Below are 71,645 nucleotides of genomic sequence, written 5' to 3' on the forward strand. Positions count from 1 at the left end.
GAGTGGGAGCAAACATGCATATTCCTTTCTGTCTGTTTGTCTTTAAAAGAGGTGTATCTTCCCAGGTATCTCCCTGGACATTCCCCATCCGTTTCATCTTCAGCGATGAGTCACATGTCTACCCCAGATGAATCACTAATAGTGATGAGTGGGATTGTCAGAACTGGCTTGGCCTGCCACATTTCATCCCTAGAGGCAGGGACAATATAAACCAAACAAAATACGAGTTCTGTTAATAAAAGAGAAGAAATTATGAGGGTCAACCTCCCTGAATAGCCTCACTTCACAAACTGGTCTGAATTCAGACTAAAGTATGTATGAATTGTTTACTTCTGGAGTTTTCCAGGTAATAGTTTCTTACCATGGTTGACTGTGGGTAACTGAAACCATGGAAAGCAAAACCACAGACAAGGGGAACTACTGCAGAAAATAAAAAGTGTATAATTAAAAATAGAGCCAGGACCAGATAATAAATACTTTAGGCCAGCGGTTCTCCACCTGTGGGTCTCGACCCCTTTGGGGTCGAACGACCCTTCACAGGGGTCGCCAAAGACCATCGAAAAACACATATATAATTACATATTGTTTTTGTGATTAATCACTATGCTTTCATTATGTTCAATTTGTAACAATGAAATTGGGGGTCACCACAACATGAGGACCTGTATTAAAGGGTCGCGGCATCAGGAAGGTTGAGAACCACTGCTCTAGGCTTTGTGGTCCACATAGTCTCTCTCACATATTCTTGTTACATTTACAACCCTTTAAAAATGTAAAAAAACATTCTTCGCTTACAGGCATACAAAAATAGCCCAAAGGCCAGATTTGACCCTAGTGTGCCAACCCCTGGCCATGAAAGGTATTGCTTAGCTGTCTTTCATTCAGTTAGTTAATAAAAAACTTTATTGAGTGTTGAATAGGGTCAGTCACCTGATTCAGTGGTGAGAAAACAGCTATGAATGATATATAGTATATTCCCTAGAAAAGCTCAAACTCTAGTAAGATGCTAAAGACAAACCCACAATTTAAGCCCACCTTTCATCTTCCCAAAGTGAATGTCCTGAAAATATTTTTTGCAACCTCGAATATAAATTTTACAGATATAGAGTAGGCACAAAGTTACTTATAAACGTATTAATTTAACATGGAGAATCACCTGGTTTCTAAGGAAGTACAGAGTTGGAGCATTTAGGTCCTACCTGTGAGGAATACACAGGGAAGGTGCAGAGCAGATGAAGGACAGCAGAACACACCCTCCTAAAAGGTGCTGCTTTGGCAGATTGATTTTTTTGAGCTCCAGGACTTGAAAAACAGCAAGTGCAGGGAGAGAGAGGATGGGAGAGAAAGAATTCCCTCAGAATTCCCTCATCGGCCTCAAGACAGATCCTCCAAAAGAGACCCATTGTCATAAATCTCCTCCCAGCGTCTCATCAACCAGCGAGGACTGACTCTTGTCATAAGAGACTAGAAGTTGGTATCACAGCCAGACACCCTTTGTCGCAATCGTACCTCCATCAGCACGTTCTCCTAAGTCCCCGTCATTACTCCTAAAAACAATTTCCTCTCGCCCAAGAGACTACATCGCCCTCCCCTTGCCCTATTAAGGTGGTATTTTAGCCTGAATCCTAAGCCGCCTCTTGAGTCGGTCACTTCTCTCTGTGCATCTCCCAGGTTTACATGAGGTATACAAGTTTATCAAACATCTGTTTGTTTTACTCTTGCTAATCTGTCTTTTATGACAGGGGTCCCAGCTAAGAACTCAGAAGGGTAGAGGGAAAATTATTTTTCCTCCCCTATATAGCCAAAACAGTATACAAATGTCCCAAAATATTGATGCAATTGCTGGTACTAGTTTTAAATTCCTATTCATTTCCTCTCTAAATAAATAAATAGTTCCCTAGCCGGGTGGCTCAGTTGGTTGGGTTGTCTTATACTAAAATGGTTACAGGTTCAATTCCCGGTCAGAGCATAGACCTGGGTGGCAGGTTCAGTCCCCGGTCAGGGAGTGTACAGGAGGCAACTGATTGATGCTTCTCTCTCTGACCTTGATGTTTCTTTCTCTCCCATCCTCTCTCTCTCTAAAAATAAATAAAAATATATCCTCAGGTGAGGGTTAAAAATAAATAAATACATACAGACATACACACAGGTATATACACACTAAGACCTAATAGCACACGTTTAGAAAGCGTGGAGTTACTAACAGTAATTGTCAAAAGAAAATAATTCATATGCTGAATGTAACAGGAGCCAAGACTGGCTGATGTAAGTAAATTTAATCCAATTCTTAACGTCAGAGATTAACATCAGATTATGGAGACCTCAGTATTTTTAAAGGGATTTCTTAAAAACACTATGGAAAACAGACATTCTCTCAGAACAAAAGAACACATTTCGTCTGAATCAATCTCACTGCGCCAGTGTTTGAAGAGTGCTTTATCCTGATTTTAAACATCTTTCCCAGAATCACCTAGAGCCGTGGTCGGCAAACTGTGGCTCACGAGCCACATGCGGCTCTTTGGCCCCTTGAGTGTGGCTCTTCCTCAAAATACTGACTTCTGCGCATGGCCACGAAGTTTCAATCGCACTGTACGTGCGTGCCCGCATGTGGTTTTTTGTGGAAGAGCCACACTCCAGGGGCCAAAGAGCCGCATGTGGCTCTCGAGCCGAGGTTTGCCGACCACGGACCCAGAGGACCGGGCTGTGTTAGAGAGACACCCTCAGTCCACTGCCGTGAGGCCATCGGAGAATCATTCTTTTCTTTCTTTCTCATGTTGACTAAAGAGGCCCACTAAGTCGTCCTTCTAAGCAACACAAAATAACAAAAAACCATCCCGGGCATTTCTGAAAGAAGGACACTGTCCTTTGGAAGACTGAAATTGCATTTGGGGACTGCTGTTCTGTCTGCACGCGGAGGCAACACAATGGCTGCTCCCTCGGAAACCGTTTGCCTGTGGTAAGTGAGCCTCTTCCTACGGATGAATTCCCCAGAGAAAGTCCCCACCATCACCATTCTCTTCCCTGGGACTCAGAAACCAGAGCCTGCAGACCCACGCCTGCCCCCGCAGCACACCTCTGAGCAGCTCTGGGAAAGAGCACCTGGCATGGCGAAGGCACCCTAGTCCCCTCCAGATCCACATTAATGGTTTGTGCCACACTGTTCCACGGGCCTGCCTGTGGCCTCTGCACTGCGGGAGGGGAAGCCTGTCTTACGATTCCCAACATCACGAAAGTGCTGGCGACCAAGCATGAAGTATTCATAACACAATCTTCTGAGGAGAATGCGGCTCCTTGGGTCAGCTCTAAATACTTGTACGGCTTTAATGATTTGCCGGTAGGAGCAGCCCAGGGTAATTGAAAAGATAATGGCTCTCAAGTCTGCAGGTCGGTTTCAGTCTGCGCGCCATCACTTATCATCTCCGTGACCTGGTAAAACATTCCTTAATTAGCCTGTCTGACCTTCCGTCCCTCATCTGTCTAATGGGGATAATGTCATGGGCATCAGACGTGACCATGCTTCATTCATTCTCTCGCTCAGTGGACCTGTGTGAGTTATGGATTAGCGTCAGGCTGAGCGGGGGGCTGGCTACACAGGACCAGGAAAACAGCCCTGGGCCTGCCTCGTGCAGGCTGGCGTGTTTGGGGACCTGGGACGCAATCTACATCTTCTGGTTGCTATCACAAGAAGGAAGACGCGATGCGGTGGAGGCGTAGAGCAATAACCAATTCCCCTTCTGGTTATAAATAACAAAAATCATTCTCAACAGTGAGGTGATGAAAAGAAAAATGCATAGACACACCCAATTAGAGTTTTTCTTTCTTATATGAAGCCACTCGGCTAAAGCAAATTTCTAGGAGGTGATAGAGAAATTAACTGATTGGTCCTCTTCATTGTGGGTTACTAATTACATTAGTGGAAAGGCACATTAAGACCCTGGTCTTGCCTGGCTGGTGTGGCTCAGTGATGAGTGCCAACCTATGAGCCAGGAGGTCAGGGTTCAATTCCAGGTCAGGGCACCTGCCCCGGTTGCGGGCTCATTCTCCAGAGGCGGGCAGGCAGGAGGCAGCCGATCAATGTATCTCTCTCTCTCTCTCTCTCTCCCTCTCTCTTCTTCTCTGAAATCAATACAAATATATTTAGATAAAAACAACAAAAAACAAGATCTCCATTCCCACAAATATTTACAGGAGATATATTTTCCAAGTTCAAACTATATAGTCCCAGCAGCATTTTTTAGACCTTAATCAAAGTGCTGGGAGATAGGGGGAAACCCTCCATATTTCGAAATCCAATGAACTGTGCCATTGATAAGCCCCCACCGAATCTCCCTTGGAAGTTACCTATATGCAATATAATGACATGCTCAAGTCAAATATAGGAGAAAAATAGAATGGAGCTACATATGCCTTCCCAGCGATGAATATGCTCCATTAAAACCAGGTGCTGCTATATTGACTCCTGTGATTCCCAACAGCGACCTGTGTGAAAAGATACTTTCCAAGAAGAAAAACTTAAAAATCTCATTTTGGATCAACATTGACCGATGAATCTGCAATCGATTTTGATGATAGTGAAAACTAAGTTTGAACCTCAGTTAAATAAAACGTTATCCCCCCCACAAAAGGGAATTCCTTTCATCTCATTATTACACCTATATTTTTAAAAATGAATTTATTTATTTTATTTTTTTTTTTTAATAAATTTTATTTATTTTTTACAGAGAGGAAGGGAGAGAGATAGAGAGCTAGAAACATCGATGAGAGAGAAACATCGATCAGCTGCCTCCTGCACACTCCCCACTGGGGATGTGCCCGCAACCAAGGCACATGCCCTTGACCGGAACCGAACCCGGGACCTTTCAGTCCGCAGGCCGACGCTCTATCCACTGAGCCAAACCGGTTCTGGCTAAAAATGAATTTAATTATCATCATTATATTTTGAATTTCATCAACAAAAAATGTGTGGAATTTTCTCTCCCTTGTTACATAAATGCCTCCATCATATCCTCAATTTTGCCTCTTAGCTGGCAAAGCCTAAGATATTCACTAGGAGACCCTGTATAGAAAGTGGTGGCTGGCCCCTATTCTAATTCTAACCAACCTTCCTTTCATACCACTTCTCCTCCAAAGTTGTCTGCTGCATAGACAGCGATCCCTGTCCCACCTCAGCTTTCTCCTAAAGCTTTAGGTATAACACATTTTTTCTGATGAACTTTCTGTCTCTTTCTAAAGCCCTTTCACCTGTTACTGACCCATGTCCTCCCACCCCCTGCCCCGGACGCCTCCACAGACAGTTTTCACTGTCCTCTCACCGAGCCTTTCCATGGACTCCCCTGGTCCCTTCTCTTTTCCTGACTGTCACAATTGCATTTTCGAGGGCTTAGTGGTCCCCAAGTCTATGCCATGCTGTGCAGGCAAGGGGTGTTGGGTATCCGGGGAGTGAGGTCTTGGTTCCCCTGAACTGTTCTCATCTCTGAAGGAAGTTTTCAGGCTGCGAGAGTGAATCCATCGATACTGTAGCTAGCACATATTCTTCCAAACTGAAGACGTAACTACTCATGAGCGAGGGAGCAGGGAACAACGGACTGCCCAGGTGTGAGGAGGGAGCCTTGGATGGAGCGGTGAAGAGGCAGGACAGCGCCCCCTGGAGAACGCTGAGGCGAATTCTCCTTTGCACACCTGGTCTCATGATTGGGAGAATACAGGAAGAAAACTGTGGGAGACAGGCAGGCCAGGGATATTCTGATTTGAAGAACTGATGCTAAGTGCAAAAATAACCTTTCTCTAGTTATTTTCTTTTAAAAAAATATATATTTTTATTGATTTCAGAGAGGAAGGGAGAGGAAGCGAGAGATAGAAACATCAATGATGAGAGAGCATCATCAATCGGCTTCCTCCTGCATGGCTCCTACTGGGGATGGGGCCTGCAATCCGGGCATGTGCTCTGACCTGGAATCAAACCGTGACCTCTTGGTTCATAGGTTGATGCTCAATCACTGAGCCACAGTGGCCGGGAGAGTTATGTTCTTTTTAAAAGGGAAATATTTATGCCCCAGTGGGTATCTAACTGGGAGCCTAGGTGAGGGATCTATTCCTGAACAGGGCTTCCTCTCCCTGGAGTACTTCCTGCTTACTCAGAGGGTAGCCCTTCACCACTCCCACAACTTTACACGTGTCAGATCCTTGTCTGTGGGGAGACTTGGTGGTGTTTTTTAGGAAGATACTAAAAGGGCCTTGAAGAACACAAATGTGAAAGGAGTGGGAAATTTAGTTGTCATTAAGCATTTAAATGTAGAGGAGAAGAAGTGACTAGACGTCCATATTAACGAAGAAGTAGTACAAAAAATAAATGAGCTTAAATCACAGAACTGACAGAAAATGGAAAAATAAACCTTCCTCATGCCAGGGTAAGGATTTCCAAAATTTCGAAGTGATGTCAATTGATCGTCTTTACTCACCCGTTTTGATTCATAAACTTATCTTCAACTCTCCATTAGCGTGTAAACTATGTGCATGGTGATTGATAAGAGCATGTGATATAATGTAGTTTCCAACCATGTGCTTTGTTAATTACATTCCCACGATCAGAACTCATGGCTGATTGAACAGGTCTGCTTTACCCCGGAGTATCTTACACACCCAGCCTCAGATTTACATATTTATACCCAACCCCTTCTTCCCTGTGTCCTCCCTCATTCAACTGGACACCGTGCTGCCTCCATCCTTGTCCACTAGCCCTGCACACCTGGTCCTGTCTTATCACCATTTGGATGTGGGCAGGTTAAACCACTTCGGTACCTTGTTCATTCTCTACTCAGTCCTTTGCTATAGATAATTCTAATTCGTGCCTATTTTCCTTCAAATGTGTAAGAATTATGTCATGATTCTGTGATAAAAATATCCAATAACCCATTTATTTTATAAACAGCTACTGCTTTGTACTATTCCTTTATACTTAATTTTATGGTGTTTTGTTTTTTTATAAAACACAAGCCAGCTTTCCTTCCCTTGGTCTATTTATTTCAAAAGTACATTTAGATCAGCTTTTACATTTTATTTTAGTCTCTATCAGATTATATTACACTAGAGGCCCAGTGCACAAAAATTTGTGCACTTGGGGGGGAAGGGGGGGTCCCTCAGCCCGGCTTGTGCCCTCTCGCAGTCTGGGACCCCTCAGGAGATAATGACCTGCTGGCTTAGGCCTGCTCCTGGGTGGCAGAGGGCAGGCCCAATCCCTAGGTGCAGCCCCTGGTGGGGCTCAGAGCAGGGCTGATTGGGGAGTTGGGGCGCCGCCCCCTGTCATGCACAGAGCAGGGCGGATTGGGAGGTTGCGATGCCACCCTCAGTCATGCTCAGGATAGGGCTGATTGGGGGGTTGGGGCACCACCCCCTATCACACTCAAGGCAGGGTCAATAGGGAGGTTGCGGCACCACCCCCTGTGATGCACAGAGCAGGGCCAATCAGGGGGTTGAGGAGCTCCCCCCTGTCACTCACAGAGTAGGGCCGATAGGGGAGTTAGGGCACCGCCCCCTGTCACACACACAGCAGGGCGGATCAGGGGGTTGGGGTGCCGCCCTCTATCACCCACAGAGCAGGGCCGATCAGGGGGTTGGGGCGATGCCACTGTCACACTCAGGGCAGGGCCGATGGGGAGGTTATGGCTCTACCCCGTTACACACAGAGCAGGGCCCGTGGGGCGGGGGGGGGGGAGGGGGGGCGCCACCCCCTGTCACACACAGAGCAGGGCTGATCAGGGGGTTGGGACGCCACACCCTGTCATACACAGAGCCGCAGGATGATCAGGGGGTTTGGGCGCTGCACCCTGTCATGCTGATCTGGTGCCAGGAGGCCTTGCGGCTCCGCTGATCCCGGTGCTGGGAGGCATATTACCCTTTTACTATATAGGATAGAGGCCTGGGGGGCCGGCTGGTTTGCCCTGAAGGGTGTCCTGGATCAGGGTGGGGGTCCCCACTGGGGTGCCTGGCCAGTCTGGGTGAGGGGCTGAGGGCTGCTTTCAGGCTGGCGGTTTTGACTGAAGCTTCCAACCATTCCTTTTTTTCTTTTTTTTATTTTATTCTGGGCCAGCTTTAGCTCTGGCTCTAGCTCTGAGGCTTCCGCTGCTGGTTTGTTTGCCGTTCTATAATCGAAACAATGTATAACTTCAGCTCTGAGATCCCAGCCGGCTATATTTGTTAGAATGTTTCAAACTGCCAGCTCAGAGGCCTGCAAGTCAGGCAGGGAACGTTGGAGTCTGCAGTCACAGGAGCAAGCAAGCCTCACGTTCGCTTCCAGCTGCCTGGCTGCCGGCCGCCATCTTGGCTGACAGTTAATTTGCATAAGGATACGCTGATTAGCCAATGGGAAGGGTAGTGGTCGTACGCCAATTACCATGTTTCTCTTTTATTAGTGTAGATAGCTGATCATTTTTCCTACTAACCATATAATTGTAGGAGAGCCCACGTGCCAAAATATTACATTATTATTAAGTAATTGTCCTTGTCAAAGTCAATGCCTGACTATCAAGACAGCATGAGGCTAAATGAAAAAATGCTTTGAAAATGCTGTGAACCTGTGGTGTATCTCATGGGACCTGGTGGGAAAAGTGAGTTAAAGGCAGAGAGTTCCGGATAACAAACAGGAGAGATGCATGCTACTTCTCTGGGTTTTAGTCTCTAATATAAACACTTGCCATTCATAGTTCATGGAAAGATCAGCCCCCTTACCCTTTATTCCATAAAGAAGGGAGCACGAAAAGATGATCCTCAATTCCTAAAGTTCTAATAAAGTCTAAAATCATTACAGGTGGAATTAACAGAAAGAGGAACAACGGTGGCACCATGCGACAGAAGGCACAGTTAGGGTCACCAGCAGTCACATTCGGCAAACGTTCGGTACTCACTGAACGGTTACTGAAGTGACAGGGGACATCAGCTTTCACAGCACAGACTTTGAGGATATAAACTCGCTACAGAAAAGCCAGCAGCAATCGTCAAACACAGAGGGGAGGGGGGATCCTGACGCCTCCCCAGGAGGCACATGCGCAGTTAGTCTCCTCAGGAAGAACGCGGGGGGGGGGGGGGGGGGGGGGGGGGGGGGGGAGAGCAGAGCGAGGCTGATGGAATGGGCACGGGCATTCCCAAAGCCCTTGCCCAACAGTGAGAACGCACTTGTCAGGGACAGCCTCCCACTGGGGATAGCCGCTAACAGAAAGGAGAGCTCAGAGCAAAGATAACATTTGGAAAACTGTCGTTTTGATGGAGGACCCACTCATAAAATAAGTCGGCAGAATAAAGATTCCAACATGGGCAGGGGAAATAAGCCACATTAAACAAGAATAGAGTGTCTGTAGTTGCACTGCATTGAAAGAACACAGTACATGAAATAGCTTGAAGGAAACAACAGACCTTATTCCGGGACCGGGGCAGGCTTTTCAGTACTTCACGTACCTGTGAGAGACGGGTTCCTCCTCCCGCGCCGCAGCCCCTGATGTCAGTAGCAGACAGGCCCCTGCCCTTCCGGTTCGGAGCTTTCCTACTCTTCCTGTCTGGGTACAGAAGAGAGAGGAGAGGCTGAGAACACTCTCTTGTGACCATGAAGTCACCATGAGGATGAAGGAACAACAAGACACAGTCGGTCCAGGATGCTGAGGACATCATGCCTGTCTCTGTCTAGACTTGCGATGTGAGAAAAAGAAACCCTCGTTGGTGAAGCCGCCGTAATTGTGTGCGGGAAGCCGATCCACCCTGGCTGCTTGACGCAGTCGCTGCAGGGATGTTTCAAGGGACCTGGCGTATATGGCATACTGTTCTTAATATGTTTGCTCCCACTCTTTGCTATGTGTTTTAAACAGGACCTCCTCTCTGAGAAAGGTTGTTTCCCCAGGTGAGGATTTTTATCAGTAAAACCCCTTAACTAAGTGCCAGAGGGGTAGTTAATCACTTTAACTATGAACAATCACGCTTAAGCTACATAATCTTTACTTAGAATAACCTCCTTCAGTTACTTCCTTGTAGCTTAATAGAACAATAGAGTAACCTTGGAATGGAGATAAGAAACACCCTAGCCTTTGGAATAAAATAGATAGGGTTAAGATCAAATAGTATAAATACAAATGTAAGAGGACAATAAAGAGAGGAACCTGGCTAAGAGGAACCTGGCTATGATGATCACCTGAAGGCTGCCTCCGTGTCTTTCCCTCTCCGCCGACTCCGTCCACACCTTGGGGAACCCCTGGACCCCAACAATTGTGTTTCTGGTCCATGCAGCTGGACGTAACCCCTGACTGAGACCAAAAGAGAAACCCTTTAATAAGTGAGCGGCTGCATCCAAAGCGAAATCCCAACCTCTGCCTGTGGGTTATGCTTCCACATCTTCTATTCCTGTAGAACCGTTCCCACAAGAATACACTTTAAGACTCTCTACGTTATTGTGCGCAGGACTCAGGGCGATTTCCCCCTTATGCTCCATTTTGGTAACCGGAAGTCCTCCGAGTAGTACGTTTCTCTCTTTGAAATATCAGCACTTTCAGTAAAATGAAACAGTACGCCCAGAAAGGTGGTTGACTGCCCTTCTGTGAAACAATTCAACTTCCTACACTGTTTGAAAGAACTTACGAGGTGATATGTGTGCAAAACTATTGTCATATCTGGCATCTCTCCCAGGTGTTTCTGTAACTGCCGTGGCCTTTTCTGAGCTGAACTCATGCGCACCCCTTTTTATTGGGGGAGTTTTAGTCCCAAGGGCAGTGCCGATCCCTTCCGCATTAGCATCCAACTCAGAAGCAAGTTCCCACGTGCATGTGCTGAAGGATTAGGCCACTCAGAACCCGGTGGGCACAGCAACGTCTGCTGAAGCTCACTTCCACTTCTGAAACAGACTCATTCCAGGTGGCCCCTGGGATGCGGCCCTGGGTGCCCGCATCTGGTTTATGCATGAACAGGCTGCAGTGTTTCTCAGCTTTGCTAATCTAAGTTACGATATTTTGTAAAGGTGGGGGCTTATCCCTGAAAGACTATAGAACACGTACTTGTGAATGCACATGAGTGTGTGAGCACATGGAAGTGTACACACATACACATTAGCATTTTCCAATTGCTTCATACATGAAAGCAGTAGGACCAAAAGTCTCCGGGCTTCAGTATTTAGCAAGTAAGGAAAAAACTCCAGAATTTTAAACGTTTAATAGCTTTGGGTCTGATAAACCTTTCCAGTCTAAGAGATTAATAATAGAAACTAAAGCCTATTATGGCTTAATCACTAGTCTACACTGGGTCCAAGCCAGTAATAATCAGATCGGAAATGCCAAAGAATCCTTCTTGAGGCTTAACAGATGAACTCGGAACCTTGTCTGCATAAAATGAACACTAGCCAAACATTGCCCTTGATTTCATTCACGGGTTTCAAGACATCTACAAATTACATACGACTGAGATTTTCTGTTGACTTCCGTAGCTGATTAAAATTATGTGCCAAAAGTCTGGAGAGGAAGCGAGCTTACATTTGGCTGCTGAAACAGACCCTTCTGCTCTGTTGGTAGATCCATTTTAATCTCATATAATAAAAGCCTAATATGCTAAGTGTCCGGTCGGCCATTCAATCAATCAAAACGTAATATGCTAATGATATGCTAAGGCCGCTCAACCGCTCGTTATGATGTGCACTGACCACCAGGGGCCAGATGCTCTGGCTGTTAGGTTAGCTTGCTGCTGGGGTCCGGCCAATTGGGACTGAGCGAGATGGGCCTGACATGCCCTGGAGCCCTCCCGCATCCCTCCCCAGCGCCCATCCTGCACCAGTGGGGTCCTTCGGCCTGGCCTGCGCCCTCTCGCAATCCGGGCTGAGGGGACTTCCCCCCCGCCCACCAAGTGCATGAATTCCATGCACCGGGCCTCTAGTTTTAATATATTATAACCATTGTGTTCTCATTAAGACATCAACCACAATAGATTGGACTCAATTCCATAGAGATGGATACACACAGAGTTTCCACATTACCTCCCAGGTACATGAATATGATTGCTAAGGCCAGACCATGCCCAGCTGCCTTAAACAAGCTGGCTATATTTATACCTGACCTTTCGCTAATGATGTCACCTGCTCTCTATGGTCTGTCATGCTCAGGAGGGAGGATTTTTGTTTAAACTTTGCACGCCTCTGGCTGCCTCATGCTAGCGAGGCCCATCTGTTGCTGTCACTTCACAGCCATCCATTTCACTGTCGCCTCACTTCCAATCAGGCCTGGACACGGCCACGCTGAGCTCGGGTGCCCACCGAGAAGATGACATGGCATCATGACATAATTCATCCACTTCTGCTTTAAACGCCAGGCCCATCTCAGGCTCAAGACCTGTCCTGTGAGCCAGAAGGAATGGGCTTAGTATCTGCGCTTCTTGTCAGCTGCCACCTCCCACTCTGTCCCTCATTTCCGCTTCTCCACATGCCTTGCTGCCCCTAAAAATAAGCACACAGGCTGTTGATGTCTTAAGAGGTTTCTAGTTACAACCCTGGCTGGTGCCCTCAGTGGTTAGAGCATTGGCCTGTGTACTGAAGAGTCACAGGATTGATTTCGGTCAAGAGCATGTACCTGGGTTGCAGGTTCATTCCCTGGCCCTGGCCATGTGGAGGCAACCAACTGATGTGTCTCATATCAATGTTTCTCTGTATCTCTCTTTCTCCCTCCTTCCCTTTCATTCTCACTAAAAACAAAACAAAAACAAAAAAAAAAAAAAAGAAAAAACAAACAAACAATGGAAAAAATATCCACCGGTTAGGATTAACAACAAAAAAAGAGCTTTCCAGTTACTAATTATGTGAAACTGGCAATCAGGAGGGTTGCGGGCAGGGTGGAAGGAGGCAAAGGGGAGAAAATGGGGAACATCTCCATCTCTAATAGAGTCAACAATGAAAAAGGAAATAACGAGTCTCTAAGTAAAAAGATTACAAACCTCTTACAGTCTGGGTCCTGGGTCTAGAGCAGTGATTCTCAACCTTGGCTGCACACTAGAATCACCAGGGAATCCTTTTAAAATCCTGATTTCTGGGCCTCATCCTCCGGAAATTCTGTGTCTTTGTTACTCATGTTGTGGCCCCACCCAATAACAAAGACACAGAATTTCCGGAGGATGAGGCCCAGAAATTGGGATTTTAAAAAGATTCCCAGGTGATTCTCATGTGCAGCCAAGGAGGTTGAGAACCAATGAGAGTGACGAAGTCCCTGCCTGAGATGCCAGCTGAAAGCTATTAAGATCTCTGTTCTCGGCTTTCATTTCTCAGGGGGAGCTCCTCACTAAACTGCACCCCCATGCTGACCCACTCAAGGCAGACCTTAGCTGCCCCGTTGCCTCAAGTGGGAATTCTGCACTTTTGAAGAACGATGACCTTGCAGCATCTTCCCACTGTAACAAAGGCGGTCCCCGCCCGCAAGCCAATGTTTATGGTAGCTGCCTCTGAGCCCGATTCCTTTTTGTCTTTCCATTTGCCCATTAAAACATAGTTTATGGTGACATATTTTGATTCTTTCCACTAATAATCTGACAGGAATTGTGAGGGAAACTGTCTTCGAAATGGTTGGCAACCAAAATGACAATGCCACATACACAAAACGACAAAGCAAATATACGCATGCACTGACGTTCTTAATCCTTTCGGACACTGCCAAGCTGGGTGAATTGCTAGAGTCTGCTGTGAATCTTCAGCTCTCACTTATGATGAATTGCAAAAAATAGTTAACGGATTCAATAGCTTCCTCTAGAAAATGCCATCACATAGCTCTGGAATCCCTCCTTTTCTTCCTTGCTAACAATTTACCTCCATTAGTCAAAATAGGGTCCGTTAAGGGCTGGTAAGTCAAACTTTAAAAGGCAGAGAACTTTATCTTATAAAAACTTTTCCAGAAAAAAAACACAATGTACAAGTCATTTTACAAGCTTAATATCTGGACATTAAAATTGGACAGGAATATGAAAAAAAAGGCATATAAATAGTCTTAGTCCACATCTTGAACGGGTGAGAAAATATGAAATAAAATATTAACCAAATAAATTCAAAATCTATTAAGATTAATATTTAATTGGGAGGGGATGTCTCAATGGTTTCCTGATCAAAGCTCCATCAATGCAAAAACATTTTAAATTATTACCTTAGTACAGGGGTCCTCAAACTATGGCCCGCGGGCCACATGCAAATACAAATATTGTATTTGTTCCCGTTTTGTTTTTTTACTTCAAAATATGATATGTGCAGTGTGCATAGGAATCTGTTCATAGTTTTTTTTTTAAACTATAGTCCAGCCCTCCAACGGTCTGAGGGACAGTGAACTGGCCCCCTGTTTAAAAAGTTTGAGGACCCCTGCCTTAGTACATGGAGAAAACGCATTTAATAAAATTTACACTTATTTAATGATAAAACAAAAGAAACGCTAAGAAAAGAGGGAACAAATACGGTGTCTTTAAAGGTGATAAAAACGTATTTACTTTAAAGGCTCAGCTAGATAGTGCTTATTGAAGAAACCTTGAACCCAACAAGGCCAGGGTATCTTGTATCACACCACTATTTATCATAGTCCTGAAGGCTCTCACCCACACAGTAGGACTAGGCCAGGGGTGGGCAAACTTTTTGACTCGAGGGCCACAATGGGTTCTTAACCTGGACCGGAGGCCGGAACAAAAGCATGGATGGAGTGTTTGTGTGAACTAATATAAATTCAAAGTAAACATCATTACATAAAAGGGTACAGTCTTTTTTTTTTTTTAGTTTTATTCATTTCAAACGGGCCGGATCCGGCCCGCGGGCCGTAGTTTGCCCACAGCTGGACTAGGGGCCTCTCAGCCTCGGCACCACTGCCACTTTCATCTGGGCAATTCTTTGTTGTGGTGGCCTGTTCTGTGCATTGTAAGACACGTGGCAGCCGGGCTGCCCTCTGCCCATTAGATGCCAGTCTCACCCGTTTCCCTCTCGTGGTGACCAAATGTCACCAGAAGGTTGAGAACCACTGCTTCACACCTTCTAGTGATGACTTAATAAAGCCAATTACGTCACTCTCCTGTTTCCCCCCATTACTTTCAACATAACGTCCATCCTTAACGTATCATCTTCGACTTGCCCTGACCTTCCCTTGGCCCCTTCTGCCCTCCCTTCTCAGCCTCTTATCCTCCAGATATTCTTGCAGTTCCTCGCTTTGTACCTATTGTATTTTCTCCCCTATCTGCCTGCAGATCCTCTTCTATTCCTCATGTGATGAACTTTCACTCCTTTCTCCTCAAAACTTAGCAAGATGTCTGGGACCCGTGACCTCCGGGGTCCGCTCAGAGCACGCCAAGTGACCTCTGTCGGAGTCCTGGTGGTTCCTCTTTCCTGTGAGTTCTTTCATCTCTTCCATCTCTTTCACCCACGGATCTAGCACTCTCCCGGGAGCACATCAGATTGTTTTCTGAATGAATGCCCAGCGGTGGGTTCATGCCCCGACTTGGATGAGACTGCTGGAAAACGTTGCTCCAAGATATTACCCCAAAATAACTTGCTTTTCTGTTTCCAAATAGAAAATAAATGCATTCTTCTATCCTCTCTCAGGGAGAGAACCCCTCACAGAATGAATATTTTGCATCTTTTGTGAGTGTCTAATAACTATTTAGTTCTTATTTTCCCCCAAATTAAGTTCATGCTCAGATACCACCTTCACTTACTTAATGTGTTTAAATTTAAAAGGGGATTAGGAAACTTCCTTCCAGGAAGAACTTGGCAAGTCACAAATACAGGGAAAGCCTCGCCGTCCCAGGTCACCGCCCTCTGAAGAGGCTGGGAAAGGCAGAGCAGTCGCCTGTCACCCAGGAGGCCCCGGGGGTGCTGCCATTCAGACTGTTTGACTTTGCAGGCAGGTACCTGTCGCCTGGCTCTCCCAGCCTTCGCACTGGAATGTATGTCACTGCTCTGCAAAGTTTTGACACTTGGCATATGCTTCAAACAATAAAAGTGTCAAAACGGGTTCTGTCACTGTACATTTTATTATTCATCGGGTAGCCTCACGTTAAAAGTTTCTCTTGATGGGGAGAAACCGGAGACTCTTTAGCAAATACCACCGAAAACACCTGCATGTAACGTTCACTAATGGCTGTTTCCTCTGCTCGCAGCTCAAATTAAGAGGACCTTGACAGATGATGTGTGTTAACTCTCTCCTTGTTAAACATATTCAGGTAATTGATGCAAAACACAGAAATTAAAGAATTTTCCCCATGCTGCATGTGTATCATTCCAGCTAAAAATCTGTCTACGGACCTTGTAAGGAGAAGAGTAAAAACAAAGTTTCATTATCCAAAATATGTCAAAACGTAATAGGCTGGAGGGAAGTTTTTTAGACTGTCTTTCATGCCCTTAGAAGGCCGAGTGAAAGGTTGCTTTTCCTCTTAACCACCATTTCTTAAGTTGTTGCTAAAAATACTTGGTGGCGGGCCAGTGTAACATAATTGATGTTGCTGAAAAATATTTGGCTAAGACCATAGCGTGCCTGACTGAATCCCAAGTCCATGACCTTGAGCAAGTTACCTAACCTCTCTGTGCCCCAGTTCCTTCCTCTGTAAAATGATGATAAAAATAGCACTAACCTCAGGACCGCTTTGAGGATTAAGAGAGTTTGTGTTTCAAAGCACCCTGAACACCGCCTGGCACACAGAAGCACTAAGTAAGTATCTAGGATTATTATTCGTGAAAACAGACACTTTGAACTGAGCCCTGCAAAGTATTATGCACTCAGCGCTGTGTAAGAACCTGTAGCCACTTACCATGAGCAACTGTGGCCCATCTATTTCCTAATGAAGAAGGAGCAATAATAGACCCCAACTGCAGACGGAGTTTCCTAGTTTGATTGAAGTTCTGAATTCCAGTCTCAGTAAATAGGTATCATGAACTCAGGGGCTTGGGAGGCCCCTATACCTGCTCAAAAGTTTCACTGGCTGCCTAGGACCCAGGAAAATGGAATATACTCTCCCCTATCCTGTGTTCTCCACACGGGGGTCCCCAGGAATCTTCCCGATGCTATCTAGCACGACTCGTCCACCTGACACCTCTGCTGCCATCACCATGTGTCAAGGACATCACGTGTTTTCCTGCTCTTCTTGCTTAGAGTTTCCTTAATTGGCCTTTCTACTTGCCTAGGGCCCCCCGCTTCTTAAATCAGTGGTTCTCAACCTTGGCTGCACATTAGAATCACTTGGGAATCTTTTAAAAATCCTGATTTCTGGGCCTCATCTCCGGAAATTCTGTGTCTTTGTTACTCATGTTGTGCCCCCACCCCATAACAAAGACACAGAATTTCCGGAGGATGAGGCCCAGAAATCAGGATTTTAAAAAGATTCCCAGGTGATTCTAATGTGCAGCCAAGGTTGAGAACCACTGTCTTAAATGGTCCACTGAGATTCCACCTCTTCTCTGAGCATCTCAATTCATAAGAATGACATTAACGATCTGAGAACAAGTATTTGGAGACAGAAAGGCCCACTTTTTTTTTTCAGTCTTAAGTTAGTAATCACAATTCGACAAATATGTGTTGACTATCTATCAAGTGCAATCCCAGGGCTGCTGTGGGAAGTGGGAAGATGAATGGGACACTCAGTCGTCTGTAACAATGAAGGGGTTTAATATTTGGCAGATAAAGCCACGTTTTCTAAGACATGACAAACGTGTGAGAGAGAAAATAAAAGCTGTCAGTCCTAATAACCTCCTCCGAGCCCCTCTCCTCCCTCCCACTTCCTATTAAATAGGACATACAAGACCCCAGGGCCTGCTAGGCCACAGGAACGTGGATTTCAGGACAGAATAAGAGGACGAGGTCACAAGGCGTGCATGTACCGGGCAGCTCAAGGACGAGGGCAAAGCCTCAGGGCAGAGAAAATGAAGCCCACGCTTCTGAGGTCCTAACCGCCTCTGCTCTCGACAGTTTAGCCCGGTGGCTGGCTGCACTCACCAGACTCAGCATTCCTTCTATCCCAATCCCACAGCCAGAGCCCGAGGGGCGACTCACTGCGCTTGCGCTGCAGGGCGCGGCTGGGCGGGGCCTGAGAAGGGGTGGGCGGGGTCTGGCCAAGAAGTTGACTAGGTGAGCGGTTCCGGGGCGGGGCCTTGAAATGGCGGGGCGGGGCCTGGGCGCAGCTGGGCGGTTCTGGGGCGGGGCGGGGTCTGCGTTTGGACGGGGCGGGGCCTGAGTTTGGACGGGGCCTGTGATTGGACGGGGCGGGGCCTGCGGCGGGGCGGGGCGGGGAGGCGCGCGGGCGCGGGAGATTTGAACCTTGAGCAGAGTTGGCGCAGAGCTTAGGTTGCGCGGCAGTTGTCCTCTCCGAGCCCTGACACTAGGGCCGCAGGGCCGGCTCCGGAGATGGTGGAAGGACCAGGCTGTGCTCTGAACGGAGAGAAAATTCGGGCGCGGGTGCGCCCGGGCCAGGCGGTGACGGCCGTGCGGGGGAGCGCCCCGCAGAGCCCGAGGGGCCCTGGCTCGCCCCACGCTGCCTCGGCGGCCGCGGTGCGCCCCCAGGTGAGCCGCTCCTGTAACTTGCTCTGGGGTCGCGGGGGAACTTGGGATAAAGACCCTGTAAGGTGCGCAGTGTCCAAAGTGTCCGCTCTCCCCTCTGGTCCTGGCTCCCCGGGCCCCGTTTCCCAAAGTTTATCTTGACTTCCTGGGCGGGGGCGAGGGGGAAGCCCGCGCTGGGCGCCTGCGCAGTGGGGAGCTTCTGAGTGCTCAGGCGGCCTGGGGTGCCCAGCAGGAGTTACTGCAGGTCCCCTGGCTGAACTGCACAGCCCAGCAAGGGAAGGCTCCCTTACAGCTACAGCTGCGTTTTCCGCCATGAACATTGTTAGGTCTCTGCAACCTGTGACTTTTTATTTTTTTCATTATATTTTTTAAAAATATAATGAAAGAGGAAGGGAGAGGGATAGAGAGTTAGAAACATCGATGAGAGAGAAACATTGATCAGCTGCCTCCTGCACACCTCCTACTGTGGATGTGCCCGCAATCAAGGTACATGCCCTGGACTGGAATCAAACCTAGGACCGTTGAGTCAGCAGGCCGATGCTCGATCCACTGAGCCGAACCGGTTAGGGCTTTCATTACATTTTTAAGGCAAGCTTTCAGCATGCAATTCTAGCTCCTGGCTGGCCCAACATGCAGCAGCTGTTAAGTGTATCAGAACTAATTTATAATTCTTAAACAGCACACGCAAAATTTAGCACAAACCTTCCCACGCAGTATTGTCATCTGATGAAGGGGCAGGGAGACCCAGTTTTGGTTCCCTTAAGTGAATTTCTTTCTCTTTAAAATAATTTGTAGCACAGTGTCTTGCCACTCGGGCCTTTGCTGCGGTTGGTGAGATGTTCATGGGGTGAGTTTAGAACTTACTGAAGAGTCTGATGAAGCTGTCCAGCTTTGAAAGCCCCCTGGATGTGCAGACCCTTGTGTTTCATGCAATATCCTGCTGGCTTTCAGTTCTCCTGCGAAGCTTCCTGGTAACCTTTGGTCCTGCAAGAAGTCGCTTGCTGTGAAATTAGCATATGCTTTCAACTTGAAACAAATGAGATCCTAAGACTGAGAAAGTACAGTTTTCAAACTTGGAAAAATCATGTTTCCCTCCTCCTTCCAATTGCCTTTGTATTTTATTTATTTTGACTTTATGTGTCAGTACTTAGTCTGCATCTTGTCTCTTATTACAGTGCTTCTTAAAATCTTCTCAGGGTGTCCCATAGATGGATCTTGGATAGTCTCTTAGAATGTTAAAATATTCTTATAAAAATTTACCCATTCAACAAAATGTTGAATATTGAAGGAACCAGGGGAACAAACCCAGCTCTTCCCTTTGCGGGATATGTATTATGTACCTCCTCACCTTCTTAAATCGTTACTGAGAATGGTTTTCCCTCAATGTCTCAGGGTCCTTGTTACCAGCATTAGATAGAATCCCAGAACCAGAGGTAGCCAACAACAGCTAAGGCTTACAGGTGAGGAGAGGAGGGAGGTGATGTCCACGGCCATTGTAGCTTTAATCATCACATTCACTGTGATGTCCAGAAAAGAACATCCGATTCTCTTGGTTCAACCCCTTCCTTACTTCCTGATCTGTAGGTGCTTATTTGCTCAGGGTTAGGTTAGAGAAAAATCTAAAACTCATAGTTTAGTGCCTAGGAAAGGACAAATCCTGGTCATTGTTACTTTTTCTCCCAGAACCCTTTGTCTTTTTTGTAATCACTTGTGCCCTCAAATTATGTGCAAAGCATTTCGCCTCCGGGTGAAGTGCTTGAAGGTTCCGCACTTAGAAAATTGCAGGCTGTGTTTTGATGAATGGACCGAGACCTCTGTTTGGGGGCTTGGGCACTCTGATGGTTTAAATTGGCATCGAAGTGACCTCTGAATAAGAAAAGTGTTGCATTAGGAAATTTTTGAAAAGGTGGGAAAACCAGGAGAAGAAACTGTGAGAGTAAACATGGGATACTTGTCTTCCTCTGGGAGAGGGCGTCACTGCACTAGAACTGAAACGTTTCTCTGTGGAAAAGCCTTCATCTGCTCTGAGGAGTTCCTCTTCCTTTCCCCGCGGCCAAGCAGGATGCATGGTTATCAGCCCCGCAAGGCGTGTGCTGTCTCCCAAGATCCATGTGGTTCTGACGGTTTCCTCTTATTAAGCCACTTGACCATGGGAAGGTGAATCCTTCTCAATCATTCTTACAGTGGTGGCAGAGGAGATTTCCGGCTCTATTCCAGGGGAGCGGGGGCGGGGAGGGTGAAATGTTCAAATAATATAGTGACCGATTATAAGGGTCACCATGGGAAAGTCAGGTATATAGCGGGCTGTTGTGTATGGTTATAGCAAAGACAGTAGGCTTGTGGGAAATCATTTCTTGGATTTGGGCAGCTGGAGCTCATACAAAGGGGATTCTACAGTAGGACCGGTAAATACCTTGTAAATCTTAGGTTTCATGCAAAAGCTCTGCCTGGTTCCCCCGAGATAGCTCTCAACATCAGTGGGACAAGCTGTCACTGGTATACCAGAATTTCCCCCCTAAGATGGAGTTTAAAAAAGCAGTTAAAACATATACGTATGCAGGTGCTGGACATAGCCAATCACCCATTGAAAACTATTTTTTTGTCCCAAGTATACTGTCCAGAGCTGATGACTTTAGAAACGCTGGTGTACGGGGAATCCTATGACTTGGGTCAGGTGTCAGTGTGATAGACAGCTGAATAAAAGGATTTTTACGTATCATTTTCCTCAAAACTAAAGAGAAGTATTGGAATCCATGTTTTTAAAGCAGTCCTTTAATTGCTAAGGAAACGTCTCATTAAAACCAGGGCATGCGAGGACTGGTTGCTGAAAACACATCAGTCCCTTCCTGAATCCCTCTTGAAACCTTCCCATAGAGCTCTTTTTACTTTGTGGGAGATTCTGGTAAATGTAATATTTTGTTTTTAATCTAGCTTTTGATAGTCATGAGCATTTGGTCCTCTTATACTTAAACCGCACTCCATTGCAGATAATTAGAAAACAGGAGTCTGGGGTGTTAATAATTTTCAAAGTAGGTTAAGCAGATGGCAGAGTGGAAGTTTTTGCCAAGAAATCTTGGGCTGGTAAAGCAAGATGGGGGTGGTGGGTGGGGAGACAGCGGGCCTGGGTTTTAAAGCCACACTCAGATTTAGGAGGAAAAGGAGGAGGGAGCAGATTAACCCCCAAAATGTTCACTGCCCTCCAGGCATTGAGTGGGGCCGGCGCTCAGGGATTTCCATCCAGCATCCCTGCTGTCCCCAAGGAGCTTATAGACAAAGGAGGGAGAACCACGTCACAGCATCACTCGGGGTGGTGAGCTCCGTGCTTGTGGCCGACCCGATGCCAGGTAGAAAGCCTCACACTCACTCTGCTCCCCAGGGAGGACGGCTAGTAGCAGGAGAATTACAGACTCTGCGTGTGAGCGAGGAAGGGGTCGTGCTAATATTTCATCTTAATTCCTCATCAAGTATTAAAACTCGTCCCAGGCAAGGTCACGCAGCACCCGCCCCTGGAGCCCTTGCTGCCACACTGGCCCCCGATCATGTCGGGTCTGCGGGTTTCCAGGCCATTTCTCTACCTGGACGGTCCCTCCACTTCCCCTTCTGCCCACCTCCGTGCTGAAGGTCACAGTCAGCTTTCTCAGGCCATGGCATCTCTTTTCAGTGTCTGTGGAGCCTCTAATTCCATGGCTGCCTCAGCATTTCTCGTTGGGATGGCGTGTTGCGTGTTCTTTTTAATTTGGAGACCAGGACAAAACACGAGAAAGAGAAGTGAGACGTACACTACTCCGTGAAGGGTTTGGTCTGCGGTTCCCTTTGAGGCTCTGTCAGCCAGGACAACACGTGTCGTTTTTCCCTGACAGCCGTGCGGAGAGAGTCAGTGGTCTCATGCATGTTAAGTCCACTGCCCTTTGTGCTCTGGGATTCCTCCGGCTACGCAGCACAGAATTCATTCACAGGGGCACGCTCTGCTCTCTCTCTTGTTCACACGCGGTCCAGGAACCGTGAAGTTTTGCAGGGCCGGCCCCTGAGACTTCCTCTTTGTAGGTAGCCAAGTCTCCCGTGGGTAGATCCACTCCGCCTTCTGAGATTGCTGGCAGTTGGCAGTAAGTTGGAGAGTATAGAGATGTTTGCTCCAGGACTGCTTTGCCGCCTGAGGGAGTAATCCTGGATTTGTTTGTAACCCACCCCTCAGCATTGGTTAGAGAGGATGTTTCGGCTGTGCTGGCCAAATATGGAACCAAGGTGCTCACTGTAGCTTCTGTGCAATCCTGAGGCAGGGCCTAGGATTTTAGCACCTAGAAACCCGACCCTCTCCTCCCCCCTACCGCCTCCGGGGACCATCCAGGGCAGAAGTCAAGATAAGCTGGGTTTGAATTTCTTAAACATTGTTAGGAGCCAGAGCATTTAACTATTTAGGCAAAAATAAAAAAAAGTAGAGGTTTTCATTATACTATTTCTCATTGTTCTCTTCTGAAATGTATGTCCTCTATCGATTTAAGAAGGAGTGGCACACAAAAATTTTGAGACGAATTGTACCCTTAAATATTTTGCTTAGCCAGTTCCAACAACATCCAACGGTGTCTGACTGCGGGGTTAGACTTGGGTGTTTTGGTAACAGGGTGGCTTTAAATGATCCGCATCTTCTCCAGCTCTGGTCTGGATGGTTCTTTTCCTGCTCCTACCCCGGATCCTTCAGCGGGAATTCTGCCCAGCAGTGAGGAGAGCACTTACAAGAGTGATGGAGATCCTATCTGTTCTCCCCTCGTTTCTGTCAGGGGAAGAGCCAGGCCTTTAGCGTGGACCTGGTGGGCACATGATCCGATTCTTATGATGTCAGACTTCCCGTGGGTCCCGTCTTCCCTCTGCTCTGTGTCTGTTCCCTCAGGACACAGGGCACTCCGCCCCCCGCAGGGCATGTGTATCAATTGCCATTCCTCTTGCCTAGATGTGGCTCACTCATGCCTCCTCTAAGACGTCCTCAAATATTGTTTTCCCCACGAGGACGCCCCGATTAAAATTGCAGCCCGCTACGCCCTAATCCTGAGCTCTTTCTCATCTCAATTTCTTTTCAGAATGTTCCCATATATTGTTATCCTGTTTATTGTTAAATATCTCCTCCCAGTAGAATACAAACGTTCTGAAGGCAGGAGGCTTTTCATTGTGTGTGTGTGTGTGTGTGTGTGTGTGTGTTCATTGATACACCCCCAACATCAAGGACAAGGCCTCAGACACAGTGGACGGAGATGAACTTCTCTTCAGTGCGCGAGTGCAACGAGGCAGCCGTGGAGGGAGCATCTTTAATGAGCAGAGGTGTCTCTCCAGAGGGCACGCGGCACCATTGTCAGAGTGCCCAGTGGCAGACACAGCCCGGTGACGGTGGTAGGTGGGGAGAGGCTTAAACTACGCGGGGTAAGTTCTTGTCACACCGTTCATGGAGCCACGGGAACTGCCTTCCCAGGAGACAGCGGGGACTCCCTCACTGCTTTGCGAGGTGTGGCAGCGCCTTCTGCCTCAAGGTGACCGCGTCTGCCGCTCTGCCAGGGGCCGTTATAAAACACCGAAGTCAGGATTCATGGAGGGAGAGTGGTCTGGGAAGGGAACAGAAGTAGCGGAGTGAGATCAACTCAGTCCCGTGGCTCCCACATTGGAATGTGTGGAGTGGGCAGTGGGGTTTAGAGCTGGGCAGTGAGGAACAGCCCCTGGCAACTGGCCGAGAAGTTTTCAGGTGGCCAATCAGATACTGCGTCTCAGGGCTCACCAGGGGTCAGGCTGCCAAAGAAAATAGACTTCGCATGAGTGCTGTGTACTCATACCCTGTCATCTCACATCACATCACGGGTAAAGGCAGGGAAGTGTCCTGGAAAAAGCCCGATGCCAGGTTGCTGGGGAAAGACACCAGGTTCTCCTGTTCACAGCAGAAGGAGCGGGAGTGCACAAGATGCAGCCCCACTACGCACCGTCCCCGGTGGCTCTGATCCACGGTGGACACGCACATACCCCACTTGGTGCTGCAGTGCAAGGACCCTCCCCTGGGTCTGAAATACAGAAACGGGGGTGTGGGGAGGGGGCATTTCTGGGGACCATTGATGTATAGCTGCTTAAACAGGACTTAGGAATCGACATCAAGCCCGGACCCGGGAAAGATGTCCCCTCACAGACCATAGACCCAGTACCCTCTGGGAGGGCTCTTTACCTCCCAGAAAGGGAAGCCCAGGTTCGAGGAGGGTGGCGGGAGTGACAGGCTGCACAGAATGGCCTTTTTCAACAGCTTGGGTGGGTGTTGAGTTTTAGATTTAACTTGGGAAACTTAAAGAGTTAGGGGCGATTAAAGCACTGGAATGACCGTAGCAGCAAACATCCTCCCTACCAAGAAGCAGGGACAGTGACTTTGGTGTCTGGGCGGCTTGGAGGAGACGGGTTGGGATGCCCACCGGCCTCCTCCGCTGGGAACCCAGCAGGAGCCAGAGGATCAGAGCACGTGGGTAAACAGTCGCTCATAAAGGATGCTGGGAGGGGAGAAGAGGCTGCTGATGGAGCAGTGGGGAGGCAAGACTGTGAGCCATTAGTTCAGAAGTGAAGGTTTAAAATGTTAAAACATCTTATACCGTATATTCGAGATCCTAAAAAGGTAAAACCTCACCCACATGGAGGCCAAGTTTACTCATCACAGATCTTCATCTGCTCTCTATAGCACCCTCTTAAAGTGTCCTGGCTAGTTGATAACAACTTTCTGCCTACTGGTTGGTTGTCATGGAAACCTACATCGACACCCACTCTCCTCATCAGCACTTGGCTTGAGGTGTGTGTCAGTGGCGGGGGAAGGCTTTTGTTAGGGAGAAACCTATGGGGACTCTCCGTGCTTCTCAGTTCAGGGCCTTCACAGATTTCTTTATAAACACAAGGCAAGTGTCAAAGCACGTTTTTCCTCGTTGGGGCCTCCATCGTGACGGGCCAGTGCTCGGTCATTGCTGACAGGCCCCCGGTTCACCCAGGGGAGATAGAGAAACCAGAGGCAGGTCTTCGAGGGCGGGGTGGCCTGTGTGTCTGCAGTCCTGGTGCTAGAATCCCCCACCGGTCCTCTTAGTGGTTTGTTCAGAACGGGAAGGCTCCCCTGTGCACTGTGCATGGGTCACCATGCACCTGTGATGGACCCCCCAGTTCTTATGGGACGGAGGGGACTAACCCCGTTAACCTGACCTTCTGAACTTCAGGCAGTCGGGGAGTTCTGGCATTGACATAGCCCTTGCAATGTGAAGGGATGAGTGGAACAGTCATGCCTGTTCTTGTCTTAGTCTGTTGTGGGCACCCATAACAAAGTACCATAGACTGGGAGGCTTAAACACAAGTTCATCTTCTCTCAGTTCTGGAATCTAGAAGATTCCAAGATCAAGGTCCGGCCTGTTTGGTTTCTGGTGAGAGCTCTCCTCCTGGCGGCCAGAAACCTGCTCTCTTCTCACAGGGCCTTTCCTCTGAGCCTACAGGAGGAGAGCCAGCTCTCTGGTCTCTCTTCTTAGAAGGACACTAACTCCATTGGATCGGGGCCCCACCCTGTGGTCTCATCAGACCTTAATTGCATCTGTGAGGCCCTGTTTCAAACACAGGCACAAGGGGGTTTCAAGATTTGAAGGGACAAAATTCAATTCCTGGCATTTCTCAATCTTTTTTTTTTTTTTAATACCTATTATTCCTTCACCCCTTGTGCAGGTTGTTTTGCATGGGATGGGGCAGGGTGGTGGGCGTCCTTTTCCTTTATGGTTGACATTGTTGAGGAGGGAGAGAGGAGCAGGCCTCGGGTCAGAGTCCTCTCCTCTGGGGGCCCGGCTTTGCTCTCTGGTTCCCCACACCCACCAGATGTGAAAGCCGGAGCTCCCGTGCCGTGGGCCCCGTAAATGCCTCTGAGAGGGCGGCTTCGGGGTGCTGCTCGCCCTGGCGTCCCCTCCCACTCTCACTGGGTCGGGGACCTCCTCCTCCTCTTGCATGCTGGCTTCCGAGTTCATCATCGAAGCTCAGAATATCCTTCTCATACTCTCCCCACCATTTGTAGCCGTTGTGTTCTGAATGCTCTTTCGGGAACCCTGGCTGTGCTTCTGGCAATGGAAGGCTGTGTCCTCGCTGGTTTTAAGACATTCGCATCATTTTTCTGTGTTTCCTTCTCACATCCACAGAACTTCGTGGTCCTGGAAGAAACTCATTGTGATTGTGCGCCAATTACTTCTTTGTTTTTTCCACCTCAGTCTTCTGGCCTCTCTTTTTTTAAATGACTGCCTAACAAAATGTATGTAAACAGCTGATTACATGGGCTTGTTTGAGATAATTTTTCTCATTGGCACACACCTGGGCAGGAAGCAACAAAAGCACATTTAAAAATGAAATGATAATTTTGTTTACACTGTGTGTGTGTGTGTGTGTGTGTGTGTGTGTTTTCTTCTAGGCTGCCACACAGAACAATGATAGCGGCTCCAGCGGGCTTTCCCTGAGGCTGTTGCATGGACACGTGTACAGCGGCGTGGAGACCTTAGGGAAGGAGCTCTTCCTGTACTTTGGGCCGAAAGCTTTACGGTAAGATAAAGCCTTGCAGCACATCAACCTCTGTTTCAAGCTGGGGAGAGGCTTTCCGCGCAGTGTGCGGGTGTCACGTTGACTCATGTAGAAAGTGCTCCACTTTTAAGGGGGCTCTAATGGAGGAGGCTGGGGGTCCATCATGGAAAGCAGTGCGCAGCAGCAGAGGAAAGTGTGATGTCATCGCTACTCGGAGGGCTGGGCTGTTTATTTCTTTTCTTAAAAACCGAGGGGCTCCAAGGACTTCCCAAGCGATACCAGAGCAGCACAGCCCGGCGTGTTCTTATCCGAGCTCCCTACGCAGCTCCCGCCCCCTCTCTGTTCACCAAGTGTTTGTTGCATTAGCGACCTCAGCCTCTTGATGTTTATGACAGCTCCTCGCTTGGTTTCAATGGTTCTCTAGATTTTTATATTCCCCACCCCCCCTGCTTTCTTTCTCGGAAGCCTGGGACAGAGCTGGAAACTTACTTGTAGAATTCAGAAACTGTCCCCGGAGGTAAGAGGCTCCCCACTGTTCCCCGGGGGCCGTGGAAATTCACTGCTGTTTAGCTGACTCAGGCCACGCAATCTGCTGCCTCGGTTGCCTTAATAATAAAAAGGTTGAAATGTAGGTAATTGCCTCTTCACTTCTGCAGAAAAAGAAAAAAGGCCCCTGGGTGAACCTGCCTGTCTAATCCAGGTCTAGCAAACACAGCCTGTGCCATTGCAGACCTTAATGATGGGCACTGCTTCCTTGAATGTTTTTCCCGTTTCTTTAAGGTATTGAGCAGTTTTTATCTTAAAAGAAAAGGCCACTGACTGTCTCCCGGGCTTCCCACTGCAGGTCCATAATGGGCGCGAAGTGGCGATGCGTGACTGTGATGAGATAGTCGGAGAGTGTAGCATTGATACTCCTGCACCTGGCCTCCCGCATGCTTGGAGGACTAACGTGTTTATGTCACTGCTCGTCCTGGGACGTGTTCGCCACGGTCAGCAGCTGCTGTCCCTGGACAACATGGTCACCTCCCACCTGGAGTTGATAAGATCAGCTCAGGCGCCGGGTTCTGCAGAGCTCCCTGCTGTGGGCTGCCTTATCGTCCCGGGCTGGGTGATGGAACACTCCCTGCTGTGAGCGAGTAGGACACAACGGAGTCCCTGTGAGATCGGCTGAGAGCATTGACATGTTATGATTCCCTGGTGTAAGGCGCAGGTTTATTTCTGGCGGGCGAGAGGCAAGTCGGATCAAGGGCTCCCCACCGGGCTGATAAGGGGGAGTCTTTTCTAGTGCAGGGCCATCAGCCAGCGGACAAGGGCAATCGCCTCTTCACACTGGGCCCACGGGTGCCATCCCTGGAGAGGGCCAGTCTCGGGATCCGTGGGGAGGAGTGTGGCGGCGGCTGCCTTCATTCCCTGCAGCCTCAACGACTACAGTGGGGCCTTGACTTACCAGTGTCCCGACTAACGAGTTTTTTGAGATATCAGCTGTCTCTCGGCGATTTTTTGCATTGAGTTGATAGAGTAATTTGAGTTAACGAGCTCCTTAACGAGCTCGGTCTCGGAACAAATTAAACTCATAAGTCAAGGCCCCACTGTATTTGATCAATTCAAGGTCAACGGCAGATCAGGTGTTGGAATATGAACTGAGCCTCCTAATATCAACGGCAGCCCCGTTCACAGTGGAAGTTAAAGAAATGCACGCCCGGCCCACGCTTGGGAGAACTGGTGGCTCTGTGACGGAAATGTGCTAGTTGCATGAGGCTGCAGGCGGGAGCGGGAGACAGACATGCGGGCCTCCCTTTGGACTTCTGTTTTCCACCCACCGGCGGCCTGCCGTTCCGAGAGCTCACGGCCGGAAGCGTGCGTAATGCCAGCGCACAGGTTCCCCTGAAGGCGGCGCAGCTTTGCACAATTAAAATTGCCCGTGGATTTGCGGGCATCGGACAGGGCAGGCCCCACATCTTCCTGGGATTCGTTTGTTGTGAATCTAGATTAGAGGCAATGCCCTCTGTGAGGGACAGTGCAGTGTAACGTATGCGCTTCAGGAAGATACAGATCAGAGAGGGAGTATTTCTCTTGCTGAGAAATGTACCGTAGCGCTCAGGTGCTTGTAACAGCCCTGCAGAATCCTGCGAATTATTTCATACACACTTGCTTTAGCTGTGCCGTTGTGGTATGTGTGGCTAATACCCACACCTCTGAACACTCCCAGGCGCTCTTCATCTATAACAGACCAAAGCCGTTTTCAGGGTTTTGTTGTGCGTGTAACAAATGCTCATGAGAGCAAACTGAGAACTAAAGAACCAACACATTTACACATCCACTGTCCCGCTGCCAGGTGTAATCCCTGTGAACCGTGCGTGCACACACTGCCCGTGTGGGGTGCGCGTACAGTACATCTGTCACTCCGCCCACCCAGACACGCCCACCCTACCAGCTGCCGCTGGCAATCAACATGAACACAGCTGTTACATCTTGTACCCACATTTAAAGGATATATTTTTTTAATGACTCTGTTTCCAGCACACTTTGCTATTTCCAGGTTGTGATGGGTATGACTGATGGTTCGCAATGATCACAGCCACGCAGAAACTATATCTGAATATTTGAGAGGCCTTGCCATCACAGAGAAGCTTTCTACATGATCGATTTTGTAATTTATCGCCGTCTAAGTGATATGGTCCTCTAGACAGACAGGCAAGAGCTCAAGTGGCAGCTCTCTTCAGCGCGCTAAAAAGTTCTTATGGAACTCCTCAGATGCTGCTTACAAAAGTGACCATCTAGACATAGTGTTTGTAATCTGTTTTTGTAATCTGTAACATGTCAGACAAAAGAGAAGTGTGATAAAGATTGTAACTGAATCCTGCACTCTACATTCGTAAACGCCCACTGTCGTCTGCCCAGCACGCCCACTTGTCCCTCGGGGACATTATTTGACCTGGACACTGGTCGTCTGGCCAGAGTAACCAGCGTTCAAGCTGCATTGAACGTAACCTCACTAACCGTTTCTCTCAGACACCGTCTGCTGGGCCAGTCTAAGTTTTTCCCAAGACGTTCTGATCGGGGCTGAGCAGGGTCGTGCTCCCTGTGAGGCAAGAAGCCGGGGATGTGACATGAACAGGGAGGTGGCCATGTCGCTGGGCTTGTCAGGAAAAACAGGGCACGGTGCTGGAGAACAAAACCAGCCCACAGGAAGCAGAGGGAGTCTCACTCCACCTGTGCCTGAGGTCCGGCTACACCCCTGCTCCCCGCAGGGGCGACTTCAGCCCTTCCTGAGCGCCTGTGAGTCCCCGATGCCTTAATTGCTTTGAGTTGGGTCCTCGTCACTTGCAATTAAGGAAGCCGACTGTTACCAAAAGGCACCGACTTCCAGTTATGAAGTAAAGCCACGGCGATGAAGTGCACAGCCTGGTGGCCATGGCAGTTAGTAGTGCTGCAGGGCGCTTTTGAAAGTTGCTAAGTGAGTGGATCATAAAAGTTCTCATCTCAAGAAAAAAAACATTTTTTGGGTAACTGTAAGTTAAGGGGTGTTAGCTAGACTTATTATGGTGATTATTTTGCCATGGATACAAATATAGAATCATTATGACATACAACTGAGACTAATAGGATGTTATATGTCAATCACACCTCAATTTCAAATAAATGTGACTTTTTTTCTCCTCGTTGGCATCTCTATCCTAAATAGATGCAGACCTACCTTTTTCCTTTTTAACATGGTTAAGGCCATATCTTTTTACCTTTTTAAATTTTTTTTATTGAATTTAGAGAAAGGAGAAAGGAGAGGGAGGGAGGGAGGGAGGGAGAGAGAGAGAGAGAGAGAGAGAGAGAGAGAGAGAAACATCAATGTGAGAGTGAAACATTGACCAGTTACCTCCCGCACGCACCCTGGCCAGGGATCAAACCCACAACTTGGGTATGTGCCCCGACTGGGAATCAAACCCCCAACTGTTCCCTGCACAAAATGAAGCGCCAACCAACTGAGCCACACTGGCTGGGCAAGACCATATATTTTTTAAAAATTTTATTTTATTGTTTAAGGTATTACAAATAGTAGTACATATGTCTCCTTTTTTATCCTCCCAATGACCTCCCCCCCACCTCCCCTACCACCTGGCACTTGCCCTAACCGCTCCCCCCCTCCCGCTAGTGTCTTGCATCTATTGGTTGTGCTTATATGCATGCATACAAGTCCTTCGGTTGATCTCTTACCCCCCCAACCCTCCCCTAAAAGACCATATCACTTTATAACCTCTTTTTTTAAAATTGTTAGCATAAACTGCAATCAGTATATTCAACTATTTTATACTCTTAATTATACGTAGAACAGGTGTGTCCTCTTGGTAGTTTTCATGAGCAGCTGCCTTAGTAGCAGTGCGCAGTGGTCATCCGCATGGGCCTGTGGCAGTGTCCTTGTGTGGGTCCTCCGTGCCGCTCCAGGGTATGCAGAGAGAGGTCCCGGGAAGCATGCGGCTCACATTTCAAATAGGACCAGGTCTTACTTATTGGTCTGTTTTAGGAAGTTGTTTCTAACTAGAGGGAACGTCATTTGGACATCATTCTTATATTAGAACCTCGGTTGCAAGTGACAGATGCCCAACTCAGCCAAGTGCAGTAGTTGCGTATTGTAATAAGAGTCTGGGGTATCGTGTGACCCCTGAAGAGGATGAGCCCGGCTTCAGGGAGAACTGGGAGCAGAGGCTAAATGCCTAGAAGACTCCGCAGCTCGTGGCTGGTCCTCCCGACACCTGCCGCGGGTTCCTCTCTGCAGCCAGGCCTCCCGCGGCCCCGTCTGTCCACGATGGGAAAATTTCCATCCACAGGGCAGATCTCTCAAAACTAAAAAGTAGCGGATCTCTGTGCCCCAAATCCATCAGTTCATCAGGAGCGCTCCGAGGGCCCCGGCTCGGGTATCGACAGGACCAGTGGACACAGGTGTCCCTTCCTGAGCCAGCTGTGTCTGCAGAGGGGACAGAGGCCACTCCAGGCCGGGCCCAGTGCCCCTGTTGCCAGGCGTCACGTGCACAGTGAGTGAGCTCAGGTAGCCAGCTGGGCTGGGGGTGGAGGGTGCTTGAGAGCATCAATAGGTAGGAATAAGGTTCCAATACAATTTTCCTAAACTAGGATATTACGATGAGAACTTTATTTTTATATATATATATATATATATATATATGTGTAATAAAAGTGTAATATGCTAATTAGACCAGACAGCCAAATGACTTTCCGGACGACCTTCCAGACAACCTTCTGGACAAAGCCAGGGCTGCAAGGGCCAAGCCCCTTGCACGAGTTTTGTGCATCAGGCTATATATATATATATATATATATATATATTGATTGATTTCAGAGTGGAAGGGAAAGGGAGGGAGAAACATCAGTGATGAGAGAGAATCATTGATCAGCTGCCTCCTGTACACTCCACACTGGGGATCGAGCCTGCAACCCCGACATGTGCCCTTAGCCAGAATCGAACCCTGGGACCCTTCAGTCTGCAGTTTGATGCTCTGTCCACTGAACCAAAGCAGCTAGGGCACAGTGAGGAATCTTAAAAAGCAAATCTAACTCTTGAATGTAAATGTAATATGAGCCTGTGTCCTGGCCCATGAAAGATCAGTCAGTGTGGCCATTGTTACCACATTTAGGTGTTTACTGCACCTGGGACGTTTTCATGGTACAGACTTTTCTCAGTTTACGTTAAAAGGTATGAACAATAAACACAAAATCTGTTGGTTTATCGGGGCTCAGTTATCACAACATTTAACTATTTAATAAAAAAAGATAAAACATAGTTATTCCAGGCATAGTTCCCCCTAAATTGAATAGATTTATTTAGAAGACCAAAAAAAGACACACTCATTGGATTCAGGGTTCTTGTTGGGGCGACTCCAGCATTTGAATGGCATCTTAACCCTTGAGGTTTTTTTATGTGGCTGCAGCTTCATTATAGAAAGTGATTTAGAATCCACTTTACGAGCCACGCCGCCGAGCAGATTTCAGGCGCGACGGCTCTTGGGCACGGCGGTGCACACCTTTCGGCTGGGTCGAGCCTCCATAAACTAAATCATGGAGTACTTACAGCCGCCCATTTTTCCTGTCAGGAGCGATGGGCATGTAAAATGCACTTATGATTGATCGTAGGGCACACAGAGTTTAAAGCCCGCATTCTTAAAGTTAGCCTGGTTAACCTTGGACCAGACTATAACACAGAGCTTTGGAATTAGAAGCACAGAGCGGTAACATTTGCTGCCAAAAGAGCTATATTTATTAACTCAGCGGAGCTATAAGGAGAAGGATGTGAAAGGCAGAACACCGTATTTCATCTTGAGAATGGTTTTTGATCTTCATCAGCAGAGGTCTCACAAAGCCACTTGCCTTTTTTTTTTTTTTTTTACGGGACATGCTAATCAATCCTATAAAAACTGAAAGGTTATGAATTTTTTATCACCACATTGTGGCTTTCAAGTTAACCGTAAATATTTATAAATCCCCTCTTCCCAATACATGTAAAGGTAGGAGAATTGATAACGGTATCATTTTGACCTGTCTTTTTTTTTTTTTAATGCTTAAGATTTTGCAGAACATCGTTTCATTGTGTATCCCAAAAGAAGCAGGGGGGGGGGGGGGAACGTGTCTCAAACTGTAGATATCTTTTTGGAGTGGGTAAACATTTCCAAGCCGCTGTGGCTAGAAATAAGGACTTTGAATGTTGGTGGTTTTGTAGAATTTATAAAAACAAACTGGAGGCAATTTAAATGTAGCCTCATCTCATCCCCAGCTTTTGAATCTGAGCAAACGCTGAGAGATGCTAGACTCTCCGTGAATAAAAAATGTTTCCTCTCACAAGAAGTAGAACCGGCTAGGTTTTCTTGGGCTTATTTTCGGGGCCTTATTCTTTCTCTAAGAATGTATTTGATTTGTGGATGGAAAACCAGATTGTCACATCTTGTAGTTTTTATGAAGGTACAAAGCCATAACGGAAAATGTCAGCTACCGCCGTTGGCCCTTTCGGGGGTACCGTCCTGACTAACATTTGTTTGCTTATAATCCAGAAAGTGAAGAGAAGGAACACACATTGGACAGATGATATACTTTCTGCCACTCACAAATGGGTTTGATTTTGTTTCAGGATCCATTTTGGAATGAAAGGCTACGTCAGGATTAATCCACTTGAGTATAAAAATAAAAATGGAATTTCTCCTGTGTTGGAAGTACAGCTCAGCAAGGATTTGATTTGTTTCTTTGACTCGTCGGTAGAACTCAGGTGAAGAATGAAATAAAAGTCTTCCAGCTACGAAACTCTAAAGCAGTGGTTCCCAAACTTATTTGGCCTACCGCCCCCTTTCCAGAAAAAATATTACTCAGCGCCCCCTGGAAATTAAATTTTTTAAAATTTTAATAGCAATTAAACAGAAAGATATATGTATTAATGTTTCTACCTTTTTCGTAAAATATAGTAAAGAAAGGTGTAAATTAGAAACATTGAAGTTTGAAATTATGAAACTATTTATTGAACTCAGAATAGAAAGGTAATACAAAAAAGTTAAAACAAATGCACCTGTGGCCATCACCGCCCCCCTGGATCGCTGCAGCGCCCACCAGGGGGCGGTAGCGCCCACTTTGGGAATCACTGCTCTAAAGGTTGGGTTTACAGCTGGTCACATGTGGAAATAAATGAATTTTTAAAAAATGTTTTATAATTGATAAAACCTCATTTTTATTTTATTTTTACATATTTTTATTGATTTCAGAGAGGAATGGAGAGGGAGCAAGAGATAGAAACATTAATGATGAGAGAGAATCATTGATCGGCTGCCTCCTACATGCCCCCTCCTGGGGATGGAGTCCGTAACCCGAGCATGTGCCCTCACCGGGAATTGAACCGTGACCTCCTGGTTCATAGTTTGGCGCTCAACCACTGAGCCACGCAGGCCGGGCAATACCTCATATTAAAAGAGCCTTCAAATAATATAGTTTGTTAGGGTCTTCATTGCTTGGCTATATAACTTATATACCAATTAACATGAAGTGTTATTTCTATCCAAGCTCATTTTAAATGAGACTATGAAGTTGTAACCAGACTTACGATGAATGTGTCTTTCATTCCTTCCTACAGAGACTCAGCGGAAAGCCAACAGAGGATAAGAATGATGGAAGAATTGGATGTGTGTTCACCTAAATTTAATTTCTCACGAGCCGAAAGGGAAGTGCACAAGCAGCAGGGACGGATGCTCTGTGACGTGTTAATGGATCAGCGAGTGCTGCCTGGGGTCGGCAACATCATCAAAAACGAAGCTCTCTTTGACAGTGGCCTCCACCCAGCGGTTAGAGTAGGTTACGAGGATTTTAAAATGCTGTCTGTGTGTTTAAACACTTAAAAGACCAGCATGGAACACTTCCATGTGTAGTGTGGTAACATTCTCCCCAAACAGATCTCATGTCAACCTCTCAATGAGGCCAACCCTGACCACACCATTTAGAATTGCTGTTGTGCCCAGCTGGTGTTGCTCAGTGGACAGAATGTCTGCCTGTGGACCTAAGGGTCCTGGGTTCGATTCCGGTCAAGGGCATGTACCGCGGAGGCAACCAATCGATGTTTCTTTCTGTTGTTCCCTCTCCCTTCCACTCTCTCTAAAAATCAATGGAAAAATATCCTCAGATGAGGATTTAAAAAAAAAAATCCTATATGCAAATTAACCCTCACACCCTCACAAAAGATGGCTGCCTATGATCAGGCTGGCAGGGGGGTTACTGAGGGACGACCAAACGACTGAACAGCAGGCTGTGTGGGGTGACCAGTCCAACGGGAGGGGGGGGGCAGTTGGGGGCAACCAGGCCAGTGGGGGGGGGGGCAGTAAGGGGTGACCAGGCTGGGGGGCGGGGAGTTAGGAGCGACCAGTTCAGCAGGGAGGGGGCAGTTGGGGGCGACCTGGCCGGCAGCAGGGGGGCAGTTAGGGGTGACCTGGCTGGCGGGGTGGGGCAGTTAAGGGCAATCAGGCTGGCATGTAGAGCCAGTGAGGGGTGATCAGGCCAGCAGGGGTGGGGGCAGTTAGGGGCAACCAGGCAATCGGGCCTAAACCGGCAGTCGGACATCCCCCAAGGGGTCCAGGATTGGAGATTGGAGAAATCCTGAGAGGGTTCATGAATTTCGTGCTCCGGGCCTCTAGTTATATAAAAAAATAAAATAAAATCATTGTTGCATCCCCTCCTCCCAATTCATACTCCCAGACTTCCCTAACTTGCTTTGCTTTTTATTTTCTTCATACCATTTTGATCATGTTCAAACATCATCTGATCTTTACTTGTTATTTTTACTGTTTAAAATCTTGCTCTGCTAGAATGCAGTCTCTTAGGTGGAAGGTGTGTCTCTGTTCACGGGTGTACCCAAGCATGTAGAATACACCATCTGGTACACGGTTGACATTAAAGAAAGATTTGTCAACTGTATGAGTGAACTCAGCTCACAACTTTCTTTTTGTATCTGGAATATTAATATTAATATTAATATTCACATTCACACTCAATACACACTCATGTTTCTGTTTTTAAAATAATATATATATATATATATATATATTGATTTCAAAAAGGAAGTGAGAGGGAGAGAGAGATAGAAACATCAATGATGAGAATCATTGATCGGCTGCCTCCTGCACACCCCCTACTGGGGATCAAGCCCGCAACCCAGGCATGTGCCTTGATTGAGAATCAAACTGTGACCTCCTGGTTCATTGTTGACATTCAACCACTGAACCACACCAGCCAGGCTCATGTTTCCTACATATTAGAACAGGCAGTTTTAATGGAATGATAAGAATGGAAGTCAAGTAGCAGAGGCTAAAGAGTGAGGGACTAGGGAAAAACAGACCATAATGTGGAGTACTTGTTAAAATAGCTGAATAAAGGGAACATGCTGGACTTCTTGAGGAAGATATCAGGACAGGGACTGGGTTTTATTGTCGTTTTCTTGTTCTTCAACTGGAGAGACATGAACTTATTTTTATGTTGAGAGAAAAATACTGGTCGAGTGGGAGACGTTAAAATTGTAGAAAAGAGCAGGGTGATTAGCAGGACAAAGTTGTGAGAAGGTCGGAGAGGTTAGAACTTAAGCCAGGTGGAGGGATACATATATTTTAGTTTCCAAAAAAGAAATCTCCAGTAGGACTTTTAGCCAGACCCAAGTAGTCCCTATTACTAAGTCTTTTTTTTTCTTTACTTATTTTACATGACTCCAAAGATACTGTTTTATTTTGTGTAATTATTTCCTGGACAGTCTTCATGAAATCCAAATCAGTAGGAAATAAATTTTAAAAGAAACCAGTTAATAATAGTTCTAGGTTAGGTTCTGCTTGCTTTTTTTTTTTTAAATCCTCACACAAGGACATTTTCATTGGTTTTTTAGAGGGGAAGGGGGAGAGAGAGAGAAAGAGAGAAACATTGATCAGTTGTCTCACGCACATGTGCGGACCAGGACAGGGAATCGAACCTAAACTTAGGCTTGTGCCCTGACTGGGAATCAAACCCTCGACCTTTCAGTGTATGGGATGATGCTCCAACCCACCGAGCCACACCAGCCAGGGTGGTTTTGCTTTTTGATGCTTGAAACAAACTGCCTAATGTGTGTAATATGGGAATAATGACACAATTTAACAACGGGCTTTTTACAATCACCTACACCTCTATGGAAGTGTTTCTGAAAAACAAGACCAAACCCAGAATATCGCCACCTTGACTATCCTTATCATTGATGATAAATTGATTATTTACTTTTTTATCTGTACATCCAAACCAGCCATTCATCTGGTAAAAGATCATTGGCCCATGATGTCTGAGGGCTTAAAAGTTAATGACATTTCTGAAGCTTAGCTATTAGCCCAATAAAAGCACATGCATAATTATTGAAAAAGCAGTTTCACATTTCAAGGTCTAACCGAATATAGTACATGAGATATAGTCAGAAAAAGATGAACTTTAGAAGTGCCTACGTTCTAAACTTTAAGTAAATAATTGAAAATGTATATGATGCTTTTTTAGAATGATTTTGTTGATTAGAGGGCTTTAGATTTTACAGTCATTGATAAATTAGTTTCTATTGTTTATAGACATGGATACATTCATACATGTGCCACAGGGTAAGTCATCAGACAGTTTTTCTTCTGAAATTACCATGGAAACCACATGTGCCACGTGATGGTTAATCCCGCGAGGGTGACACGGGTTTATGCCAGGCCGTGTCACAGAGGAATTCTGCAGGGCGGTCTATGCCTGAGTTCTTCCATGTGCTAACAAGTCCTTTGATATTAATGCATGTATATAAATTCATACCTTCTTAAAGCTTGGTAGTGACCTTGATGGTCACCTACTTCTGTGCCCTTTTTTTCCTTCTTTTTTTTTCTCTCTCTCTTTTTGCAAACCCAGCAAGACTTTTTAAGGTGGCTGACAGTCTGTGCTGGGACTTTGACGACATCTTATACAGAAGATGTATTCAATAAACACTTGAATTAGAACTCAAATTAGAACTTAAATAGGAATTTTTAAAATTTATAGTTACTAGCATTACAAATAAAACTACTATTGCCCGGCTGGTGTGGCTCAGTGGTTGATCATCAATCTATGAACCAGGAGGTCACGGTTCTATTTCTGGTCAGGGCACATGCCCAGGTTGAGGGCTTGATCCCCAGTGTTGGGGTGTGCAGGAGGCAGCCAATCAGTGATTCTCTCTCATTATTGATGTTTCTATCTCTCTCTCCCTCTCCCTTCCTCTCTGAAATCAATAAAAGTATTTTTTTAAAAAAATTAAAAACTAACTAAAAGCTAAAACTACTGTTAATGACAATAAATAGATATATGAGACAGAGTTCTAGAATGTGGGGATGTATTTTAAGTCTACAGTTACCTAGAACTGGTGAGTCATATCATTTTTCTATCGTGAGCAAATTATGAAACTATCCTCAGTCGTTTTTCTATTTTCAGGTTTGTCAGTTAACAGAGGAACAGATCCAACACCTAGTGAAAATGACACGTGACTTCAGCCTTCTTTTCTACAGGGTAAGACCAAGGTTTTTTCTATTATGGAAAATGTCAATGTTTTCCCTTTCAGTTCTACCTGAAATGTTAAGGCAGTATATAGCCACCTAGTGGTCAGAGTATAGAAGTAACGGCGAGTGTTCTGTTAGGGGCCTAATTAACATCTTAAAATTTTAGGTCACAGGTCAGTCCGAAATTACCCAACTATAATTAAAGTATCTTTATACTACGTTGGGGAACAACTATGTTAGCATTTGACTTAAACTCTTTCTATTATGGGCATATAAAGTAAAATATAGGAAGCCTGGAGAGAATTAATTTCTTTAAATAGCCCTCAGGTCAGTCAGGTTTTGCCACTACTGCCTGTGTGGTTGAGATTATTTAGATGACTTTAAGGTTAGCCTTACATTTGTAAAATGGGACCATCGGAATCTACCACAAAGACTGTTTTGAGAATGAAATAAATACCTGCTAAACTGTAAATTTTTGAGTTATAGTTATGCATATATACATATATACATATATACATATATACATATAGAAAGAGTTCAATAAAGACATTTTATCTTTTTAACAAAGTATCACAAATACTTTTTCTCCACAGTCCATTTTCTGTATTCCAAATTTCTACTTTTACTATGTTCAGAAAGGCTGGTGTTATGAAATTCTTCATTAATTGGCCTAACTTTTTAATGAACCTCTTGCTTTACATATCTGCCTTGAGTATCTATGTTTGTTTTAATCTATCCTATCTAATAATAGACAAACGTGGTAATTAACCGTACCTCCGACACACTTCCCATTGGCTAATCATGGCGATATGCAAATTAACTGCCAACCAAGATGGCGGCCGGCAGCCAGGCAGCTGAAGCGAATAGGAGGCTTGCTTGCTTGCTCCAGTGATGGAAGAAGCCAGTGATGGCTGCCGGCCTCTGAGCTGCACTCCAAGAAACAATGTTGCAATTATAGAAGCTAACCAATCTCTAGAAACCTGCTTTCAGCCAGCCGGGCCTCAGAGCTGGAGTTGCAACAGTGTTTCAATTATAGAACCTAAACAAAGCCCAGATACTTGCTTTCAGCAGCTGAGGTCTCAGAGCTGGAGCTGAGCCTCAGAGCTAAAGCTGGCTCTCAGCTCCAGTGACAGCCATAGAAGGTAAATAAATCCCAGAATAAAAAAAGAGAAAAAAAAGAGAGGTTGGGAGCTTCAGTCACCCGTCAGCCTGAAAACGGCCCTCAGCCCCTCACCCAGACTGGCCAGGCACCCCAGTGGGGACCCCCACCCTGAAGGGGGTGTGACCAGCTGCAAACAGCCATCATCCCCTCACCCAGGCTGGCCAGGCACCCAAGCGGGACCCCCACCCTGATCCGGGACACCCTTCAGGGCAAACCAGCCGGCCCCCACCAGTGCACCAGACCTCTATCCTATATAGTAACAAGGTAATATGCAAACTGACCCTAACAGCAGAAGGACTGGGAATGACTGGTCACTATTACACACACTGACCACCAGGGGGCAGACGCTCAATGCAGGAGCTGCCCTCTGGTGGTCAGGGCGCTCTCACATGGGAGGAGCTCTGCTCAGCCACAAGCCAGGCTGATGGCTGCCAGTACAGCGGTGGTGGTGGGAGCCTCTCCCGCCTCCTCAGCAGCGCTAAGGATGTCTGACTTGAGTTTAGGCCTGCTCCCCGCTGGCAAGTGGACATCCCCCAAGGGCTACCGGAGGGATGTTTGATTGTCATCTTAGGCCCAATTCCCCGGGGAGCGGGCCTAAGCCAGCAGGTAATCATCCCCTGAGGCGTCCCAGACTGCAAGAGTGCACAGGCCAGGCTGAGGGACCCCCCCTCCCTCCCGAGTGCACAAATTTTTGTGCACTGGGCCTCTAGTATATATATAAAAGCCTAAATGATGGTTACGACCGAACAACCGGAACGACCAGTCGACCAGTCACTATGACGCACACTGACCACCAGGAGGCAGACGCTCAATGCAGGAGCTGCCCCCTGGTAGTCAGTGCACTCCCACAGCCAACCTTCCATGGCCAGCCAGCCTCTTGTGGTCCCTCCCCTGTCCCTTCGGCCCTTTCCAGCAGCCAGCAGGCCCTGGCCAGCCTGGCCCTGATCGGGACTGGGCCAGACAGCCCCCATGGGCCCTGATTGCCAGCCAGGCCTAGAGACCCCACCCGTGCATGGATTTTGTTCACCGGGCCTCTAGTATTATATATTCTCACTTATTCTTCCAAGGTAATCCTATATAATAAAAGCCTAATATGCAAATATCTCCTCGGGCGGTCATTCGACCGGGAGTTCAACTGGGAGACCCGGAGTTCGACCGCTCACTATAACATGCACTGACCACCAGGGGGCGGCACGAAAACATGGCAACGCAGCCCTGGCAGCGGGTGGCAGTGGAGGTGCTGCCAGCCCCGATGGGCCCCAACCACAGGGGGACTGTGGCGGGATGGTGGAGCAGGTGAGTGGGCGGTGCCAGGCCAAGGTGGGTGCAAGTGGGGATCCGATCGCCCCGCAGACTGCGACCAGTGGCGGCGGTGGGGATTGAGGCTGCTGCCCAGCTCCCAGGCGCTGAGGGAGCCAGGTGGGGTGCCCAGCACTGATCAATCACCCCACAGGCAGGATGTTGGAGCAGGTGAGGGAGCAGGGCCAGGCCAAAGCGGGGCTGCAGGCCTGAGAAGCTGGAGGCTGGAGCTGGGGCTGTGAGGCTGGGGGCACAATCTGGGGTCTGATCTCTGTAGGCCACGCCTAGGGTCCCCATCCTTGCATGAATTCGTGCACCAGGCCTCTAGTATAATTATAGACAGCTACCCATTTTCTACCCAGATTAAGTTGGGTATTTCAGTACTTTGCTTGAATTAATGTGATGTGTGTGTAATTTTCAGCTTATATATGGTGAGCCATATTTCTGGGCTTTTGAAATTTCACACTGCTGATGTAAACCCAAAATATTCTTTCTGTGGGAGCCTTAAACGTACGTGAGCAGAATAAAACTGTGACGGAGAATCTCAAATGTCTTTTGAAATAGAATTTATACCAAAATGGAACCTGTTTTCTGCTAGAATGGCATTTGAATTTTTATTTTCTTTTTTAAGTGAATCGAGGATTAAAAACTGAAAACTCTCCTTTGTCAGATCGACCAAGATGGTCTCGTTAAATTCTCTGTTGGCTGTTGAAACAAAGTGGACAGCTTCCGAGTTCCCAAAATAATCGGATTTAACGCTAATCTACCCTTTTTCTTTTAACTACATAATTACGTTTAATTTTTTAAAACCTTAACAGCATGAAAGACATTTTGAATTATGGAACTCTTATATCCCATTTAGATAAGAGGGTAAAGCTATTCAAAGAACAATTTTGAATACTAATAAGTAATAAAATAATTACTTAATTATGTCACAGGAAATCTTATTTAACAAATATTGCTGAATATTGCCAGTATCTTTTTCTCAGATGAAAGAAAAGATTATCCAGACATACTAGTATATACAAACGTACATTTTTTAAAAAGTTATTTTCAGAAATGGCTTTCAAGAACTTGCCTTTGGCTCCTTAGCAACACTGTTTTGTGGATAACGTTGTAATGTTGTTCCTTTGTTTGGTTTTAGTGCCGTAAAGCAGGACTGGCTGTCTCCAAACACTATAAGGTTTACGGGCGTCCTCACTGCGGCCGGTGCCACAGCAGAATAACCGTGTGTCGCCTGGGAGAGAACAGCAGAATGACATACTTCTGTCCTCACTGCCAGAGCGAAGATGCTCGCTGTGCTGACAGAGGGTGAGATGCCTGGTCAGGGGGTAGCAGTGGCCCCACTTTCATAAAAGGCCATTCATAAGGGGACCACAACGGAATAGCTCTCAGGCTGTTAATAAGAAGACCTAACTCAGAAGTGTTGGAACCTTGGAAGGAAATAGTGCCCAGCCAGCGTCGCTCAGTGGTTAGCGCCAACCTATGAACCAGGAGGTCACGGTTTAATTCCCAGTGAGGGCATATGCCCAGGTTGTGGGCGTGATCTCCAGTGGGGGGGTCATGCAGGAGGCAGCTGATCCATGATTCTCTCACATCATTGATGTTTCTGTCTCTCCCTCGCCTTCCTCTCTGAAATCAATAAAAATATATTTAAAAATGAAAAAAAAAATTAAAAAAGAAATAGTAAATAACATCATGAAGAACCAGGAGGAGCCACAGGGGACTTTTGGACCACTTCTGATTCAGTGGCAAGTCCCCAGCTCAGATGTTACTATCCAGCCTTTGGCTGCAATCTTGTTTGCAACGTGAATAGGAGGAGGTGTAGATATGTCAATAACTGGAAAGATGATCTTCAAACATCTTGCTTTATTTAGAAATGACATAAAACATGAACGAGCTCTCTTTACAAAATGTGTGTCTTATTGGTGAAACAACTGACTGGTGGTTTTGCCGGTAGCTGAGTCTGTCTGTTGCAGTGATGCTTTCGGGAACAGGGGAAGTAACCACAGGTGGGGCCCAGGACCCCACTGCGGGATGACCTTGAACTAAAATGCCATCGGTCACCTGACCTCCATAGCCCCTCCTCTGACGGGTGGACCACAGTGAAATAACAGGAGGATGGAGATTCTTGTCATCATTATAGACCAGCCCGTTGGCACAGGCCTTAGTAGCTTCTGTGGAGAATTCCAGAAGCACCTGAAGAAAATGTAAAACTTTATTTCACTTTTTTTTAAAAATATATTTTTATTGATTTCAGATAGAAAGGGAGAGAGAGAGAGAAACATCAATGATGAGAGAGAATCACTGACAGGCTGCATCCTACACGCCCCACATTAGGGATCGAGCCCACAACCCAGGCATGTGCTCTTGACTGGAATCGAACCCGAAACCCTTCAGTTCGCAGGCCGACGCTCTATCCACTGAGCCAAACTTTATTTCACTTTCAATATCCTAATGTCCATGTGACTCTTCCTCTCCCCGATTTGTCTGAAAAAAGATATTTTAGTTTTGCTTTGGGAAGAGAACCTCGTAGTTAAAACATTATTTGAGAAATGCTTCCTGGGGGTATATCAAATATTTTTAGTTGGTATAAAAACACAGTAACAAAATCACGACTCCTTGATCCTGAATAAAATCTTTTATGTGGTGTTTCTGTCTTGAACAGCAGCCGCAGGGCCCAAGTGAAGACATTTTCTTGGGGTAGTTTGCAATAGTAAACCTATGGCATTTGGGTATATTCATGGTTCTGTAATAGATCCCCAAACACCCGGAATGTATAAGAACAAGGCAGTAATGGCAGGGTTCATGGTCAGCTGTAAAAATTCTCCGCAGCAGGCCGCCCTCGAGAAACACTGCCGTCGGCCCGACGCCCCATCAGGACCACCTTGGGGACCACGTGGCCAGGAAGTGGGAAGAGGCCTGGGCGTGTGGGGTCTGCACCCTGATAAACATGCCTTCTGCCCAGGCCTGCGACGCTTGCCTGGCGCCCAGGCCTGCGGGTAAGCATGAACGTGGACTTGGAATGCGTTCCTTCTCACAGACCCTTCATTACACCAGGTCAGGGGCGTACCTTGTTCTAGCTTGATGTCTCTTAACCAGGGCGACACTCCGCTGCATGTACCCCACGCTGACGTTCTGGGGGGCGGGAGGGAAAACACAAAACTCTTGTGCTAAAAAAGTGTGCGCCTGCGTGTCTCAGGAACTGACAGGCTCGGCTCGCATCTGCGCTCTGGGGTCCTGATGAATTATTCAGGAAAGCTCTGTCTTATGCAGATTTCAGCAACTCTGCAGTCTGTCATTCAGTCCCAAGGTTTCGTCAATGGGGAGGGAGGGTCCCTGTAAGAATATCTTTGCAGGTGGAATAGAAAAGAGCCGCATTTTCCCTCTCTTCTTTAGGCTGCCCGCCCCTTGTTATTAAAGTCTTTACCCGGACAATTGTGCTGATTCCATTGAAATCCCACAGAATAACGCTTTGTGGTTCACAATTTGGAGAATGCGGAACCTGGAGGAAACTGATGATTAAGAACCTTACATGGATGCGGCCTCTGGCCTCTATTATATTCTCAGAGTGTTCTTTCCTTCTTCAATTAGAGATGAGAAAGTTCGTTCTTGACTTAGAGACCCCGCATTGTGTTAGCTGTCGGATGGCGGTTTGTTCTCTGGGCGGAAGGAAGGGCCACGGTGCCCCTCGCACAGAGCAGAAGGGACAAAGGGACCGCATCGCTCCTGTGTCTGCCTGTCCCTCCCGCGTCCCTCAGCTGGGAGCCCTCCGAAAGCCAGCCTTGGGTCTCCACCTTCACTGCCTTGACGCGTCCGGCTGTTTTCCTGTTTGTTTGTTTTCTGAGTATGACAGACATCCATCTTAACTGCTGTCGAGAATGCCTTACAGTACAGACTCCACAATCTGAGGATGCTGGGTTGAAACATTTGGGATAAATGTTAAATCTCTGTAATGCGTCTTATTTTTAATGAGCCTTCCGCTTTGTCTTGTCATTCCCCAAAACATTCCTGACCCCCCGGACGCAGCCTCTAGCTGCTGGCTCTGAAGCTCGTAGACACACCACCTCTCAGTTACCACTGCCTGGTGGTAACCAAAGTGAGAGCTGAAGAACCTTCAGAGCAGGGGTGGGGAAATCGCTTGGTCTGGCCCTGCCACCGTATTGGGGGTGAGTTCATTAAATGTTTGGCCAAATAGAAGGGGCTGATTTTTAAGTGGATAATTTTGTGTGGCCCAAAAATGATGTTATAAATATCCACATGGCCCTTGGCAGGAAAAGGGTTCCCCACCCCCAATGTAGTTGCCCCAACGCAATAGGAAGCAAGGGAAAGTCTTTGTGAAACCCAGCTCCGGGTCCCTCGGCGTTGTTAAAACTTTGTTGCATGTTATGCTTCCTTCCCTGGCAGGAGATTAATTATGCATTGCCCAAGCTCACTTCGTGTTACTCGTTCTACATATTAGTTCACCGTAACACGTGAACTAAATGTTTTCATCAAATAAAACCATGTTTCCAATACTCAATATTACATCTACAGGCATACTGCAGAATTTCTTCTCTCCTTCCAGATTCCAGGCTCGAGAATGAGGAAAACTCCGCTGCCTTGAGCGACGTGGTGAAGTACCCCTGCAACGGCTTCGGAAAGCCAAGCTCAGAAGTGAAGATCAACAGGAAAACTGCCTTTGGAACGACAACTCTGGTCTTGACCGATTTCAGCAATAAATCCAGGCCCTCGGGAAGAAAGAAAAGCCCAAAGGGGATTCTCGATGGGGAATTTCAAAGCCCTCTTCCCACTAGCGTTTGTCTCAGTGACACGCCTCGCCCCTCTGAGGAGAGAGCCAACAATGCAGCTCAACCACCCAACACAACAAGCCTATCCCCCTCCGTCTCCAGATTACGGAGTCCCGCCTGCAAGAGACAGAAAACAGCCCACGGCTCATCGCCCGGCTCCGGCAGTCGCAGCCCTGGGCTTTCCAACAGGTATGATGCTTCCAGCTTGATCTCAAAGGCATTTGCGTTAAGTTTTTTGTTTGTGTGTGTGTGTGTGTGTGTGTGTGTTTTGTTTTTTTTAAAGTGATCACAAGCATCAGTTCAATAGCAATTTTCCAAACTGAGTCCCTGGGGTGGGTTTTGACTTAGGTCTAAATTTGCCGTTGCCATCGATGTAGATAAAGTCACTTGAATTGCATTTTATACATAAAATTTTCACATTTTAAAAATCCAGGGTCTAATTGGCCACTGTAGAAAGCAGTTTTGTCAGGTTCATCTTTTGGAAATATCTGTTTCTTCCTTCCTTTCTTTCTTTCTTTCTTTCTTTCTTTCTTTCTTTCTTTCTCTTTCTTTCTTTCTACATAATTACAACTTTTTTTTCTCACTTTTATATCAATGTCGTCAAAGGCATCTACACGAAGGAAGCTGAGAGGTCCGTGGTCCTATAAGTCACACCTGAGAGATGAGGCTTCTTCCTTCTTCAGTTTATAATGTAAGAGGGGGAGGGGGAGGGATGGAAAACAGAATCCCCACATCGGTAACAAGTTACTCTTTTCTGCCTGTCACCATGGATGTGCTCAATACAGAACCTTTGGAAAGGACATAAAGAAAAATATTTAAAACACCCATGATCTTACCTGCTATCAGTCACCACTGTTAGCATTTTTATTTTATTTCCTTCCAACAAAAGAAAGCTTTTCTAAAAGGGAGGCTACCATTTGCAGCAGGTTAGTGAGTGTCTTCTATTCTAAAGAGAGAGATCTGAGATTTTTTGAGTGACGTTTCTGCTGGAGACAGTGGCTGCACCTCAGACAGCCCTGTGGGATGGCGGTGTTCGTTTCCACCACAAAGGCCCGAAGAGCACGTGTGTCTGCAGTGAGAGAGCTGCACGTCCAGCTGGTAAATACTGCCCAGCAGGTGTGCTTATGGGCCGCCAGTGCCCCCGGGAGAAGGCCCCGTGGATGTCGCTGAGAAACAGAAGTTTAATGACAGCGTCACCTCTTGCTCTTTAGTGATTATGGCCGCTGCTGGCGCTGTCTGTCCACACCTTCCCTCCGTGTTGAGTCCTTCATCCGGGCTTCCCAGCTGGCCCAACCTGACGTCAGCCTCCTTCAGAGGGACAGTGCCACAATTTCCTTCCCCAAGCTGTTTGTCAGGGAGGTTTTCCTTTTGAAAGAAATGCTGTATATGCAGCATTTTAAAAATTGTTGACAGTCTTACACTCCCCCACCCCCCATTTTGCCTCCCTCCTCCTAGCTCTCACCCCACCCTAGGCCTTCCCTCCACTATTGTCTGTGTCCGTGGGCTGCGCATATATGCATGTATGATCTTTGGTTAATCTCTTCCCGTCCCCTCCACCCCTCCCCTCTGAGATCTGTCAGTCTGCTCCATGCATCCGCGCCTCTGGTCCTATTTTGTGTGTCAGTTTATTTTGTTCATTAGATTCCAAATGAACTGAAGGAGAAGAGTCTTCTTCCCATGCATCCCATTAAGCCAATCGGGGCGGAGCAGAGAGAGTCAGCATGGGCAGAGTCTCAGGTGACCTCAGAGGGGTCTGGCTGCTGGGTGTCTGTGAGCTGCTGGGTGTCTGTGAGCTGCTGGGTGTCTGGTGAGCTGCTGGGTGTCTGGTGAGCTGCTGGGTGTCTGTGAGCTGCTGGGTGTCTGTGAGCTGTCTGTGCTGATGCACCAATTCTTCCTGTGGGCAGCGAGATGAGGGACCATGTGGCGTACGCTCCTAGACCAGCCTCTGGGAATCCTTAAAGCCTAACCGATTTCTGAGACAGTTTTGGTCCGTAGATGCTTCTGTCTCAAGTTTCCCATCCCAACTCTAAATTTACCATCAGTGAATCCCGATGATTCATCCCTGACTGACTTGTAAAATGTTTTGTTTATAATCATGTATAATGACTGCCGTACGTTTCGTCCATCACTCTCTCAAATGATAGGCGCTTGAACTAAAGTGTGGGCGCCAGGCTTGAACTCGATCAGCACCCCACCTTCTCTTCCTAACCCTAGTTCATGGCTCATGATGGAAAGTTCACGAAGGAGCCGGTGACGGGGTCTGAGTTGGGAGCAGTCCTGGAGAAAAAATTCTTTTCAAGGAGCCTTTTTGAGCATAAAAGCAGCAGATGTGATCATTTAAAAATACCGTGGCATTTGCTGTACCCAGATGAAATATCCCGGCATATTTTTATTTCCTTAGTGCTTTGTGGAAAATCTCAGACAATTTCACTAACGAATTAGGGACTTAAAAAAACATTAATGGAACCTTAAATTTCAGTGATTTCTTCCTCAGCCATTAGCAGGAGGGGGGTGTGATTAATCACAGCTCACCGCCTCACTTGGAGACGGTGCGGCGTGGGCACGTGTGGAAAAAAGAAGCCCAGGCCTGAGCCTCTAAACCAATCCAGATCCGCCAGCAAAATAAGGCCGAGGGATGGGATGCATTTATGCAGCAGCCCTCCCGCACCCAGCCGTTTCCCCAGGAACAAATCGCAAATTGCTGCCACTTAGTTCATCTTCCCGCTTGTCTGGCAGCTGCCGTGTTCGTCTGCGGACAGGACGCCGAGCAGGGGCCCCCCACACGGTACCTGCAGAGCAGGGGGTCCCCTGGAGCCTTGGCAGCCAGCTCCGCTTTTCTTTAGTCATTGTGTGATAACTAATCCGCCTTCTGATCTCTCAGTTACTGATCTCATCAACACGTGGATGAGGCCTGTTTTCAGACCGGTCCGTAGATACACTTGAATTTTATCCAGCTCCTGGGTTATAAATTAGACAGTGGAACCAATGTTTAAGCAGTTAAGAATAACTGCTAGATACAGTTTTTAAAATAAATATATACATATATATATATATATATATTTGTTATTGATTTCAAAAAGGAAGGGAGAGGGAGAGAGAGATAGAAACATCAATGATGAGAGAGAATCATTGATTGGCTGCCTCCTGCACCCAAAACCCGGGCATGTGCCCTGACCAGGATTCAAACCATGACCCCCCTCGTTCATAGGTCGATGCTCAACCACTGAGCCACACTGGCCGGGTATGTTCTCTCAGTCTACACAGTAAAGTGCTGGCCTTTAATGGACTTTATGTAAGTCTCATGATCAGCACCAGGATCCCGGCCCGCTTCACACCGGGCACGTTTCCACTCCGCCCGCTGCCTGCTCCTCGCTGAGCCACGGCTGCGGCTACTACAGCGGCCTTGACCCAGGGAAGGAGGAAGCCGCCTGTAAGTGGACCGTGGAAGGAACGACTCCCTGACGATGCAGGGCCACTGCTGAGCGTTGGCCTGTCGTGAGAAAGCAATGAGAGGAGACTGCGTCTCGTCACTTCGCCCGGTGGGGGAGCAGCTGGGCCTGGGGGTATTTTAGAGGAAATAACAGGGGCCACACTAACATGGGGTATGAGGAGAACCGACCATCACAGATGCAAACTAGCGGAGCTGGCTGCATTGCATCACCACGCAGCTGTGCTGTTATGTACATATCTAAACGACCTGCTGTGGCACACAGATGGCCTAGGAAGGAAGTGAGACTTACCTGGGAAAAGCAAGAATTAGCCTTAGCAGTTGTGTGATTACCTGGAGTTGACCAGGGTCCACTTTTTGATACAGTTACTTTGTATTCTACGGGGTGAGGAGCTGTGAGTGATCCCCTTCGCACCATGTGCTGGAGTTGTTTTGTCACCTGTCGTTACAGGGAGCCTCAGATGGACACGACGGATGGTGCTTGTGCACCCCTGGCTCCCGTCCCTCGCTGCAGTCAGCACCACCGCCTCTGTGTCCTCCGGGCCGTGAGCAAGGGCGGCGAGAACAAGGGCAGGCCCTTCTACACGTGTCCCCTTCCCAGGGAAGCGCAGTGCGGGTTTTTCGAAGTAAGTGTGAGATTTATCAGTCTTGCTCTGGTGTAGTTGAAACTGCGGTCATTGAAATGTAGCACGTAGCCATCCTTTTCAGGTCTTACCTTTAAATTTTAAAAGCCATGTTGACATTCAATCTGAAGCTTGAATTAAAATTCAAGGAGGTTCATCAAATATTTTAATCAAATAATAGCCCTTGTATTAGTAGAGTGTCTCCTGTTTGTAACCACCGTGTAGAAGTGTTGCCCTTGGTTTATAAAAATAGAAAGGCATTGAGTAATTTTCCCAGGTGGCTAAATAATTCAAGGTACAGATGTGCTCTTCTTTATTTCAGTGCTGTTGTCAAAACCTTCAGGTGCCCTGCATAGAGCTACATAGGAAAAATCATTACCATGCCTTGGGTTTACAGTAAACTTAGCGACTCCTACTGCTCGAGCATGATCCAACAGTCGTGATGGCACAGTAACGGTGCAGATGTAGGCGATTCCTCACACCTCGTTGATCTGTGCATGTGCCCCTGAAAATGAATGGGAGATGGGAGACAAGAATTGGGTCCTTCTGGGTCCAGCCAGTATGGTTCCGTGGTTAGAGTGTCAGCCCATGCACCACTGAAGAGTCTCAGGTTCAATTCCTGATGAAGGGCACTTACCTGGGTTGCAGGTCGATCCCTGGTCCCGTTGGGGTGCTGTCAGGAGGCAGCCAGTCAGTGTGTTTCTCCCACATTTCTCTCTCTTCCCCTTCCACCCTCTCTGAAAATCAATGGAAAAAATACCCTAGGGTGAGGATTAGCAACAATCAGGTCCTTCTGGTCATCCTCACTCTGCATTCCTCAGGGTGTGAGCATCCCACTGTGCTGAGTGTCACTCGTCTTTGACGATACATGCTTTTCAACTGCTTCATCTAGGGCAGCGATGGCGAACCTTCTGAGCTCGGCGTGTCAGCATTTTGAAAAACCCTAACTTAACTCTGGTGCGTATCACATATAGAGATTTTTTGATATTTGCAACCATAGTAAAACAAAGACTTATATTTTTGATATTTATTTTATATATTTAAATGCCATTTAACAAAGAAAAATCAACCAAAAAAATGAGTTCACGTGTCACCTCTGACACACGTGTCATAGGTTCGCCATCCCTGATCTAGTGCGTAACAGAGACGAGAAAAACGGATCTGTTCCTGAGCTGGGCACAATGTTCAGGTTGGCCTTATTGAGAGGGAAAGTATCTGTCTTCAATGCAGGATCTTCCTAAGGAAGTTCCCAGGGAAAATCTGATTATGATTTCAGATCTTAACCCCAGCACAAGACTGACTCCCTCCTACCACACAGATTGGCTCCTTGGGAAGCTTTTATAGATGTAATGGAGAAATATTAGCAATATTAATCATATCACAGCCTGCTTGATACCCATCTTGAGGCCAAACTTAATAAGAACAAGAGTAGCACAGTGGAACTGCCTAAATTAGTTCGAGTAATTCTGTATTGGATTCATTCTTTGCTTAGGAGAAGAAGGAAGTCTAGTATTAGAATCATGAACATTCTCTGATCTTAATAGTGTTTGTTTGTTTTTAAATACATTTTTATAGATTTCAGAGAGGAAGGGAGACGGAAAGAGAGATAGAAACATCAATGATGAGAATCATCAATCGGCTGCCTCCTGCATGCCCCTTACTATGGATCAAGCCCAATACTCACGCATATGCCCTGACAGAATCAAAACCATGACATCCTGGTTCATAGGTAAATGCTCAACCACTGACCCACACTGACCAGATGATCTTAATAGTTTTACCAGTAACTAAAACAGTTCTGCAGGAACATTGGTGTTTGCTTTACAGCAAGACAAAGGAAAGTTCTGAATTATGGCAATTTTCTGTGTGATCCAAGCAAAATTGTAAGAGGTGCTTCTTATAGGAGACTAGAGGCCCAGTGCATGAAATTCATGCACAGGTAGGGTTCCTAGCAGCTGCCAACTGCTGGTTGCCGGCTGGGGCCTCCCTTCATTCCTTGCCGCCCCCTGGTAGTCAGCGCACGTCATAGCGAGCAATCGAACTCCTAGTCAGTGGAACTCCCAAGAGGACACTTAGCATATTAGGCTTTTATATATATAGATAGGCTTTTTCAGTGGTAACAATGAATGACTTCTGTTGGTTTTACGACGTCAAATTGATAGTCACAGCAATGAAGGCAATACGGCACTAACCAAAGGTGCCCAGGTCGAACCCCTGCTTCCTTCTCACTTCCCTCCATGCTCTTCTGTCTCTCTGTTTGTCCCGGTAGTGGGCAGACCTCTCCTTCCCGTTCTGCAACCACGGCAAACGCTCCATCCTGAGAACAGTGTTGAAGATGGGCCCTAACAACGGGAAGAAGTTTTTCGTGTGTCCTCTTGGTAAAGAAACACAGTGCAATTTCTTCCAGTGGGCAGCACTGGGCTGGGAGTGAACACTACTCCAGGGAGCTAGCATTTCTCCTTCTGCAGAATATCTGGCAGCTCGTCTCTCCAAACCACGCATGTTCAGTCCCCTGGAGTTTATCAGAAAGGTTGTAGACTGTCTATGGCGCATGGTAAAGCCATGCAACATTTGAAAACTGTTCATTTTTTGTGTGTGTTTCATCTTTCCATTCTATGGCTGTATTTTTTTTTAACCTTCATGAATGCTATTTGTGTTTCATCAGATGCGCAGTGTATTACACTTACTATGTATATTTAATGTGTTTGTTAATGACAATAAAGTATTTTTAGCATGCTCTTGGTCTCTTGTAACTTCTTTGGGGAAGAAATTATTTCTTTTAGGAGAGGATTAGGCAGCACAATAAAATATTAAGCTCTTCTGTTTGAAATGAATAATTTTCTCAGGTGTCACCACTACTCATGTGATTAAAGGTACTTTTTGTTTTTCTAAATAACATTTAAGAAATGAGATCTTCTTTATGGAAAATAATATTTTCTTTTTTACTTTGTATTTTATTCAACAACAAGTTCCTATTAGATGCTAGAGATATACCAAACATTTGCCTAACTTCAAATGCATTTTCATGGAAAGCTGCGGTTATTCAGAATGTAAAAGTACCATGGAAGAACAGAAATTGTCTGTATGGCTTTAGGAGACAAGTTGATTTAAATTTTCCTGATCTTGATCTTAATATCTATTAATTAATTTTTAAAAATAAGTCAACTTCAAAAACTCAATAATGAGCTCTATTTTGTGTCTAGTTTTAAATTAGCTCTCCTTTTTATTTTTCACATTTAGTTCAGGTAACTAGATGATTATTTATCCCAAAGAAAAGAAAAACTCAGTCTTAAGGTATTTCTGCATTTTTGTGGGAAATTTCCATTCAGAGTGGTTCCATCTATTTAAAATAAAAACAAAAAGAACAGCATGGAAAACGGCTTGCAGCTCTTCTCCATTCTGTCTAAATTGTCCATGCAGAGCTCTTGAAGGTAACAGCATGTGAGGTTACCAGCAAGACAGAGCCTGTTTCATCCTCTATAATAAAGAGCTAATATGCTAATTAGACCAGACAGCGGAACGACCAGTGGGCAGGGCCACGAGGCCATGAGGCCGCTGGGCTGCGAGGGCTGAGCCCCTTGCATGAATTTCGTGCATCGGGCCTCTAGTTATCTTATATGTTTGAACTCTGCGCTGAAGAGACAATTAGAACCAACCTGAGGTCAGGGATCTTAACCCAAAGATCTCAAGGGGCCAGCGACTCTACAGGGAAGACCGGGAACCAGACTGGACCGTTGACGGTCTTGGTGAAGCCATGTGACGTTCAGCATGTGCTTTCGGAATGAAACTGCCCATTGATCATGACAAGGAGCAGAAGGGCCTGCTGCAAGTCTGGCTGCCACAAACCCCATCTCCAAAATCAGCAAAGTGATTACAAGGAAATATAGGCAAATGAAACAATCAATTTCAATATGATAAGCCTAGGTGCTTCTCTGATAAGAAATGTGCAGGATTTGTGTGAAGAGAATTTTACTGAGGAACTTCGAAGAACCAGATGGACAGACAAAATAGGACCTTGTTTAGAAAGGATTTCTTTGTTTTTTATTTTGAGAGAGAGAGACATCATCTTGTTCCACTTAATGATGCATTCATGGGTTGCTTCTGGTATGTGCTCTGACCGGAGACCAAACCTGCAACCTTGGTGTATCAGAAGGATGCTCTAACCCCCTGAGCTGCCCAGCCAGGGCGAGGATAGATGTTTAGAAATGACATTCTTCCAAACTTAATTTTGAGTTTTAACAAAATGTCATGTCAAAACCTCAAGGAGGTTTCCGCTTCCATTGTGGTGTAAGCTACAGCTGAACCCATGTCCAGGTTCTGGACAAAATAAAAAACAATACTGGGATGTGGAGAAAATCAGGCGGGTTCTGGAGGGGTGCGAGGGGTAGAAAAGGGAGCAGCTGGAGGTGATTTTCCATTTTTTAGTTTTTATCCCCAGGAGCAAGTCAGGGTCAGGCAGGCTGGCCACAGCTCCGGCAGACAACCCGCACTCCCGCAGGTAAAAAGTTAGGTGTGTCGGTGTAATACCTTTTACCAGATCTGAGGACTTTTCAACCCTTATTTCTTCAATCACTTTCTCAGTCCCACACTCTTCCTCCTCTGCTGAGGTTTCAGTGATGCAAGATTAGGTCATCAGCAGTTACTATCCCACAGATCCTGGGCTCCATTCTCTCTCTCTCTCTCCCTCCCGCCCTCCCTCCATCCCTCCCTTTCTCGTTCAAGTTGAATAAGAGTAAATTTTATTGATCTGCCTTTAATTTCACTGTCATCTTCACTCTACTGTTGGGACCACCCTGCAAGTTTATTTTATTTCAGTGGTGGCATTTGTCGGTCTTAGCATTAACATCTAGTTCTTTGTTATAATTTTGTTTAATGATGCAAGCAGAGGGCCTTTGAGCAAAGGAGGAATGGAGTCTAGCCTGCCAGTGTTGTGGGAGGCTGTCTGTATAGGGTTTAATCACTCTGATTTCTGAATAAGATTGAGTTCTGGGGTCAGAGGGTGAGTTCAAGGACCTGCCCCACCCCTTACCTTGACCTTGACCATGTGACCTTGGACAAGATATTTGATGGAGCTTTAGCCACTGTGTGCTAGGTCTTCATTACTTCATCAGTCTGATGGTGATCACAATGGCACCATCTCACAGTTCCTTATTAGGATAAAGTGTATTCATTTAAAGGACTTAGTCCAGTCCCTGTCAGTTAAAGCACTTGACTTCATTTTATTATGTTTATTATTCACAGTACTCCTCCTCCTACTATCATCACGGCTGTTAGCATGGGAAGTTTCAGAAAGGAGAGAGCAATGGCAGTCGATTTAAAGAAGGACTTGAATTTCACCATAGACAGGGCACGGAGGGTAGAGGGAACAGTAGGAAAAAAGCGTGGGCATGAGGAAGTACATGTTGTGTTTGGGGAACAGAGAGACCCGAACATTTAGGAAGAAGGTGCTGAGGTGAGTTTTATGTTTCCAGTGACACATCAAAAGGTTGGAAGTAGGAGCCATGAAAGGACGACTAAAAGCCTTAATTCGTGAAGAATCCAGCGATGCAAAGAGTCGGAGTGATCCAGGTGTGCACCACGTTCTAGAGAGATCCTGTCTCCCAACAGTGAGTATAAATGTGATGCATTGCAGTTCCCCAATCCCATTCTCTCCCTATTTGAGGCAGAAGAGATTATGGCCTTCAGTGATTAGAAAGGCTGCATATACAGTGTTTCTGGAGACACAGGTCTTAGGATCACACAGTTCCACCCAGAGGGCTGGGGCCAAGCTGTCTACAGGGTCCCATGCATTGGAATCTACATTATTTCTGATGTGTTTTTATTTTTTTATTACATTTACTGGGGTGACATTGGTTAATGAAAATATATAGGTTTTAAGTGTACATTTCCATGATACCTGATCTGTGTATTATGTTGTGTGCCTACCACCCAAAGTCAAACCATCTTCCGTCCAAGGCAGGTCAAGGCCTGGGGCCCCCAGAGAATGCGAGAACCCTGTTGCTTCTTGGAAGTTGAAGAATGAGAGCCAAGGGCTTGGGGGTGTCTAAACACTTTCTATTTATTATTTGAATCCTGTCGGCTTCTCTAATAGAAGAGCAGTGAGGGAGGAAACAGACAGGAAGTGTAAAGAGATGAAGAAATGAAACAGTGATGATAGGAAAAACGGACCTTGTGAAAGGGAAAGAGACGGGAACCCTCAGAGCATCTACAGGAGCCCTTCGTCCGCTCCTGCCGTCAGAAACACGAATAGACGGGCAGTCAACCAAAACACTGCCTTCTAAATTTTTAAAACGACACACCCGCTTTGGGGCCCAAATGCTATCATAAAACCCAAAACTGCAGAGCACATTAGCAGTCTCACTACCGCGATTCCACATCCACCTTCCAGATCAACATGGCGGTCCCTCCCAGCCACCGGCTTCGGCATCTCGGCTTCCATATCAATAAATACTTGCCTGCTTCTAATGTGCATCTATTTTCGTCATTATTATGTTATTATATTCAGCATTAAAAAGAATTTATTTTGCTCCCAGTGGCGGAAAACAACTTAGGAAACTGTACAGAGCAGGAGAAATGTTAAATCTAAGTGTTTGCTTTGGTTATTGACTCATTAGTCTAATAACTCGTTTTCTCCCAACTTGAATAATTTAAATGCATTAGAAATGATATGGCATTAAAAAGTGCATTCTTAAAATGGTGAACGCTGGATCTAGGATCTGAGTTGGTAGTTATTACTTATTTAAAATAAACAAGCAAATTCCGTTGAGCTATGGTCTCATTTTCAGGAATGGCCTATTAGCAGGCAGCAGCGAGACAACAATTAACCGTATCAGCGCATTAAAGACTAATGTGTAAACTCAACATAGCAGCAAACACACATCCTACCATGGCCTATTAAGTAATCAGAAATGAGTGCGGATAATTAGCTCCGGAACAGCTGCAGAAACTCCAGCGTTCCATTTGTTACCGGGCGTGGAGATGTGGAGGTGGAAGGGCGGTTTATCAGCTCTGTCTTGAACTGGGTGGGAGTGTCACCACGGAACACAGCAGGGACGGAGCCCAGCATGCGATGGCATCCTGCCCTTTTACACTTTCTCCTGGTGATCCTCCTGAGGGTCACATAAATGTCGACCCCTGGGGGGAAATTAGGAAAGCAAGGATATTACCAATGAACAAAAAATCCCTTGTAAAGTTGGAAATGGAATGAAATAGGACAATACAGAAATCAGTTAATAAATTCCTTTCATGAGTTTGCATCATTCATATTTGTTTGTATTTTAGTTCAGATTTGATATTCATGTTTCCCTGATAGCCCTTCTGAATGAGACTGTGTCAGACGCATGTCTGAATGATGACGTACACAGTGAGTGTATAGTTGCACTTGAACTGACAAAGGTACTTAAGTATTTCTTTCTTAAATTAAAAAATGCAGGCTCCTTTTCTCCATCCCTTTTTACTAAAGAAAGCATGCTGGACAGAGCATGATGAGCACCTGCAGAAATCTGAGCCCCTGATAAGAAAAAGACAGGATTGTGTAATTTCATACAGGTCCAGGGAAACAGAATTACAAGACATAGGTTTAATTTAAAAAACCCAAAGTTTTAAAATTGGAGCTCTTCAAACTGAAATGGGCCCGCTGTGAGGTGCGTAGGTCCTGCCAGGGCTGTCCTCAGATACATTCAGCGACCAACCGCCTCCCCGTGTGGATATGGTCAGAAGGGACCTCAGGTTCTAGCAAAGGGCCCCCCATGAAATTCTAGGAACTAACCCACCAAGGGAGATGGTTCCACAGGAAAGAAATGCATCGTTGCAGATGACACTTAAAGCTTGGGTGCTACTTTCTGAATACTTACAGTGACGCTTGTTTTGAGTGAAATGACATTTAGCACTTGTTCTGTTTTTTTTTTTTTATAAAAGTTAGTTTTTGTTTTATTTATAGGCCTACCAAGGGTGAAATGGATAGAGAGAGAGGAGGGTAAGATGGATGGATAGATGATAAGCATATAATTAAGAACGATGATTTTCACTCACAGAGAATGACTTTTATTCTATGCCTTTCATACGTGTTTCTCTCTAGTTGTCCTCTTGGTTTGCTCTTGTGCTTTGGCGTTCTTGCCCTCGTGTGCTCCTGGCTGCGCTAGTGTTCCCGGGGCTCCTGGACTCCTGTGGCAGGGGATGTGCTCTTGGCCCAGCTGCATTCTCTCACGTAGCCACAGCCATGTGGGCCTCACACAGTGGACTGATGGACTGCAGCAGCCTAGTGCTAAGCCAGTCCCAGCTCCTGCATGGAACGGAGGCTCTGGCCCCTGGCTCTGCCTCTAGCTCTGCTGCATCCCCAGCTGCACCTCCTCCAGGACTGGACTTAGGGAAATGGGGCTTCGCAAACCCCGGGATGTAATTCCACAGAACAAAAGCTCATTCTCCCATGAGGGCCTCCAGAAATACTGTCCCAGCAATACCCCAAGAACCTCAGTCCCACTAGCAAGGGATGGAGGAAGACCAGCCACACATTTCTCTGATAACACTAGAAATAATCAAAATTGTAACAAAATGATTTGTTGTATACTTTTTTGTTTAATACACGTCTGTCTTCCAATTTTAAATGAATGCTCCAGGTGGACATGGAGGTTCTTTCACTCAACTGACTCCCGAGTCCCTAGGCCAGTGGCTGGAATACAGCAGGAATTCCATAAAGCAAGCATGTCAAACTCAAAGGCTAACATGGGCCAAATAAGGTTTAAGTTTATGCGGACCACACACAAAAAAAGCTTCAATTTTCATAGGAACATAGGTTATTTCGGTAGAGACATGCTGAATGCAAAGGGCTGAAATAAATGACTAATTTTTAACATAAAATAATAGAACATTTTAATAAAAATTAATGTTTTCTTGAACATTAACTTACCAGACACTGAGTAACTGCACAAATTAATAAGCGTAATGCAAAGAAACCTATTTTTCTTGTTCTCCGAAAGCGAAATATTTCCTGTTGAGCACACCAAACAAGTCGTACAAGACTAATGACAGCAAGGGCTGCTAAAATATTTGCTGCTAGTATTTGTGGAGAGAAATGGTGCGCCCGCGCTTAAGGTGCGTAAGGGAAATGAATGCAACATGATTATAGTAATCAGGCATTAGCAAAGTTGTAGTCTGTTATTAATAATAATAGGCTATTGTAAAAATTAAGTTATGAAATTTTTATTAAAATGTTTTTTACATCTGTTATATTGGCTGGGCTGCAAAAATATTTGTTGTGGGCCACATGTGGCCCGCCGGCCGTGAGTTTGACATGCTTGCCATAAATGGTTGTTGAGTTGATATTATCCAATTATTTTATTTCTATGACTGCACTTTGGCTGTTATTATAATTCTAAAAATGCAATCCTTTGGCCTCAAAACTGATAAGGGCTGCTTCGTTGCTGATAGGCGCATCTCTCCTGCAAGAATCTACATGCAAACAAGCCCTTGGTCCTCATTACCATGGAAACAGCCCTGGTTCCACCTGTTTGCTCAGTGCAGCTCTGGGGTCTCCTCTTCTCACACTGGAGGATGTGGAGTCTCAATGAATTCTAGTTTCATGATTCCCCATCTGCAGCCACCCCACCCTGAGTGAGTACAGTCTTTCTTCAGGTGGGTTCCAATACAATTGATTGTGATTAGAGCACTTAATCCATTCACTATCCCTGATTACGGTATGGCTGGATTGTGTTCTACCTCCATCCATTTACCTTGATTAGATTGTTGCTGGAAATACATGGTACAATCAGGCTTCAGCTATGGTCACATTCCTCAGGGCCAGTGGTTCTCAACCTTGGCTGCACATTAGAATCACCCGGGAATCTTTTTAAAATCCTGATTTCTGGGCCTTATCCTCCGGAAATTCTGTTTCTTTGTTACTAATGTTGTGGCTGGACCCCATAACAAAGAAACAGAATTTCCGGAGGATGAGGCCCAGAAATCAGGATTTTAAAAAGATTCCCAGGTGATTCTAATGTGCAGCCAAGGTTTAGAACCACTGCTCAGGGTGTTTCTAAAGTTCTCCCCATAAGATTTTTGGCTGTTCCTTAGGGGATGTCATTTCTACAGATCACTGATCTCATCCATTGCGTCTTGAATCTTCCTGACTTTATTCTTGCAGGGCACCTTCACCTCAGAACCCGGGGGGTGACGCTCCTGCTCTGGCCAGTACTAGCCCCGCCTGGGGATAAGTCCGAGACTGTAGAGGCCACAAACCCTCCTCGTCTCTCTTCTCCTCTCCTGCTGTCTGTTCCTTTGTCACAGAGCGGTGGCGGCGGAGAACATTCCTTACAAATGTTCTCTGAGAAATGCATGGAATGCCTTTCTCCATTGCTAGTGGGGTCCTTACGGGACCTTGAGAAAAAGAGTTGTCTGAGAGTCACATGGGAGGCGTGGAATTACATCCCTGGTTTTGCGAAGCCCCATTCCCCTTAGTCCAGTCCTGGAGGAGGTGCAGCTGGGGATGCAGCAGAGCTAGAGGCCCAGCCAGGGGCCAGAGCTTCCGTTCCATGAGGACGCCGAGTCCGGGTTAGCATCAGGCTGGTTGCAGTCCACTCGTCCATCGTGTGGGGTCCACGTGTCTGTGGGCCACGTGAGCGTGAGAGAACGCAGAGGAGCCGAGAGAGTGTACCCCTGCAGCGAGAGTCCCAGGACTCCCATGTGACCCAAGAGAGGGAACTCTGTTGCTTAGGAGAGTAAGCATTTCAGATCTGGCCCTGCCTGCAGTGACCACGCCTCCTCTGGCCAGTGACCTGTTCCCAGGTGCGACTGACAGGTCAGTGCCTTCCCTACATCACCCAGACGGGGCTGGGCGTGCCTGTAAGCTTTGCCTTCCCTTTACTCCTTTCTAGTCAGTTAATCACTGGATTTACGACAAAGGGATCGCAAAGAGTCAGAGCTTCCCGTGAATTCTTTGTCGGGGCCTGGATCTAATGATGGGCCGAGCAGTCAGAACCATAGTCGTTAAAACAATGATAATAAAAATGACTGGCAGCATGGGCACCGTTTAGCTTATGCCCAGCCCCTTCCATGCAGGCTCACTGTTTCGAGGGGACGTGGGGTCAGGGGACAGCTCCAAGTACTCCTCCTCCAGCCCTCCCGGCCGTGGGGACGCGGTCCAGAGGCAGAGCTGGGCAGCCCTCCAGTGTGATGCGCGGGCTCCCTCCTCTGTTCTCTCGGGAGGTCCACGCTGCGGTGGCAGAGGCTGTGATTATTAGTGGGTTTGACTTTACAGAAACTTCTGTGGATGAACCGCAGAAAGGTTTCTCTCTACCAACTATCAGAGACCTCCCTGTCGCTCCTCCAGAAAGATGATGGTCTAGCTAGGCATTCTCTAAAAAATTTTTCCCCCAAAAGATTCAGTAGGGTGCGCAGGATCTCATGCTAAATATTAGTGACTGAAATTCTTTTTTTATTATTATTTGGAGAATACTTTATTAGTTTCTGTAATCAAACCCATGTAGATTAAGACCTTACATATTTAGTGCAGCGCGTTACCCCTGTACAAATGGAAAAAATTATGTGACGTTCTTTTATGGTCCTTGCGTGCTGTTAACTTCGTCCTAGTTTTGCAGCACTCCTGTTACCCTTCCTTTTGTGCAGTCAGACTCCCCCGTCTGTCTCCAGTCCTACCTGGGCTTGCTCTCAAGATACCAAAGAGCCTTGGCGGGTGTCGCTCAGGGGGTTGGAGTACCATCCGGTTCACCAAAAGGTGGCAGCTGGATTCCCGGTCAGGGCACATACCTGGTTACACGTTTGATTCCTGGTTGGGACGCATGTGGGAGGCAACCAATCGATGTTTCTCTCTCCTTCTCCCTCTTTCTTTCTCTCTCCCTTCCTCTCTCTGAAATCAAATCAAAATAAAATTTTAAAAAAATACACAAAGGGGAGATGCTGGTTTACAAAGTTAAATGTGTACAAACACATTTTTACTTTCTCATACATCCCTGACCTGCAGGAAATGTAACCTCTTGACTCAGAACCTAAAGAACTTGAAGGGAAAACAGCTACAGGTGCCTTTCTCTGTAAATCAGCGGTTCTCAACCTGTGGGTCGCGACCCCTTTGGCGGTCGAATGACCCTTTCACAGGGTCGCCTAAGACCCTCCTGCATATCAGATATTTACATTACGATTCTAACAGTAGCAACATTACAGTTATGAAGTAGCAACGAAAATAATTTTATGGTTGGGTCACAACATGAGGAACTGTATTTAAAGGGCCAGAAAGTTGAGAACCACTGTAAAGTGTTCAATGGCCAGTATTGACCTCATTGACCCTGATATCTTCCAACATGATCTCTGGCTGCAGCTCTCTGAAGCCAGTGTGAAGTGATTTTGCCCCGTGAGGAATCACAGAGTGAACCCGATATGAAGAAAGCCAGGCCATTTAGTAAATTTCTTGAAAATGGACTTTTTAAAGCCCGCCCCCCCCCCCCCCCCCACATACACACACTAAGTGGAATAAGATCCATTTCCTAGTGGCCACGACCGCAGCCTGTACCCACGCGATGGTGCACGGCTGCACGTGGCTACTGCGAGTGGAGGCCATGATCACAAAGGCTCAAAGCCGACTTTTAAACGAGGGGTCAGGGCTATGGGCCGTGGCTCTGAGCCCAGAGAGCTCTTCGAGGTACCTGGGGGACGCAGACACAACCTCCGAAGGAAGCAGCGTGCACACGTCAAGGAGAGAAGTGGTGGTTTTGGGGGCCTGTGTGTTTCTTCATGCTCTGCTTGGTCTGAGCAGGCGGTTTCCTTTTCGAGGACAGCCCCGGATCCTGTACTCTGGCCTTCTCTCAAGGAGATGGGAAGCTCGGTGGCAGCATCCAGCCGGTCGCCGATTGCCCTGCCCTGAATAGCATTCCCTGACCAGGTGGCTCATTGGTTGGAGCAATGCCCCATGTACCAAAAGTTTTCAGGTTCAGTCCCCGGTTGGGCTGCATGCGGGAGGCAACCGATCAATGTTTCCCTTTGGCATCAGTGCTTCTTTCTCTCTCTCCGTCCCTCTCTCTATAAAATCAATAAAAACATATCCTCGCGTGAGGATTAATTTTTTAAACAACCTTAGATATTAACATAAAATGTTTTGTGAAAAATAACTATTTTTCCAAACAAAAACAAACGTAGTGAGAGGGGTGCTACTGGTTTACTTTTTTGCACATCTCTTTAACGCCCGCTTACAGGAGCAGAGCTGGGCTCTCACTTCTGCTTCCCCACTCAGCGTTGCAACGTGCTGTTCTAACTGACGCTCCCGCACAAACGTGGCCGCACAGCTATGTCCTTGGAAAAGGGAAGAGTCTTTTAATTAACTTTTCAAATCATTTGGATTTTCTACGCCAAATCTTCACAACTGGCAATTTCCTAAAGGCTTTGTGCAACATATGAACTGAAACCATATTGATAAGTTTTTTGTTTTTTTTTTTACTCTGTTACAGCGAAATCCACTGGTTTATCTTGGACCCATGCATGATATTGTAACCTGATGCATTGATCATTTGGGAAGTACTGAGTAACTGATTTATGTAGTTGTTACAGATGCTGGTGAATTCATCACACAAAACCAAAAAATGATGTTATTACAACTACTGATCTCATAAGAAAAGTCTGAATAATTGCACCTTCCTTTAAGTAGTAGGAAGCTGTTCCAAATTTAATTTTCACATGAAAACTCAAATGTTATCATTGATAATGCATCCTGACAGTTGTTTCCTTTTGAAGTATCCGGCTTATCTTATTTATATTTTTAAATTGATTTTTAGAGAGAGAGGAAGGGAGAGGGACAGAGAGATAGAAACATGGATGAGCGAGAAACTTCATCGATCAGCTGCCTCCTGCACGACCCCTACCAGGGACCGAGCCCACAACCCTGGCATGTGCCCTGACAGGTTCATGGGTTGATGCTCAACTGCTAAGCCACCCTGGCCCGGCCAGGCTTCTCTTATTCATTTTCAGTAAAATGTTTTCCAAGTGCCCAAATCTATTTGGCCATCCTTTCAAATAAAATGGTGTTCTACGGAAACATTGGCTAATGTTAGCTCACAACTCAATCACACAAGTGCTTTCCCTCAAGACATCATACTTCAGTATGTAACAGACACACCTGAAGCGTGACTCCCATTTTGTCACAAGGAATATTAACAAGACATACAGTCAAGGGTTGACATTTTATAAAATTCATACTATTTTCTGCTTCATCAAGGACAGTCATAAGGGAGACTGGCTTTTTTTTTTTTTTTTTTTGAATCGTAAGTGTGTGATGGTGGAAAATATGACGGTGATTAGCATAGCCTGGTACCCAGGTCCTGATTTATGCTGATGTACTGGCTGTTTCACCCGCCATTGCTTTTACGCCATCACTGGGAATGTCAACACGGGAACAAAGGGAAACGCAGCCTTAGTGTATTGTGATAATGTTAGCACTTCGTGGATCGTGTGGAAATGTCCCCGGAACCCCCGGGCCCAGGCACCACACTCAAAGTGCCGGTGTGTTACAGGGGACTCCCAGTCTTGGTTGCATATTAAAGGACTGTGGAGTGCTTTTTAAAAACTCCTGTGCTCCGGCCCCAAGCCAGACCAGTGAGAACAGAACAACTGAGAATCCCTGTTAAAGCTTCCCAGGGGTTCCTACTAGCAGCAAAGTTGAGAAACTGGAGCCTAGTCTCTGGTGTTTGAACCTGTTTTCTAATCTGGGTCCCTTCTGGTTTTTCCCAAGTTCCTTGATGTGCTAAGAACACTTACCTATCACTCTTTTGACTCATTCAGATCTCATATGTGTTCTGTAAGGAAATGTACCAGGAAGTCATAAAAACAAGGCGTTCATGAACTATCACCTCGCTTGTACAATTCCTTGCATTGTTATTGCATTTCATTGCTTTTTTAAAAATTAAAAGATAAATTTAAAATATAAAGCTTGCCCGCATATATTTTCTATAAAAAACAAAACAAAAAAACAACAACAAGGGACTAGCTTGGAGTATTGATTTAGCTCATTCTCTCATACTTACTCACATACGTGGAATGATGCTCAAACTATCAGAGTAAATGTATGAGAATGACAAAGTTTACCTATTGCTCTCTATACCATGCCCAGTCAGAGAAGTGCTGGCAGGTTTAACACCGGATAAGTTTAAAAATGTATTCTTCTTAGTTCATCACAGTACTTGATCTTGAAGCCATTGGCTTATTGAGTATTTGTTCTATTCCTCCCTTTGGTGTATAAAAGTGATTACTGATTATGACATGAATTTGTTCTTGGGGAGGAATCCACCAATTTCTTGTATTTGCTAATAAGCAAACAAAATCATATTGCAATTGTTGAAATTCTTCTTATGCGAAGCACTTTGCTCAGTTTTGAATTTCACTGGACAGGATATTCTGTCCTCATGCAGACAAAGAGTTCAGCTTGTTTATGTAAACTACGTAATAGCTCTCTATAAGTGATAGAATTTCCTGATAAAAATTAGGCCATGAAGCAAAGGTTAACAGTGTTATAAAAATAAGTTTCCTGTTTATGAATTATTTTCCTATGGAAAGTATAAAACGTGTTTAAACATAACCTATTTTTTTTCTTACACTACCCCTCACATCTAAGCACACTTTATCCTTCCTTAAAACAATTAAAAAGGCTGAAGTCTCAGATGGACAGTGACACTAGGAACTGATGTCAGAAGTGCCAGCTTATGGGCCAGGGTGAGAAAACTATTCAAAAAATATCATTTGATGACCCGGCTGGTGTGGCTCAGTGGTTGAGCATTGACCTATGAACCAGGAGGTCATGGTTCCATTCCTGGTCAGGGCACATGCCCAGGCTGTGGGCTTGATCCCCAGTGTGGGGCGTGAAGGAAGCAGCCGATTGATGATTCTCTCTCATCATCAATATGTCCATTGCTCTCTACCTCTCCCTTCCTCTCTGAAATAAATAAAAATATACTTTAAAAAATATCATTTGGACACTCAACCACATGGAACTTAAGATGGAAATGGAGAGAGAGGGGTATTATTCTTCCATCATAGAGATCGTACTTCTGAATTATTATCAGGTTTGTGAGTAATTATGAGAGAATGAGTTAAATCAGTACATACTCCGAGCTAGTCCCTTGCCCCCCCCCCCCTTTTTTTAAAAAAAAAAGAAATGCAGGTAAGCTTTTTATTTTAAATGTGTCTTTAGAACACCAAAAGAGGCTGCTGTTCGGAGTCTGAAAGAGAAGGCGCAGGTTCCTCCAGGTCAGAAGAAGAGGGTAATGATTTTTTAAGAGTATTTCGGAGATGGATGACATGAAGAAGAATTTCAGGCAGGCAGAGGAAGTGCCTGGGAATGAATGTCTCCAGCTTGACTGTCGGCGGTGGTTGTCTGAGAACTGCCGCAGGGAAGAACTTCACAGCCTCGCTGACCGGGAGTCGGTGAGCGGTTCCATTAGGGTTTGCTAAGTGAACTCTCCGGATGCTTTTGGACAGGTAGTGAGAGGTCAGGCCTGAGGTTTAACCGCCATGAGAACCCTTGCCCTTCTTTCATATTTTATCAATATCGCCACTCTCCTGTTTTTATCATTGTTTCAGATACATTATTTAAACTCTCAGTGCATCAGACTTTTACGAAATAAGGAAATAATATTAAGCCGTCCGATCATGGCGCTTCCTTCACAGACCACCCTTATATCTCATTGCAGGCCCAGGGTCTCCGGTTTCCTGCCGGGCCAGCTGGAACCTCTCTGGGTGTAAATCTGAGCACACTACACTCTGATCTGTGACAGGGCCTAGTGCCACTGTGGGAATATCTTGGGGGGAAATTATGTCTGCACATAATTTTGTATTTTGTTGGTTGTTCTCCCTTGCAGATGGTTACCTAATGATTTATTAACATGAACTTGTCAGATTATGTGGATACTACTTGTATGTGTTCCGATCAATTCTACAAATGTAATTTTTACATCCACTTTTGATGTTAACCGAATAATTTTGGTGTTCAGTTTATTTGACTTTATTACACTGCATATTTCTTATTTGAAATATCCTGGCTTATTTCCATTTCAAAAATTTCATTTCCCCCTCTCTCTCCTTCTTTCCTTCCTTTCTTGTTCCCTGGTTCCCTTCCTTATCTGAAAAGCATAAGGAAGGGCGTATATTTCTAATCATCATTTAATACTTACATGGCCCAACCATGGTATACATATACATATTTTCGCTTTCACAGTTATACTCTGAGAGAGCATTGCCAGTGAAAATGGGTTCTTGAGGTGCCCGAGAAAGGAATTTCAAAGGGCACCTGTGTGGGAGAAGTTTAGGCGTAGTGGCAATATTTATTGGGGGAAGGGAAATAATATGCCCTCAGGGTTGTAGAAGGCAGGCGGGCTGTAGTAGCAACTACATTCCCAAGATTCCTGATAATCTTCCATGTGTTTTTTGGTTTGGGGGAATCAGCAGGTTGTCTTTCAAGCTGTCCAACCTTCTTCCTAATTCCTCATGGGCTTGTGCTGGGCCCTCCCCCAAACCAATCCCTTTCCTGGACCTTCCAGGGTTCTGTGCCCTCATCCAATCTGATTCTTTTTCTGGGCTAGACTCTGCCCCTTTATGTTGCCATTTTGTCTCCTATTGCGCTTGCCTCGAAGTTTCGCCTCTTCACCTGGTTTCTGCTGTGCAAGGACCCAGCAAAGGTATTTCCCTTGCTGTTTGCAGCTCTCCCTCTGTAACCAGGCTCAGGATGCTAACTGACTCACTTCCGGGATCAAGTCCCCGCAGGGGAAGATGCGGTGGTTCCCTGGGAAGCCTGTGAATGCTGTGGCTTCCTAGTGAATGAGGCTTAATGTCCCATCCAGCTCCCTAGTTTACTAGGCTTAATGTCTGATTCCCATTTCTCCCATTATTAATAATTCACTACCTATGCCAACAGTAGGAGTGGTCATTCCCCCATTTTGTAGATACTGAACCGCAGGCATACAGAGCATGACTGGCCCCAGCTGACATCTCGGCCACAACTGCATGGGTGGTCCTCAGGGAGACCTGGCCAGCCCAGCCCTTCCCAGGCTCCCGGCCCAGAAAGTCATGAGCAAAATGAAATGAAACAGCTTTAAGACTGGGGATCAGCCCGGCCAGCGTGGCTCAGTGGTTGAGCATCAACCTATGAACCCGGAGGTCAGGGTTTGATTCCCAGTCAGGGCACATGCCCAGGTTGTAGGCTTGATCCCCAATGTGGAGGGTGCAGGAGGCAGTCAATCAACGATTCTCTGTCATCATTGATGTTTCTGTTTCTCTCTCCCTCTCCCTTCCTCTCTGAAATTAATAAAAATATATTACAAAAAACATCAGAGATCAGTTTTTACACAACAATATTACCAGAACAGTAACTTCAAAATTAATTTATGGGAATCTTAGTAAGGCTAATGTATGCTTTTCAAACAATTGGAGTTTCTGTTCCTAGTTGTCCCTTTCATTAACCTGTGGGCTAGCCAAAGAGTCATGGTGATATGTTGTTCCTTTGTCTACACCAGTGGTCGGCAAACTCATTAGTCAACAGAGCCAAATATCAACAGTACAACGACTGAAATTTCTTTTGAGAGCCAAATTTTTTAAACTTAAACTATAGGGTGTCCCACAATTCACGCAAGATTTGCAATTATATATAGGTAGGTACATTGTTATTAACTTAATTAGGGTACTCCTAAGGCTTAGGGAGAGCCACACTCAAGGAGCCAAAGAGCCGCATGTGGCTCGAGAGCCGCAGTTTTCCAACCATGGGTCTACTCCATGGGATTATCTATTTTTTAGAGTTATTATAAACTTTAGGTGAAAATACGTGAAAAAGCCTCCCAGAAGGGAACATGTATAAAGCTTCACCATTATCCTAGCCTTAACTACTCAGTAAATGTTTTCATATAACTATCTTATAAGATGTTATATTTGGTATTTTACAAATCTATTTTTCAAGGAGATATTTGAGATATTTTCTTATTTCCTATAATACTATTTTTAAAATATATTTTTATAAATTTCAGAGAGGAAGGGAAAGAGAGGGAGAGAAACATCAATGATGAGAGAGTCATTGATCGGCTGCCTTCTGCACGCCCCACACTGGGGATCGAGCCTGCAACCTGGGAATGTGCCCTGACCGGGAATCCAACTGTGACCTCCTGGTTCATAGGTTGATGCTCAACTACTGAGCCACGCTGGCCGGGCTCCTATAATACTATTTATCGTTGGATTTGTGTTAACTCTACTAATAGTAGAAAGAATACAAATTCAAGTCAAAGTTTCATTTCCTTTTCCCTCCTTATTGTGATACTGCTCAGCAGGAGGTATTCTGGGCTTGAGGGGTGATTTGCACTCATCATAAAATTTCCCGTCAGGGCCATGAGAGCCCATTGTGGGCCGTGCAGGACTGGCTGGCAGTCCTTGATCACTCAGAACGTGTGATCAGCCCACAGTGAGGCAGCTCTGGGCACTCAGTCATGTTTACACTCCTGGGGAGCTCCTAGCGTGGGAACATGTGGACGCGGCCTTGGTGCTCTCAGAGTGTGCTGTCGTGATAAATACCACGAATGCTAGAGGTTTTCACCATCAATCTTCTCCAGAAGCAGCTAAAATGTCTTAAAAGCTATACTCCTGACCTAGCCCATTTGGCTCAGTGGATAGAGCATCAGCCTATGGATTGAAGGGTCCCAGGTTCAATTCTGACCAAGGGCACATCCTGGGTTGCAGGCTCGATCCCCAGTGGGGAGCATGCAGGAGGCAGCCGATCAGTGATTCTCTCTCATCACTGATGTTTCTATCTTTCTCTCCCTCTCCCTTCCTCTCTGTAATCAATTAAAAAAAAAAAAAAGCTACATTCCCACATTTCATTTCCGACTAGTTCCCCCGGATAATGAATGAGCCATGTCTCGGGAGCGTGGTCCTTGGCGAGGCCTGGGGCTGCACCTTTGACATCATTGGTGTTTACGGAGGTCTTTCAGGATGAAGGCTGCATGTTTCAGCCATGTTTCTGGGAATCTGAATATTGAGCCTGGACTTCCTTTCCTGTGGGAGGCAGAGCCGTGCTGGGCAGAGAACCAGGCTGGTTGAAAGGCTGCTTGGAAAGGGAACTTGTGTTTCTCTGCCCAGATAGGTATTTAGAATTTTCTAGAGTCACCGATTGGGGCGAAGGGGAGATGCTCTGATCTCTCCTCATCCCAGGGATGCCACCTATGTTCTCTGAAGGTTTGATATCACAGTTATACCCTGAAGTCACACACAGACACGATGACATCACCCATAGGGCAAAGAACCCACATTTCACGCTCAGCGGCCACTTTCCGTGTTGTCCATGTAAATAGTCACTCAGTTTCCTCGTTAATCGGAACTCTGTACGCGGCTCTTTCACCTTACAGAGCATGGAGGGCTGTATCCTGGCCTCAGAAATAGGAATAATATTGCCCAGTTGGTGTGGCTCAGCATTGAGCATCGACCCAGGAACCAGGAGGTCTTTGGTTTGATTCCCCAATGCTGAGGTTGCAAGCTGAACCCCAGTAGGGGGTGTGCAGGAGGCAGCCAATCAATGATTTCCGCTCTTATCGATGTTTCTATCTCTCTATCCCTCTTCCTTCCTCTTTCTCTAAAAATCAATAAAAAACACATTTTTAAAAAATAGGAATAACATTTTATATTTGAGCTGTGATTCAGATTCTCTTGATGTGGTAAAAAGACAAAGGTGATGCAGCAGGGAAACAGAAAATGGTATACATTTATGGAATAATAATAAGCGATTGTGAAACAAATCTAATTATATAAAAGCCTAAGCAACTGAATGACTGGCCGACCGGTTGCTGTGATGCTCTGAGGGCAGATGCTCGAAGCGGGAGCGGGTCCCTGGTGATCAGTGCTCTTCCTCAGCTGACCGACCCGACCTGTCCCGGTGGCCCACCAGCCCGGCGGCAGCCACTCACAACCTCAGTAGTCCTGCAGGTCTAATCTCCAGAGAACAGGCCAGGCACCAATGGACTAGTACCTCTGGCATGATCCCAACAGCGCTGCTGGCCTCCTGGAAGTCGTCCTTGGGCACTTCGGCCACTTCCCCTCCCTAGATGTTCCACAAGGAAGATACGATATAAGAGCAGCCCCCAGGTAGCTCCCAACATCAGGCGTGAACTCAGCGGGATGGATCCGGATCCTGGGCCAGTAAGGGCATCCCACCGCCTGCCCAGAAAGCCAATCACATCCCGCCCTCCCCAGCCCCCCTCGGGACGGGCACCAGAGG

At 46.3% G+C, this 71,645-nt stretch overlaps 1 protein-coding gene across 3 annotated transcripts; it reads left to right on the top strand.

The window, feature by feature from the left end:
* Positions 1-18,314: 18,314 nt before the first annotated feature.
* On the top strand, positions 18,315-53,069 carry NEIL3 (nei like DNA glycosylase 3). Of its 3 annotated transcripts, none has more exons than XR_011470603.1 (10): positions 18,315-18,518; positions 26,947-27,074; positions 34,180-34,314; positions 35,167-35,380; positions 39,024-39,098; positions 42,694-42,860; positions 44,385-44,551; positions 46,117-46,528; positions 46,946-47,030; positions 50,239-50,309. XR_011470603.1 is itself a non-coding variant. In XM_070407359.1 (10 exons), the coding sequence occupies exons 1-10, from the start codon at positions 18,363-18,365 to the stop codon at positions 52,839-52,841; spliced, it is 1,791 nt and encodes a 596-aa protein (XP_070263460.1). In that variant the 5' UTR covers positions 18,315-18,362; the 3' UTR covers positions 52,842-53,069. The 3 variants fall into 3 exon arrangements, 2 of the variants coding, with proteins under 2 accessions (XP_070263460.1, XP_070263461.1); XM_070407359.1 differs by lacking the exon at positions 46,946-47,030 and adding an exon at positions 52,680-53,069 and having other exon boundaries at positions 50,239-50,413; XM_070407360.1 differs by lacking the exon at positions 46,946-47,030 and adding an exon at positions 52,680-53,069 and having other exon boundaries at positions 44,388-44,551; positions 50,239-50,413.
* Positions 53,070-71,645: the final 18,576 nt, after the last annotated feature.

Source organism: Myotis yumanensis, unplaced genomic scaffold (assembly GCF_028538775.1).
Source record: "Myotis yumanensis isolate MYYU_CA2020_CCGP unplaced genomic scaffold, mMyoYum1.0.hap1 SCAF_3, whole genome shotgun sequence".
Lineage (NCBI taxonomy): Eukaryota > Metazoa > Chordata > Mammalia > Chiroptera > Vespertilionidae > Myotis > Myotis yumanensis.

Bases quoted from the DNA above. Each gene is read 5' to 3' on its own strand.
- NEIL3 (XM_070407359.1), top strand. From the start codon at position 18,363: ATGGTGGAAGGACCAGGCTGTGCTCTGAACGGAGAGAAAATTCGGGCG. The intron at 27,075-34,179 runs GTAAGATAAAGC...ATTTTGTTTCAG, and splicing joins TTTGGGCCGAAAGCTTTACG to GATCCATTTTGGAATGAAAG. The intron at 44,552-46,116 runs GTAAGCATGAAC...CTCTCCTTCCAG, and splicing joins CCTGGCGCCCAGGCCTGCGG to ATTCCAGGCTCGAGAATGAG.